We start from the raw sequence: 72,089 nt of genomic DNA on the forward strand, positions 1-72,089 counted from the left end.
CCCCCTCAAAGCCCAATGCCTGGCAGACTTCGTGGCTGAATTGACTCCAACCTCGGCTAACGAACAACAGGTATGGATCTTACATGTTGACGGGTCCTCCAATTCTAAAGGTGGTGGTGCAGGTATTATTCTGGAAGGTCCAAATCAAGTCACCTTGGAGCAATCTCTCAAGTTTGGCTTCAAAGTGACGAACAACCAAGCGGAGTACGAAGCACTTCTCGCAGGGCTAAGGTTAGCTCACGATCTCGGAGCACGAAGAGTGAGTTGCAACAGCGACTCAAAACTCATGATAAAACAGCTCAGCGGGACATACCAAGCCAAGGATGTTCTTCTACAACGGTATTTCCATGTGGCATCATAGCAAATCTCATCCTTTGACAAGTTCACTATACAACATGTACCGCGAGAGCAAAATACCATAGTCGATCTCCTATCAAAGCTTGCCAGTACCAAACACCCTGGACAGCATCGGACCATCATCCAGGAAACCTTGCATTCACCCAACTTGGACGACATGGTCGTCAACACCAGCGACAGTGAAGAACAAGGGTGGATGACAGGTATTTGCAACTATTTGAAGATAGGAGTTTTATCCGAGGATAAAGACGAAGCTCGGAAGATGAGGGTAAGGTCAGCTAAGTTCGTAATTGTCGGAGACGAACTGTTCAAGCGTGGCATCTCCACCCTTTTGCTCAAATGCTTGACTACACCTCAAGCCGTTTATGTCATCGAGGAGATCCACCGAGGTATATGTGGAATGTATTCCAGAGCACGCTCGATGGCGACCAGGGTACTCCGAGCTGGATACTACTGGCCCACTTTGAAGTCAGATTGCCAAGACTACGTACAAAGATGCAAAAAGTGCCAGCAGTTCGGCAATACGCATCAACAGCCACCCGAAGCTCTCCACCAAATGATGTCTTTGTGGCCTTTCGCCCAGTGGGGAATGGACATCCTAGGACCGTTTCCCCCGCAAAAGGTCAGCTCAAGTTCCTTTTGGTGGCGATCGACTACTTCACCAAGTGGATCGAGGCGTGCCCACTCGCCAAGATCACCACCGAGAACGTACAGAAGTTCACCTGGAAGAGCATCATATGCAGATTCGGAATTTCGCATTCCCTTGTCACTGATAACGACCGAAAATTCATTGCGTAGAGCTTTGAAGACTCCCTTCGGGAACTCGGAGTTAAGAACCTCCCGACCTCGGTGGAACATCCACAGACCAATGGCCAAGCCGAAGCTGCAAACAAGGTGATACTCCAAGATCTCAAGAAGAGGCTAGGGAATGCCAAGGGACAATGGGCTGACGAACTCCCAGCATCCTTTAGGCGTACCATTGCACCCCCTAGTCAACGACACAAGAAACGCCTTACAGGCTAACTTATGGAGCCGACGCCATGATCCCAGTAGAAGTCGGGGAGACATCTCATCGACGCCAAGTCTTCAACAACGAGCAAAATGCTCAAGAGTTAGCGGCCGACCTTGACCTGATTGACGAGCTTAGAGACGAAGCTCGGATTCATGAAGAAGCTTGTAAACTCCGAGCTTCTAGAAGATATAGCATGCGAGTGCGGCCTCGCTCTTTCCGAGTTGGTGACTTGGTGTGGCGACTATTAGGCGAAGCTCGGAGAGACACGTCAGAAGGAAAGCTTGCACCCAACTAGGGTGGCCCTTTCCGAGTTGTAGAAGACTTGGAAAATGGAGCATACAAACTAGAAGAACTCAGCGGCAAAGCTATCCCGCGGACTTGGAACGCCACGCATCTCAAATTTTATTTCAGCTAAATTTGTAAGAATGAGCTGTGCATTCTTTTCTCGCCTCAGGTTTTTGTCCCAAAAAATAGAAAGATGGGTTTTGGCTGAGAGGGATTTTAAGAGGCACACCCCTAACATGAACAAAATGAGTCATTCCTTTCTTATTCATTGTTCCTTAACTCTGCGTTATCTTACCATCAGATGTTTTGCGAGGTCGAATTCGAATCTCGATACAATGTATTTTACTCTAAGCAAAGGTTGAGTTTGAACCTTGGTGCGCTTTACTTAAAAATGAGGTCGAGTTCAAACCTCGGTGCGTTGAGTCCGAACCCTAGCGTCAAACTGCTCCATCTTATCAAGGGTCGAGTTCGAACCTTAGTACGACTTTTTTACCTCAAATAGAGATCAAATTCAAACCTAGAGGTAAATCGCTTTAAACTAAGTCAAGTTTAATCGAGCCACAAATACGGCGAAACCTAAGCTTAACACATGAGCAAAAAGGCCTAATAAAATCATCACAAACGCAAGGATGAAATCTCGGAAAATGTTATATACACGACAATGTTTACAGAGTTCACCACATGAATTCAAATGAAGGAAAAAATAAGAACAAAATACACTAAGCTATTACAAAACCGGCCTAGCCAGGGGCATTCTCGCTTGAGCTGTCCGGGAGGTCGTCCTTTTTCACCAGCTTCCCAAAGCATACCTCTTTCTCCACATGCATAGCGGAGAGGTCGACCCCCGGCGCAAGTAGCCTTGCCTGACGAGCTGCCTTGAGGAATCCCTTCTTGTGCTCATACAGGACAGCTCGCTCAGTTCCTTCGAGCTTCCTCTCCAGCTCTGCCTTCGCCGCAGCCATCTTCGCGAGGTCCACCTTCAGAGCAGCGAGCTTCTCTTCCTTCCCACCAAGAAGCACCTCGTCACAAAGGCACTTCTCGACCGCCGCCACCAGATCAGCCTTGAGGATGGTTACCTCGTCTTCCAAGGAACGCACCCGACCCCGGGAAGAATTGGCGAGTTCCTGCAGCTCAGTCACTTGGGCAGCGTGAGTCTCATTAGATCTCAGAGCAATCTCTAAGGACTTCTGAACTCTCTCCAGCTCCCTCCTGGTGGCTTGGAGCTCGGCCTCATTCTGCAGCTTGGCATCACCGAGAGCAGTTGCCAAGGCCTTGTTCTCCCCCCTCAGAGCCTTATTCTCCTCCTTCAAAGGTTGGATTCAGCCCTTCAGCTTCGCCAGGTCCTCCTGCTGCTTGGACCACTTGTGCTTCCAGTGGTCCACAATGGCCATTGTCCTTTGCAAGAAGACCTCAGCCGAATCAAGGCCCTCTACAAGCCCGGCTGACTCGATCATAGCCTGATCAGCCGTGCTCAGCGAGTCCTTGGAGAAGAATTTCTTCGAGGTCACCCCCGCGCTCCATAGAGAATCTATGTCCTCCAAAGCGCTCACATGATCCAGCCGCACCCGAGAACGACCCTTCCCGAAGTGATGGGCGAGGTATTGGCTTTTGGGGGGTCCCTTCGACGGGCCAGACGGTGGCACCAAGGTCACGGGAGTAGGTGTTGGGACCTCGGAGCTCGGCCCCTTTCCGCGGGCCTCGGCAGAAATAGAGGCGGGCATCTCCTGCTCAACCACGGGGGCACCCGCCCCTGGTGCCTCCGAACTCGGAGCCACAGGGACCTCGATAGCATGCCTCACCTACAAAAAAACACAAATTTCCTCCTAAGTCAGTAAGCAAGAAAAGAGTAGTATAGGAGGAAAACCACAAAGAAAGGAACCAACCTCGGTGGCCTAAGCAACCTGCTCGATGGCCTGGGCGATCTCCTCGGCAGCCACCTGAGGAGCTCCCTCAGGTGGAGAACCCCCAGTTAGGTCAACCGTGTTAGCATCGGCAGCCTTGGAGGTAAGCTCTTCAGCATCACGAGGGGCGGAGGTCCCCCTGACCTCCTTTTCTACCTTTTCTTTTTTGGCGGGTCTCCAGGGGGTCATCCTCCTCCTCCTAAGGCTCAGGGACCTCGATCTCGGCGATGTTGTAACGAGATTTCAGCTCTCGCCACTTGCTCCTGCCCATTATACCTGCAAATACAAGAGGGGGATACGTCAGTAAAAGAAACTTTTACAAATCCTAACAGCTAAAAAAGACGAGATACTCACTCTCTAGGCCCCTCTCCTTGTACACCGAGTTAGCAAGCGACAACACGAGCTTGCAATCCAAGGGACGAGGGAGTGCCTCTAGGTCGGCGATGGCAGCAAGGTTCGACGCCGTTAGTTGAAGGTTGGCCGACCCGTTAAACCTGGCCGGGGCTAGCTGCCAATATAGGGGGAACTTCGGCAACCCGCCAAATAGAACACCTCATCCTTCAGCAGGTCGACCTCCTTAAGCGCCACCCGGAAGAACTCTTGTTTTAAATTTTTGTACGATTAGGAGTAAAGAGAAAATAGGCCCCCAGCTTTACTCCCATTCAAAGACACCAAACCATATGGGGGAACGTCCAACTTCAGTTGGTAAAAATGAACAAAAACGGGAAGAGACAACCCTATCCCTAGGGTCGAGCACAGGACCTAAAAAGCCCTCAAAATACCCCAACTATTGGGGTGCAACTGGCAAGGTGCCGAGTTGATGAAATTCAAAAAATCACATTCAAATTGAGAAAAGGGAAGACACACGCCCAAATCCCTAAACAAGCACTGGTACATATAGAAGAAAAGAGGGCCAGAAGGACCCCCCATATAGACACGCTCATCGGGTCGACAAGGTTCGAGCTGGATGAGCTTGGAAACGAAAGAGTCACAGATCCTATGCAATTTTCGCATCGTATTGATCTCCATGAACGACCTAAATACACTCTGGAATTCTGGAATTCACCCACCTCACTCCTGACCCACTCATAGCCAGGGATGACGGAAGGGGGTTCCTTGGGTTGGTTCCCCCCTCTTCTTTTCGGCGGCAGCCACCTCGACGACCACCGCCTTGCCGCGCGCTTTGCCTTTACCTTTGGCCGACGCGAAAGATGCGGCACCACTTTCTCCAGCCATCAAGAAAGCAAAAAGACTCGAGAAGAGAGGTGACAGAGAAGAAGAATGAGAAGGAAGACAATAGAAAGGAAGTACCTGGTACTCTTCCTCAGAAAACAACCTTAACGACAACTAGGTTACCAGAAACGGCGACGACAGAAGCAAACGGAGACGAGGCAAGGTAGAATGCCAATCGACGTGCACAAGAAGCCAAGAAAGAAAAGGAATGAAAAAGTAAAGTGAAGGGGAGAAGGCGCGCGAGAGAGAGAAAAGGGGTTTCCCAAAAATTCAAAACGGGCGTGACACGTGGAGAGAGAGAGACAAAACTGACGACACATTAATGAGGCCCTTCATGGTAGAACACGCCCATCATTACACAAACGTCACCCCCCATTAACACGCTGCCCACGCGTTATGGAAACGAGGTGACAGTTATGACACATGGCAGTATAGCAAGGAAGCGTACGCGAAGAGTCACGACTCCCCTCCGAGCTCGGTATTAACTCTTCGACCCACGGTCTTCAGAGCTCGGGGGGCTAGTGTACTATCTATACCGCGAAGCCGAGCTCCAGCTCAGCATCACAACGCAGGACGACCTCGGATACGCACCTCGGACACGCGTTGGGTGACCTCGGCCGAAACGAGGTCCGCTACCTAAATAGGTCATAACTGATCTCAGGCCCAAGGCCCGACAAAATCCTAATCCACACAAAGGTACGCACATTACTTATACGAGTCTCATACACCCACAAACACTAACTTTAGCATCGGAGTCTCTTTTGCAAATATCACCCCCATCTTGGAGCAACAAGCGTACTAGTGAAGGAAGCTCACCGATCTTACCCAGCAGATCGTCCCCCACGACTGATCTTCGGTAAAAACAGCAGGTAACTTTTCCTGCGGATTTTCCTGCAAATTTTAATTCGCAGGAAAAATAAAAAAAAAATATTTAAATTTATAAGTTTAATATTTTAAAAAAACTTCAAGTCCCACATTGATTGAAAATAAAGCAATTAAAGAGTATATAAGTTGGGGCAACACTTACCTTACAAGTTGATTTGTATGGTTGAGTGTTAGGCTTATAATCTACAATCTTAGAATTTAAAAGATTATGTATCACATGTTGGAGGCATGGAAACAAATGCTTCGAATGAATTCATTGTGAGCATTTGAAAGTTGAAAAATTATAGATAAAATTTATAGCAATTTCTTTAATTTTTTTCGTAAAAAATATTCCTGCAAAATTTCTTGGGAAAAAATTTGCAGGAAACTTTGCTGTGAAATTTTTTTTGCAGGAAACTTTCCTGCAAATTTTTTTTTAATTTTAAAATTAGCAAAAATATATTATTCACGAAGGTATTACCTACAGATAAAATTTCGCAGAAAAATTTGCAGGAAATGTCGCATGTAATAAGAGAAATTCTAGTAGTGTCACCTGCAACACAATTTTAAACACATACAAAGAACAACAAGGGAGTGAGAAACATCTTACTCGATTCCAAGTGTAGAAATAACAATTAGGCAACACACACACACAAATCATACAAGCACAGTCATAGATACACATTATTTAGGTACAAATTCAAATTATACATACAACAGTAACACATGCACAGTCATTCATCATGCAATGATCTCATGGACTCGACTCATAAATGCATGTGGCGCCAGTCACGTGTCTCATAATCACATTTCTCATCATATCATCATGTTATATCTTGGGTGACCCTAAGGTACACCTTGTTAGTATATTACGTCGTGGGTGACTCTAAGGTACACCTTGTTAGCATGTTACATCACCAGTGATCCTAAGGTACACCTTGTTAGCTTGTTACATCACCAGTGACCCTAAGGTACACCTTGTTAGCATGTTACATCACCAGTGACCCTAAGGTACACCTTGTTAGCTCATATATGCACATGATGCATGTCACACGTTCACAAACTCATGGACTCATCACTTCACTTGTCATGGAATTTCATGTCTTATCACATTTCACATTCGCTTAGTCATATTGTTCACATTTTCATATTCATAATTGTTTCTTATAGGGTTTCGCATAGGAATTCACAAAGCAATCTAATTTATATCAAAACATATCTAATTTTGAAATTAAATACATATTTACACTCTATATCACACAAGGAATGCAACAGAGCATTAAAAAAGCAAAACAGAAAACATTCATATTTTACCTTTTTCTCATAGGGTTCTCTCAAGAACCCACAAAGCACTATAATTCATATCAAAACATATTCATTTTCAAAATCAATCACATATTCATACATCACATCCAATAAGGAACACAACGAACGAATTAGAAAGCAAAATAGAAAACATTCCTATTTTGCTTGTTTCTCATAGTTTCTCGTAGGAACCCATAGAGCACTCTAATACATATCAAAACATGATCATTCTCAAAATCAATCACATATCTACACATCACATCTAACAAGAAGCCCAACAGAATAATTAGGAGGCAAAATAGAAAACGTTCATATGTTGCCTGTTCCTAGAAGCATGCATCAGGAAAGGGATTGGGAGTCAATCCTACTACCCAACAATTATTCCCACACCCCCGAGCGAGGTTTCTCACTCCCCTCTTACCTGGATGGGCAGAAAACGAAGCTAGAGCGAAATCTGGTCGATCTTCTTCTGTTAGTTTTCCTTGGTCTCCAGAGAGTGTGTCCAGAAACACTACTAAAGTGCTCTATTTATAGATTTCAAGAGTGGCCAGAACGACCCATTTCGAATCCAAAATGGCCCGTTCTGGATCCTTTCATCATGTGTTAAATTCTCATCTGGAACGACCTGTTCTAAAATCATAATGGCCCGTTCTCAACTAGGGTTACAAGCCATTTTGGTAGTTTGGAACGCCCTGTTCCCAACTAGAATCTATAGGCCATTTTAGTAGTTTGTAACGGCCCGTTCCAGTTTGGGAACGACCCATTCTAGGCTACTAAATCACACTTTTTTGGTAGTTTGAAACGGCTCGTTCTAGGCTACTAAGTCATCCTAAAAATTACTAAATTACCCTCATTAAAAAGCATGAAAACGGGGGTGTTACAAAGATGACCGAAAACTATATTTGAAGCCCTTTTATAAAATATTAGCATGCACACTAGCATTTAGGATACACTACAAGAAAATGACGATTTTGCGACGGTTATATGGCCTACATTGCGACGGTTAGAACTGCCGCAAAGACAACATTGCGACAGTTTGGGAACCGTCGCAGAATCGTCCGTCACCAGGCAATTTTGCCGCAAAGACAACATTGCGACAGTTTGGGAACCGTCGCAGAATCGTCCGTCACCAGGCAATTTTGCGACGGTTATCAGAACCGTTGCACAAACCGTCGCAAAATTGGAATTGCGACCGTTTCATCAACTGTCGCACCAAATGCCTCTATATTAACATTGTGACCCTTTCATCAACTGTCGCACCAACTGCCTCTAAATTAATATTACAACCCTTTTTTTACCCGTCGGAAATTATAATTTTTTTTTATTTTAATAAATTTATTAATGTAACAATCCTCATATTTGGCCTTTCAAGGATTTTATTTCACGATATTTCACTGTTTAGCATGTTTTATCCTTACTTGTACAATTTCTGGGAAACTTCCCAGAAGGTTACCCATCCCTGTACAAATTAATTCATTTAAGTTATCTTCAAATATACAATCTCATATTTGTACTATAATAATAATATATAATAATTTTATATTACAAATAATAATAATAATAATAATATATTTAGTTATTCTTTATTTATATGTACTTACTTTTATAATTAACATCTACTTATTTTGATTTAAAATTATAATTTAAATTATTTAAAAATTTTAATTTATAATGACAATATAATTTATAAAATTATAAATATTTATTTATTACATACTTATAAATTAAATTTTAATATTTTAAATAAATTATTAATTAATTTAATATATTTATTTACCTTAAATCAAACATATAAAATTAAAAAAAAAATGTATTTATCCTTGTTTTATTTTCTAATTATCAACTATTAATAAAATACTAACTTAAAATCTTATCTAATTATATATAATATTCTCATATCAAATTTAAAACCAGATATTAGTTATACAAAAATATTAAGATCATATAGTAAATTGTCAATAAGATTTTAGTTAAATAATTTAAAATAATTAATGTTTCAATTATATTGTTAATTAGAAAATAATTTATTCCAAAACTAATTAATTTTTTTATATTAATTATTAGTAAAATTTAATAATTTTTAAATTAACAATTAATTGGATCGATGAAATTCAACACACACGATGAGTTATTGAGCGGAATAACTTTACCAAGAGTTATTTTGTAAGTTATCTTAAATCAAACATATAAAATTCAAAAAATGTATTTATCCTTGTTTTATTTTTTAATTATCAACCATTAATAAAATACTAACTTAAAATCTTATCTAATTATATCATAATATTTTCATATCAAATTTAAAACCAGTTCTTACATTTTCAACAAATATAAATTTTTCTGAAATATTCCATCAATAATATAGTTTTTCCTACAAAAATTTTCTCATCGAAAATATAAATTTTTCGACAGATTTAATTTTGTTTTTATAAGAAATCATCTTCGATTAATATAACATTTTGTATATATGATATAACAGTAAAAGATTTTCAATTTAACGGTTAAATTTACAAAATTCACATTTAATATAAAGTTATTGAGTGGTGTAACACTTAGTAAAATTTACACTGATGTAATTATAAACCCCCTCATATATATATATATATATATTAAATGTGACTTTTACTAAGTATTACACCGCTCAATAACTTTATATTAAATATGAATTTGGTAAATCCAACTGTTAGATTCAAAGTTCATATCTCTCATAGATTATATATACAAAACTTTATATTAACCCAAGATGATTTGATACTTCATTTTTATAAAACAAAATTGATGTAATATATTCATTTCAAAATACACTAAAATATAAACAATTTGATTACCTTCCAGTTGTTGTTCAATTTTAACAAAATTTGATATACACTTATAAAGTGATATGAACTTTTAATTTAACGGTTGGATTTACAAAATACACATTTAATATAAAGTTATTGAGCAACATAATACTTAATAAAAGTTACATTGGTATAATTATAACCCCCTATATTATATATATATATATATATATATATATATATACAGGGACGGATGTACGTTTGGAATTGTGGGCACTTGCCCCACTACTATTTGACATATACATAATTTTTTATCTAAAAAAATAATATATTTTAAAAAATAAAAATTATATTCTAATAAAATAAAAATATAGATTCAGAAAAAATGTTTATTTATTTTATATTTGTCAAATTTTTGAAAGAAATTAATTCTCATGTAATAAAAAAAATTTCTTAATAATGAATTAATTTTTAAAAAAAGTTTAATTATAATATATATATGTATATATATATATATGTCTTAATATTCACATATATAATGTAATATATTAAAATAAAATTTTTAAAATTTAACATTGTAAATTATTCAATAATATGTGATGTGATAACTCAAAAATTAAGTTATAAAATGATAATTATACTTATTTATATACTCTAACACATCTTACATACAAGATAAATTCATAAGTTTGTTGAAAGATAAATTTATATTCTAGTCACGATTTTGAAATTATATAAAGAAAAAAAATCGTGTACCTCATGTTAAAGAAAGTATATATAAAATTGTTAATAAAATATAAGTTCATTAAGATAATATACATAATACTTCAAAAAAAAAATTAAAAATTCTAATAAAAAAAAAAGCTGAAAATTTTGCGACGGTTTATGACTAACTGTCGCAATGTTAAATTTGCGACGGTTTATGATTAACTGTCGCAATGTTAAACAAATTTTGCGACGGTTTACGATAAATCGTCGCAATGTTGAATAATTTTGCGACGATTTTGAAAAACTGTCGTATGAAGGGTCGCAATATCAAAGCGACGACGGTTTCTAGATAACCGTCGCAATTTGCCCGTCGCAATTTATCATTTTTCTTGTAGTGATAAAAGTGCAACTTAAATTTAAAAACTCATAATTAAAGTGTCTCAAGATAAAGAAATAATATTCATCACCCAACAATTTGAAAATGACGAGGTATATATAAACTCTTTTAGATATTGTATTAACTAACCTTATATTTTATGTTATTATCAATATTAAGATATATAAAAATTATCACGTATTGCTAATATTACATGTTAAAAACTTAAAACAAATTATAAAAGCTTTCTTGTCGAATTCATTTTAAAAAATATTAAAGTATAATTTAAAGATAGATGTGATAAATCAAAATTGAATTACATAATAAATTTTAAAAAAAACCTTTAAATTTTTCTCATCAAATTTATTTAAAAAATATTAAAAATTATTTAGTAGGATATATGTGATTAGTAAAATTTGAATTACATAAGAAATTTAAATAATTTACAATTATGAAATATTATTTTATAGATAATTATCTAATTTGTAAGAGATTTTTTTTAAAAAAATTTATCCAATTTGATTTTTATTTTTTATAATTATTTATTAATTAATCCTTACTTATTAAACACAAATATTTATCTTATCTAAGAGCGTCTTTATATTCTTCGACAAAAGAATTTTTAAAAACTAAATTTTTAATCTGGGCATTGTACATGTATGTTTATTATATATAACTAATAGGGAAAGAGACACTTCGTGCCTCTATTTATTTATTTTTGAAAATATTTTGAATGAAATTTTTTTTATTAAATTTAGGGGTAATAGTGTCCAATACAAAAATAAAAATTAATTTTTGAAAGAATAAATTTGTTAAATATAAGGATAATAGTGTCTAATATAAAAATGGAAACTAAAAGGACAGTTACCAAAACCTATTATCTTTATAATAGGTATAGATTAAAATTGGCTTAAATATGTTTTTAGTCCCTCTAAAATTAACAAGTTTTAATTTTTGTCCCTGTAAAATTTTTCCTTTATTTTTCATACTTATAAAATTAAAACTATTATTTTTAGTCCCTATTTTTATGTGATCATTTTTTAACTACTTTTTATTTATTAAAAAGTTAAGTAATCATCTTAAGTGTTACCTACAATCATTACTGATATCATATCAATATTTAACATCTCTAAAAAATTTATAGGTCCTTAAAATGAATGTTATATATTCACCTTAAAATTTATAGGAACTAAAAATAGTTGGTTTACATTTTAAAGGGATGAAAACCGAAGATAATTATTTTATAAGAATCAAAATCAAAATTTAATCATTTTACAATGACCAAAAATAATGTTTATAAATTTTAGAACAATGAAAATTAAATAAAAAATTTTAGAGGGACCAAAATCAAAATCATCAATTTTATAAGCATTAAAAACATATATGTCATTAAAATTTATAATAAATTATAAATATAAATAAATACTACATATGATAATTGATTTTAAATTACTATTATTTAATTAATAAATAATTATGATAAATAAGAATCAAATTAGATAAGAAGTTAAAAAAATATCTTTACAAACTTTCTTGTTGATGAGAAGTTACAAAAAATACTGTCGTATAAATAGAGTTCATGTTTAATATAAAAATATTAATATTTTTGTATTTTATTTTATATTTTTATTTTTATTTAGCATAATTATTTATAAATTAAATTTTTATATTTTAAGATAATTTATCAAAAAATAAAATTAATATTTGATTATAATATAAATTATTTATCATAAATCTAAAATATAATTTATACATTAAAAAATATTTATTTACACAAATTTTTGTATAATTTATATATTCAAACATAATACTTATTTGTATATATAATTTACTCTAAATTTTAGTTATATATAATAAATATTTTGTCTAAGCATTACACAATCTAAAATACCAGTTTATAGGTGTTAAGTCAGACGAAGACACAGCAATTTCAAGTGAGGTTTTGAATATGCAAATATAATACATATTGTTATTTCTAACAAGTGTGTCAGTGTTTCAAAAAAATATAAGTACAGGCAAAATGATGAACAAACATATGCATCAGACGATACAAGATGACAGACGAAAGCTTCATATAGACAAGTCAAAACAAAGCTTCAACCATCAAACAAATACGAGTCAAGGCAAAAGAACTCAAACGGAAGTTGGTCAAACAAAATAGAAGTCAACAAAATTAGACGAAGAACAGTACAGACTAATAAGCATTTCGGATGAAAATGAAAGTCTGCTCATATACAAATTGACCAAACCAAAGAAAGTTAAAGAATTAATGACTAATGCTCAAAAGAAAGTCAAGGCTTGAGACGCACATGGACTGCTGGACGCAGACGAAGACTTCCATAAAATCATATGAAGAATCAAGTCTCAAAGGAAAAATCAAGGTATCGTCTACGACCACACAAAAGCTCTCAACGTAAAACGCGTGATCAAAGAGAAGAGAAAAGGAAGAAGAAGAAGAAGAAAAGCATGCGAAAGCAAAAGCATGCATGTGTCAGAAAAAATACATCACTTTTTCAGATAAGGACAAAACTCTACAACTATGAGACCAGAAAAGGACAAAAAGGTTCCCAGGTCTCTGCTAAATTCAGACACAACTGCTAACAAGACAAAGAAGACTTCACGCAAGGTCTATAAATGGGAAGAAACATTTAATGCAAGATCTTCAGCATTAAATGAAAGATCAAACCAGTCATGAACGACTATATTTGCTTCAACGGACACTTGCAACGGGAAAATTCTACAAGACAATATATATATATATATATATATATATATATATATATATATATATATATATATCACTATCTCAAATCTTGGAAGGTTGGCTTTTTGGCTGGCCTTTGGCTTTGCATTCTTAACCAAGTGATATCAAGCCCACGAAACAACGAAACCAGAGATGGAGCGTATAAAGTCAAATGTACCAATAGTGTATTCGTCTCTGTAAACTAAGGAGTTCCAAACATGAGTATCTTAGGAACAAAACCTTAGTGAGTATACCAACTTATGTATCAACCAAACACTCAATCGTTGTAAAGACTAAGGTTGCATACCTTAGTGAGTGTAGAAACCTTTGTATCCTCTCTATGAGAGTAACCCATACACTCAAACCAAACCTGTCCAGTTAATATTTGTAAAGCCTGAATAGGTTAGGGAAAGAATACTTGTAAAGCTTGAAGAGGCTTGTCAAAGAATACTCACTACGAGCCAGAAGTGGCTGATCAAAGAATACTAGCGTTGATGAGTGAAGTCAACGGGCCAGGTGTTGGTCGAGAATACTCACTGAGAGCCTGAAGTGACTAAGTAAAGAATACTTGCGTTGATGAGTGAAGTCAACGGGTCAGGAGTTGGTTGAGAATACTCACTGAGAGCCTGAAGTGGCTAAGTAAAGAATACTAGCGTTGATGAGTGAAGTCAATGGGCCAGGAGTTTGATGGCATCCTTACTTGCATGGACATGAGATGATGAACAAGGTAGAGGATGCCTTACTCCAAGGATCAAGTTCTTCAAGGTGACGCAAGGTTTTAAGGAGGATGATGAAGGAATGGAAGGATTTGGAGGTTGGGTAGAAGGTGTTTGATGAAAGGCTTGAGAAGCTGCACTCTAGGGTTGGCTCACTTCATGGTGATGAAGGCCACTTCTAGGGTTTTTCTCTCAAGGTGGAGATGGTAGGGTTTGGCCGAAAATAGCCAAGGGAGACTAATGAAAATATCAAGGTTCAAAGGCTCACTCAATGTTATAATTCCAAAGTGATTACAAGTTGCATAGCCTAGGGTATTTATAGAAGGGAAGGAGCATTTAGGGTTGCATTTGAGAATGTATTGGTTGAAAATGCAATGCCAAATGCACTTCAAATGAAACCTAAATTAACCCTAGATGCTACTTGGTGGCCAACGATGGAATCTTTGGGTTTGGCTAAGCTACAACTAGGTGCATGATAAAATCATGCAACCTAGGTGCCCTCCACTTGGGCCTAAGCCTTACCAAGTCCAAAAATAATTCCAAGACTACCAAAAAATACGTCTAGGCCTTTTTTCCTAACCCTAATAAAATACCCTAGCTATAAAATAAAATCCTATAATCTAAAGGTACCCCATAATACAAGGATAAAATGGGAAATATAAGTAAAAATAAATCCTGTGACTAAGGCACCCCAAAATACAAGGGTAAAATGGGAAATACAAATAAAATAAATCATATATCTAGGATACCCAAAATACAAGGGTAAAATAGGAAATTAAAGACAAGGGCAAAATAGGAATAAATGTTATGCTAATAAAAACTTAGGAGCTACGGCCCAAAAGTAGGCTCACTCCTCCTATGGTTTTTCAATACTAACACATTCCTCTTGCCTCCTTCAATATATCACCTCTTGATCTTCTTGGCCTTAGTGTTAATTCCATCAGAGTTGGTCGAGAATACTCATTGGGAGCTAGAAGTTACTGATCAAAGAATACTAGCGTTGATGAGTGATATCAACGGGCCAGGAGTTGGTCGATAATACTCACTGAGAGCCAGAAGTGGTTGAGTAAAGAATACTAGCGTTAGCAAGAGAAGTTGACGAACCAGGAGTGGTTGAGAATACTCAGGCAACCAGAAGTGGTTTAAGAATACTAGGGTCTACGAGTGAAGCTGACGAGCCAGAAGTGGTTAAGAATACTTGGGACCAGGAGTGGTCGTGACTTGGATGGTCTATAATACTCACTGCGAGCCTGAAGAGGCTAAACAAACAATACTTGTACTTCATTGATTATCTAGTGGAACCTTCGTTTGAAGGAGACTGGACGTAGCTCAGTATGAGTGAACCAGTATAAAAATACTTGCACCATGCTTTAATGTTTTAGACGCACTTTATTTGATTGATCTTAAATATTAAAAACTTCGTCCAATGATAATCGTCTATTAAAAACATCTTCAGACGAAAACCATACTTGTTCAACTTGTCACCTTAAAGAATGATTTTCGTTTAAAGAAGCATTTTATCTAAATAGACGATGACACTCCTAGACTGAAAATGATTTTGTTAAACCAACCTTGAGTAGTTTCTGTTCAGCTTTCACTAACATTATTTTACTGGACGAAAGAGAGTCTATTGCAAAAAGATGTTAAATTCCTTTATTCACATACACACACATATTCAACCCCCCTTCTATGTGTTTTTCATATAACTACAATAGGTAATTATAAAAAATAATTAAATATTATCGAGACTAGGAGACTCTCTTCATAGATATTCTGTTTGACAACCTTTTAGTTCTCTACGACTGGATCTGTATTCTATTCTAAATCTTCATGCTACATCCAAATATATTTGAATAAATCAAAGCACCTTGTCTGGAGTTGTTGAATACATACTGGCTATATGCCATATGAATGGTGAGAATGAATATTGCTAAAATTAAAGCATTATTAATAAGGATAATGACATATGTTTCAAGTGTTGTTTGGTGCTATAACAATGAAAATTTTTCTGGGACTAGGATCTAGTACCAGTTGAAATAAGACATAAGCATTGCTTCTTTATAAGGAACTCATTTCCTCCTCCTCCGAGTCAGTGAACTAATGTTACCCTAGTGAGACATCGAAAGATCATAAATCAAAACCTGTTTTTTTCTTGAAGATGCATGTCGTGTGTTGACGATACTATTTTCTTCCACTCAAAAATATCACAAACAAGGCTACAATAAAAGCATGGTCAATAGTCCCAAGAAACATTGTTAGGCAAAATTTACCACTTCTAGCATATATTTAATGGAGCTTGGACATTAGGCTACTCTACACAAAAGAAATAAGGTAGAGTCAATCTTTTGATCTCTTAAAGTGTAATGCACTTAGTACGTGATGCATTTGCAATATTCTAGAGTGTAAATATTTTCTTTCTATCTAAACGATTTCATTCTTTCACGGGATAATTCACATTTTTAAATTCCTCTCTTCCAAAGTATTTGATTGGAGAAAAATAAAGGGAGGAGATGAGAAAATTTTTTATAAACTTTTATTAATTGATTTAACTTTTAGGAAATAAATAATTCAGAACAAAATCCTTCCTCGTCTAATAATATTAAGGGGATTTGGAAGCAAGGGTACAAATTTAATATTCCGAGGACACATCTACAATGATTCCGACATTGATGCCTCATTTGCCAAGTCCTTATAAAGCAAGTGCCCAAGAAGTGGAAATGACGATTTACTCAAACCCCTTGACCTTCAAACTCCCACCCATTTCGATAATCTATACTTCAAGAATTTACTAGATAAAAAGGTCTTCTTCATTCCGACCAGGAGCTGTTCAATGGAGGTTCCACAAAGAAACTGGTGAAGAAATATGCTACTAATACATATGCATTCTTTAAAGCCTTTTTTAAAGCCTTTGCAAAGGGCATGGTCAAAATTAGCAAGATTAAGACTTTCACAGGAAGCCAGGGACAAATTAGAATCAATTGCAGAAAAGTCAATTAAAAATGATACATCAAAAATTGGAAACAAATTGCAATTAAGTAAAAGAAAACATAAAAACCTGCCAGATTAGTCGAATATGCAAAATTAAGAAGGAAATAGATCGGAAAAGGGGATTTTAGACAATGGGAAAAAAATTTGGGTGCTTACATGAAGATTGTAAGTTTATTAACCCTAATGTCGCATTCTCAAAATCACAAAAATCCTCAAAAGCAAGTGCTTTATACACACAAAATCGTTCACAGCAACATCAACCACAGTTCACGAATATTACATAAAGAAAAGTTAAAAATAAAAAATAAAAAAGTGGCTTATCAAACCCATAAAAGATAGAAGGAGACCTAGAAAATAAAAAGCTTGAACTCCCAAAATTGAACCCAGTGTGAGAGAGATAATAGAAAAACTGGAAAGTGAAGCGAGTATGAGAGAGATAAAAAAAAATGAAAAACGTGAAGTTCAGTTATAAAAACTGAAAAATTGATGTGGATTTTAAATAATGACATATAGATACACATCACCAAAACCCCTCAATAATTGAAGGTACCATAGAAATTCTCTAATTATAAGACAATTTACATAATAATAATAATGATAATAACATGTGTTATCACATTTAAAAATAATAATAATGTCTTTAGACGGAACTACATATCACATCATTTTTAAAAATAATCATTTATGCCTTTCAACAATAGAGAAATTAATTTGAAACAATTAAATAAAGTAGGTATAAAAAAGTAATATATTTAACCTTAAATTTTCATAAAAATATAATTTTTTCATAAAGGGAAGTTGACCACGGAAGCTATAGAACAATTAGGACGACTATGTGAGATTGTTTAAAGTTAAATAATTTTTTTAAGAAAAAGAGTTCTATGATTTATAATAATTTTATTTGATTTGAACAAAGTTGTTTAATGAAAGTTGTGTATACACGATTTAAAAAGAATTAAATTATACTTTTAGTTTTTATTTTATTTTTTAAATTTATTTTTCTTTTATGTTTTAAAATATTTATTTTAATTTTTTATATTTAAATAAATTTAATCATTTTAAAATAATGATCATTTTCAATTTGTGACATAATTTTCAATCAATTTTTGTCTTATTCAAGACATAAAACTTGTAATATTAAATTCATTTATATAAAAAAATATATGAAATACAATTAATATTTGAATCTAAAGAGTTATAAACATAAAAATCATGTGAAAAATATATATCATGAACAACTAGAAAATAATATGAAATTAGATTTTCTAAAAAAAAATTATTTTCATAATATTTATAACACATTTGGTTTGAATTTCAATTGTATTCAATTTTTTTTGTATAATTGAATCTTATTAGATAAGTTTTAAGTATTAAATCAGTTAAAAAGGATTTTAAAGGACTGAATTGATTTAAATTTAGGAGATAAAGAACCAAACTTAATATTTTAAAAAATAAAAGACTAAAGTGAATATAAAAAAAATAACATAAAAGATCAAAAATATAATTTAGCCTAAAAAAAATTAATAAGAGAAAGTTGGAAATATATATTGTTTCTATAGAAGTATATTCTTGAAAACATTTTTATGATACACAATAATATCCTTAATTGGGAAAAAATTAGCGAAATAAACATAAATAATGATAATATAAAAAGATAAAGTATAAAAATTATTTTTAGAAATAATAATACATGTTACCTTCTCATTTTTTATTCACTATTCTATCCTATTCAAATAAAAACAAGAGTAAATTTTTTTTTTTTATATTTTCCTTTTTATAAAATTTCCACTTTCTATCCTATTCAAAATTTAAACTTTTCTCTTTCTTTTTGTTCTTCTCTCTTTTATGTATTCGTTGTCAGTTTTATGTAAATTATTTTCATTTTAAATACCATAATTACTATTAATTTAATTTTAAAGAATATTTTTTATATAAGATTTATTTAATGAAATCGTATATATATATATATATATATATATATATTGATAACTTTATTCTTTTCACTCCCTTAATTTTACATTACTATATATGAATATAACTATTAAATTACCCATTTAAATGCTTGAGCCTATAATCCAGCTATCCATTATTATGCAATGCATTGGTCAATAAATATGGTTGCCATAAACGGTGAAAGAGATATAGCAGTATTTGTGTGTAGGGTGTTTCTTTGATGTGATATTGGTTACGTGGAAGGCTCTCTCTGTTAAGTGTGTAGTCTAAGTTCTAAAATTGAAGTAGTCCCACATTGTTTAGTTTAACTTACTTATTAAGTCCCACATCACTTAGTTTGTAATGCTTGCCTCTTCCTTATGCTATATATATAGAGGCACCTTGTAAGGTTTAAGATACACCAAAAACAAATACTCTTAGTATTGTTTATTTCTCTCTTCTATCCTTTTATTCTCTCTTTTAATGCCAGTTGCCTAACAACTGGTATCAGAGCTCTAGGTTCGGGAGAGTATTCTTAGTATGCTCTGTGGTTGCAGTTTTATCTGATCTTCCACAACAGAAAAGAATAATCTTCAGTTTAGAGAGTGAGAGGAGAGTATTCTTAGTATGCTCTGTGGTTGCAGTTTTATCTGATCTTCCACAACAGAAAAGAATAATCTTCAGTTTAGAGAGTGAGAGCTTTTCTCAGAATTCCTCAGTTTAAGAGGAGAGAGTCTCAGTTTAGAGAGCAAGAGCTTTTCTCAGCAGCAGAGCAATGGCATTAGAAGAAGGGAAGGTGAAGATAGAGAAGTTTGATGGTAAAGACTTCGGCTTCTGGAAGATGCAGATAGAGGATTATCTGTATCAAAAGAAGTTATATCAACCCTTAATAGGGGAGAAGCCAGACGATATGAAACAGGAAGAGTGGAACTTGCTAGATCGACAGGCTCTTGGCGTGATCAGGCTGACATTGGCCAAGAATGTCGCGTTCAACATCGTCAATGAAAAGACAACTGCAAGTCTGATGAAGACACTATCAGACATGTATGAGAAACCATCTGCAGCCAACAAAGTACACATAATGCGTCGGTTGTTCAACCTTAAGATGGGAGAAGGTAACCTTGTGATTAATCATATTAATGATTTTAACACTATTCTTGCTATGTTAGAGTCAGTACAAATCAAATTTGAAGATGAGGTGAAGGCATTGATACTATTGTCATCATTACCGGAAAGTTGGGCTGCAACTGTTACTGCAGTCAGCAGTTCTGCAAGGGATAACAAGTTGAAGCTCAACGACATTCGCGACCTGATCCTGAGCGAAGATGTTCGCAGGAGAGATTCCGAGGAACCTTCCAGTTCTACTTCCAGTTCAGCATTAAATACTGAAAGTAGAGGAAGAACCACTCAAAAAGGTTACAACAGCCGAGGAAGATCAAAGTCAAGAGCTAAAGGTCAACCAAAATTCCGGAATGACATTGTTTGTTGGAATTGTGACAAGAGAGGTCACTTTACCAATCAATGCAAAGCTCCGAAGAAAAACAAGAATCACAAGAAACGTGATGATGATGAATCCGCAAATGCAGCAACTGACGAGATAGACGATGCATTAATCTGCAGCCTAGATAGTCCTATTGAGTCATGGATTATGGACTCAGGTGCGTCATTCCACACCACTCCTTCTAATGAATTGTTGACTAACTATGTTTCTGGAAAGTTTGGAAAGGTTTACCTTGCAGATGGCAAACCTCTGAATATTGTTGGAAAAGGAGATATTGCCATCAAGACCTCAAGTGGGAGCCATTGGACACTGAAAAATGTCAGACATATCCCTGCCTTAAAAAGAAATTTAATATCTGTAGGGCAGCTGGATGATGAAGGGCACGAAACCACTTTTGGAGATGGAGCATGGAAAGTCAAGAAAGGCAATCTCATTGTCGCTCGTGGAAAGAAGCGAGGGTCACTTTACATGGTTGCAGATGAGAACATGATAGCAGTTACTGAGGCTGCCAATAATTCATTCTTGTGGCACCAAAGACTTGGGCACATGAGTGAGAAAGGAATGAAGCTAATGGCGACAAAGGGTAAATTATCAAAACTAAAGCACGTAGATGTCGGCACTTGTGAACACTGTATCTTGGGAAAACAGAGAAAAATTAGTTTCTCAAGGCAAGGAAAGACACTGAAAACAGAAAGGCTTGAATTGGTACATACAGATGTTTGGGGGCCAGCTCCAGTGAAATCTCTTGGAGGCTCATGCTATTATGTCACCTTTATCGATGATGCTACGAGAAAGGTATGGGTTTATTTTCTCAAAAATAAATCTGACGTGTTTTCTGTGTTTAAAAGATGGAAAACAGAAGTTGAAAATCAGACAGGTTTAAAGTTGAAAAGTCTGAAATCTGACAATGGTGGAGAGTATAATAGCCACGAATTCAAGAACTTCTGTTCAGAACATGGGATCAGAATGATCAAGACAATACCAGGAACACCAGAACAAAACGGTGTTGCAGAAAGAATGAATAGAACATTGAACGAGAGGGCTAGGTGCATGCGGATCCAATCGGGCTTGCCTAAGGTGTTTTGGGCAGATGCAATCAACACAGCAGCATATCTCATAAATAGAGGACCATCAGTTCCTTTGGGTTATCAATTGCCTGAAGAGGTATGGTCTGGGAAGGAGGTAAATCTTTCACATTTAAGAGTATTTGGCTGCGTGTCATATGTTTTGATAGACTCTGATAGTAGAGACAAATTGGATCCCAAGGCCAGAAAGTGTTATTTTATTGGTTATGGTTCTGACATGTATGGCTACAGATTTTGGGATGACCAAAACAAGAAAATCATCAGAAGCAGGAATGTCACTTTTAATGAGAATCTATTTTATAAGGATAGATTTTCTGCAGAATCTATTGATACAGACAAGTTGCCAGAGCCTTCTGAGAAAGTAGAACTTGAAGAAATTTCAGAAAGCGACGTAACCAACAGAAGCCAGAGTACAGATATAGAGGTTGAATCAGAACCAGCATCTCCTCCTTTGAGAAGATCCTGCAGAGTTTCAGTTGCACCAGAAAGGTATTCTCCTTCATTGCACTATTTATTGTTGACTGATGCTGGTGAGCCAGAATACTTCGATGAGGCTATACAGGAGAATGATTCTGTCAAGTGGGAGTTAGCAATGAAGGATGAGATGACATCTCTTCAAAAGAATGGTACTTGGTCGTTAACTGAATTGCCAGAAGGAAAGATGGCTCTACAAAACAAGTGGGTTTACAAGCTGAAGGAAGAATCTGATGGCAGAAAAAGATACAAGGCGAGACTTGTGGTCAAAGGATTTCAGCAGAAACCAGGAATTGACTTCACAGAGATTTTCTCTCCAGTTGTAAAAATGACTACCATCAGAGTCATACTGAGCATTGTTGCTGCAGAGAATCTTCATTTGGAGCAGTTAGATGTTAAAACTGCATTCTTGCATGGAGATTTAGATGAAGATATTTATATGACTCAGCCAGAAGGTTTTAAAGTTTCAGGCAAGGAAAATCTTGTATGCAAGCTTCATAAAAGCTTGTATGGCTTGAAACAAGCACCAAGGCAGTGGTACAAAAAATTTAATGAGTTTATGCAAAACTCAGGATTTAGCAGATGTGACATGGATCATTGCTGTTATGTTAAGAAATATGTTAACAGTTATATTATCCTTGCTATATATGTTGATGACATGCTAATTGCAGGGCCAAATATGACAGAAATTAACAGGCTAAAGCAGCAATTGACAGACCACTTCGAGATGAAGGATCTTGGTCCAGCTAAACAAATTCTTGGCATGAGGATTTCTAGAAACAGACTAGAAGGAGTCTTGAAGTTGTCTCAAGAGAAATACATAGAAAAGCTTCTTGACAGATTTAATGTTGGAGATGCCAAAATCAGGAACACCCCTTTGGGAACTCACATGAAGCTCTCAAAGAAGCAATCTCCAGAGACAGTTGAAGAAAAGGACCACATGTCAAGAGTACCATATGTTACTTAAAGGGAATCCTTTATACCTCTAAACGAATGATTTGCGGTATAATATACATTATCGTAATTTGTATACAAGAAGAATCAATTCTAAATTGACAAACTGAGTTCTAAAATTATGAAACATAAGTTTTTGAAATTGGATCAATAATCCGAGTTTTTTGAGTATGAGTAAAGCATCTATGGAGAAAGATATAGAAAGTTTATTTCTAATCAGCAGTTGGGAGCTTAATGTATGCCATGGTGTGCACTAGACCTGACATAGCACATGCTGTTGGAGTTGTCAGTCGATTCCTATCGAATCCCGGGAAGAAGCATTGGGAAGGTGTAAAGTGGATATTAAGATATCTGAAGGGTACTTCAGGAATAAATTTGCTCTTCAAAAGAGGTAATTTCACTTTACAAGGGTTCTCTGATGCAGATTTGGGAGGAGATTTGGACACTAGAAAAAGCACCACTGGTTACATTTTCACCTTGGGGAGAACTGCAGTGAGTTGGAAGTCTAAGCTTCAGAATAGAGTTGCTCTCTCAACTACCGAAGCTGAGTACATAGCTATCTCAGAAGCAGCCAAGGAGATGATCTGGCTAAAGAACTTTCTCAGTGAATTAGGGAAAGAACAAAAGAATGCTCCATTGTTCAGTGACAGTCAGAGTGCTATATGTCTTGCGAAGAATCCTGTCTTCCATTCTAGATGCAAGCACATTCAATTAAGATATCATTTCATTAGAGAATTGATAAATGATGAAGAATTATCTCTGCTGAAGATTTCAGGATCAGAAAATCCAGCAGATATGCTAACTAAGACTGTTACAACTGACAAGCTGAGGCTCTGCATTACCTCAGCTGGTCTTCAGGGATAATTGAAGATAAAGAAAGCTGCACTAGGCGAAGGAGCATATGAACTCGATGCTTACAAGGAAGCTAACTAGAACTCAGACTCCAAGTGGGAGAATTGTTAAGTGTGTAGTCTAAGTTCTAAAATTGAAGTAGTCCCACATTGTTTAGTTTAACTTACTTATTAAGTCCCACATCACTTAGTTTGTAATGCTTGCCTCTTCCTTATGCTATATATATAGAGGCACCTTGTAAGGTTTAAGATACACCAAAAACAAATACTCTTAGTATTGTTTATTTCTCTCTTTTATCCTTTTATTCTCTCTTTTAATGCCAATTGCCTAACACTCTCTGATCTCAACTTGATCTCTCTTGAGGTAAAAGGGAAAAGATCGATCGTCCTTTGTTGTTACGGTTTTAAAAGCTTCAACTACCATTTGCACGAGACATAGCGCAAAGTCAGGCCAATTTTGCATAGGCTTCATTACAGTTTCGCTACAAAGTTACATGATTTGGTAAATTTTTGTTAACCATTAAATTTTTATACATTTTCTCATCATATTTCACCCACTGTCTATGTAATTTGACAACCAACGTGATATATTAAGTAATGACATATATTCTTAATATGTCATATGAGTAATAATATTGTATAATATATAATGTATGATCGTAATAATTAATGTGTCAAATTAACATATTATGTTAATAATTAATGTGTTATATTAGAAATCAATTATCGAATAAAGACAACGATTGGGATAACAAAATTTGTAAATGTCTGAAAATTGAGCGACAAAATTTGAACTCACAAAAAAATGATAAATATATAATTTTAAAAAATTGAGTGATAAATTTTACCAAATTTAGGTTAAAAAATAAACATTTCCCATACTATATATTAAAATCAGTTGCTCGGGTCGTATATGTATTAGATATATTATTATTATTATTATTATTATTATTATTATAATAATAATAATAATAATAATAATAATAATAATAATAATAATAATAATAATAATATGCATACACAGGATAATGAAGGATCGATGTTATATATATATATATATATATATATTGTTCTTACCGGGAATCCGAGGTAGGGATGATCTGCCGAGTAAGATTGGTGAGCTTCCTTCGCTGGTACGTTGGTGTTCCAAGATGGGGGTGGTATCTGCAAAAGAGACTCCGATGCCAAAGTTAGGGTTTGTATGAGTGTATGTCTCGTATAAGTAATGCACGTACCTTAGTGTGGATTAGGGTTGCGTTGGGCCTTGGGCCTGAGATCAGTTGTGATCTAATTGGATAGCGAATCTCATCTGGACCGAGATCTCCTCAGATCAGTTATGATCTGGTTAAGTGACAAGCTGACGTCACGTAGCGCGTATCCGAGGTCGTCATGCGCTGCGATACCGAGCTGGGAGCTCGGCCTTGCAGTACGGATAGTACACTAGCCCCCCGAGCTCCAAAGACCGTGGGTCGAGGAGTTAAGACCGAGCTCGTCAAGTGGCTGTGACCCCTCGCGTACGCGTGCTTGTTGAGATGCCATGTGTCATAACTGGTCATCTCCCAAGAACGTGAAAGTGGCGCGTTAATGGGAGTGACGGTTATGTAATGATGGTTTGCCTTTGTCATAATTATTTTCAATTAATGTGTCATCAGACGCGTCCCTTGGCTGACACGTGGCGTGACCATTTTGAATTTTGGAGAAACCTTTTTCTCTCCCTCGCGCCTCTTCTCCTTTCACTTTACTCTTTTTTCGCTTTCTCAGCTTCTTGTGCACGCTGTTTCTCTCGTTTCCGTTTGTCCTCCGTCTCCATTTGCTCCGTTTCCGCCGTCATTTCCGGTAACCCTGTCATTGTTAGGGTTGTTTTCTGAGGAAGAGTACCAGGTACTTCCTTTCTACAGTTTTCTTTTTCCTTCTTTCCCAACCTTCTTTGAGTCTTTCTGTTTCTTTAATGGCTGGTGGAAGTGGTGTTGGCTCCTCCGCGCCTGCCAAAGGTAAAGGCAAAGCGCGGGGCAAGGCGGCGGCTACCGGAATGGCCGCCGCCGGGAAAAAGAAGGAGGTGGCGCCGCCAGCGGACCTCGTTCCAGGTATTCCTGGGTACGACTGGGTTCGATGTGAGATGGCAGGGGTCCAAAGCGTTTTTCGGTCCTTTCTTGAGGTTAATGGGATCTTCAAATCCTGTAGAGTTTGTGACCCATGCATTTCCCAGATGATCCGGCTTGAACCTTGTCAAGCTAGTGAGGGTGTGTACATGGGGAAGTCTACCGACCCTCCCCACCTCTATATGTACCATTGTTTTTTTAGGGATTTAGGTGTCTTCCTTCCCTTCACTCAGTTCGAGTGTGATTTTTTGAACTTTGTCAACTCGGCCCCTTGCTAGTTGCACCCCAATAGTTGGGGTTTTTTGAGGGCTTTTCAAGTCCTGTGTTCGGTTTTAGGGATAGAGGTGTCCCTTCCCGTCTTTCTTCATTTTTACCAGTTGAAGATAGGCGTTCCGCCATATGGCATACTGGGTAAGAATAAGTGGAAGGAGCTGAAGCACCGCTACAACATTGCTGACCTTGAGGTTCCCGAGCCTCAGGAGGAGGAGATGTCCCCCCTGAAGGTTAAACGAAAAAGAAAGAGGGGCGAGAAAGAGGTCGGGGGGACCTCTGCCCCTCGCGGAATGGAGGAGGTGACCTCCAAGGCTGCAGATGCTGATGCAGTCGATCTCACTAGGAGCCCTCCGCTTGGGGAGGTTCCCCAAGTGGTTGTTGCAGGGACTGCTGAGTAAGCCATTCCCTTTGCCGAGGTAGGTGTTTTGTGCTTTAATTTATCTTCTATGTTGATTTGGTTTGGTTTGTTGAGGTGCTGTCTCTCTTTGCAGGCAGGGATAGCTGTCGAGGTGGAGGTCCTGGTTGCTGAGCAAGTCGCCCAGGCTGCCAAGGTGAGTACCTCGCTTTTTGCTTTTTCGTCTATCTTGTGTTAGTCTCTTGTTTCTTGACATGAGGTCGGTTTTTGCAGGAAGGGGGCGTTGCTGAGGTCCAGGTGCCTCCGAGGTCGGAGATGCCGGACGTGGACCCCCCTGTCGCCAAGCAGGAGACGCCCGTTTCCACTTCTGTTGAGGCGCGCGGTAAGGGGCCGAGTCTTGAGGTCCTTATGGCCACGCCTGCCACCTCGGCGATGCCGTCAGTATCGTCGCAGGGGGCTTCCCGGAGCCAGTACATAGCTCACCGCTTCGGGAAGGGCCTCACCCAGGTGCGACTGGACCATGTGAGTGCGTCGACCGACGTGAACTCGCTGTGGAGCGCTGGGGTGACTGCCGAGAAGTTCTTCCCTCGAGGTTCGCTGACCTCGGATGACCAAGGGTTGATCGACGGGGCTGGGCTTGTGGAAAGCTTCGACGCTGCCCAAGTTTTTCTGCAGAGAACTATGGCGATTGTGGACCACTGGAAGCATAAGTGGTCCACGCAGCAGGAGGAGCTGGTTAGGTTGAGGAGTCGAGTTCAGCCTCTGAAGGACGAGAACAAGGTCCTAAAGGAGGAGAACAAGGTGCTGAGTGCCGCCCTTGGGGAGGCGAAGATGCAGGGTGCCGAGCTTCAAGCAGCGAAGGCAGATCTCGCCAAGGTGCAAAAATCGTTGGGGATTGCCCTGCGCTCCAACGAGAATTATGCTTCCCAGGTGGGCGAGATGTAGGGGCTCGTCGCGTCGTCCCGAGGCCGGGTGCGGAGCTTGGAAGATGAGGTGACGTCTTCCCGGGGCCGGGTTCGCTCTTTAGAGGACGAAGTGACCTTTCTGAGGGGCGAGCTTGTTGTCACGGCTGAGGAGAGTCTCCGCGATGAGGTCATTCTCGGTGGCAGGGAAGAGGAGATTGCCGCCCTGAGAACGGACTTCGCGAAGCTGGAGGCAGGGAAAGCGGCGCTGGAGAAGAAGCTTGAGGAGACCGAGCGCTCGGTTCTGATTGAGCATAAGAGGGGTTTCCTCAAGGCTGCTCGCCAGGCCAGGCTCCTCGTGTCGGGATCTAACCTTTCTGCCATGCACGTGGAGAAAGTCATCCGCTTCGGGAAGCTTGTCAAAGAAGACGATGTCAAGGACAGCTCCAGCGAGAATACCTCTGTGTAGGCCAATTTTGTAACAGCTTAGCTACATTTTTTCTGCTTTATTTTTCTGTTTTGAATTCAAGTGTGGAACTGTGGAACATTGCTTGTATATGTATATTTTTCTTTGTCTATTTGCGTTTGCGTTTTTCTTTGCCTTTGTGTTTGGGCTTGATTTTTGCTGTTTGCGCGTTTTGAGACACACGTTCGATGTCTATTGTATGCTTTTATACTTGGTGATACTTCACCTTGAGTTGATCATGCCGAGGTTCGAACGCGACCTTGGTTTTTCGTTAAGTAGTTTTTTTGTGAAGGTTCGAGCTCGACCTTAATCGTACCGAGGTTCGAACTCGACCTCAATCGTACCGAGGTTCGAACTCGACCTCAAATTTTTCGTTAAGTAATGTTTGTGAAGGTTCAAACTCGACCTTAATCATACTGAGGTTCGAACTTGACCTCAGATTTTTCGTTAAGTAATGTTTGTGAAGGTTCGAACTCGACCTTAATCATACCGGGGTTCGAACTCGACCTCAGATTTTTCGTTAAGTAATGTTTGTGAAGGTTCGAACTCGACCTTAATCATACCGAGGTTCGAACTCGACCTCAGATTTTTCGTTAAGTAATGTTTGTGAAGGTTCGAACTCTACCTTAATCATACCGAGGTTCAAACTCGACCTTAGATTTTTCGTTAAGTAATGTTTGTGAAGGTTCGAACTCGACCTTAATCATACCGAGGTTCGAACTCGACCTCAGATTTTAGCGTAGAACATGTTTCATCAAGGTTCGAATTCGACCTCGAATTTTAGCGTTTTAAGGTTCGTACTCGACCTCGAATGTATTTTACCAAGGTTCGAACTCGACCTTGGATAAGCGCGTTAAGCATAGAGCATTTTGTGGTAAAATGATGAAGATAAAAGAATGCGAATAGGAGAGAATGAGTTACTTTATTGATGAAAATATGTGCCTCGTTAAAAACCCTCTCAGCCAAAACCCATTTTTCTATTTTTTGGGACAAAAGACTGAGACGGGAAAAGAGTGCACAGCTCATTCGTACAAAGTTTAGCTGAAATAAAACTTGAGATGCGTAGCATTCCAAGTTCGCGGTATAGGTTTCCCGCTGAGTTCTTCCAATCTATACGCTCCATTTTCCAGGTCTTCTGTAACTCGGAATGGGCCACCCCAAGTGGGCGCAAGCTTCCCATCTGACGTGTCTTTCCATGCTCGGCCTAGCAATCGCCACACCAAGTCACCAACTCGGAAAGAGCAAGTTCGCACTCGTGTGTTGTACCTTCGGGAAGCTCGGAGCTTGCAGGCTTCTTCGTGGATTTGAGCTTCATCTCTAAGCTCATCAACCAAGTCGAGGTCGGCCGCCAACTCTTGAGCGTTCTGCTCGCTATTGAAAACTTGACGCCGGTGGGATGTCTCTCCGACTTCCACTGGGATCATTGCGTCAGTCCCGTAAGTTAGCCTGTAAGGCATTTCTTGCGTGGTTGACTGGGGAGTGCAATGATATGCCCAGAGGATGCAGGGAAGTTCGTCGGGCCACTGTCCTTTGGCGTTCCCCAACCGTTTCTTGAGTTCCCGGAGGATGACTTTGTTGGCTGCTTCGGCTTGGCCATTGGTTTGGGGGTGTTCCACCGAGGTCGGAAGATGTTTGATACCGAGCTCGCGGAGGAAGTCCTCAAATCCCTGTGCAATGAATTGTCGGCCATTATCAGCAACGAGGGTGTGAGGGATTCCGAATCTGCAAATGATATTCCTCCATGTGAATCTTTGCACGTTCTCAGTAGTGATTTTGGCGAGTGGGCATGCCTCGATCCAGTTGGTGAAGTAATCGATCGCCACTAGGAGGAACTTCAATTGACCTTTCGCAAGGGGGAATGGCCCGAGGATGTCCATCCCCCACTAGGAGAAAGGCCATGCCGACATCATATGGTGGAGAGCTTCGGGCGGTTGCCGGTGTGTGTTGCCGAACTGCTGGCACTCTTTGCATTTTTGGATGTAGTCTTGGCAGTCCGACTTCAGAGTGGGCCAGTAGTACCCAGCTCAGAGTACTCTGGTCGCCATTGAGCGTGCTCCGGAGTGCATGCCACATATGCCCCGATGAATTTCTTCGATGACGTAGGCTGCCTGAGGCGCGGTCAAGCATTTTAGTAGTGGGGTAGAAACGCCACGTTTGAATAGCTCGTCCCCAACAATGACGAACTTAGCCGATCTCATCCTCATCTTCCGAGCTTCATCCTTATCTTCGGGCAGGATTCCTTCTTTCAAGTAACCCCAGATGCCTGTCATCCATCCCAGGTCTTCATTTTCACTGACGTTGACGATTTTGTCGTCCAGGCTGGGTGAGTGTAAGGTCTCCTGGATGATAGTTCGGTGTTGTCCAGGCCTTTTGGTGCTGGCGAGCTTCGATAGGAGGTCAGCTCGGCTATTTTGTTCTCGCGGCACATGTTGTATGGTGAACTCGTCGAAGGACGAGATCTGGTGGGATGCGACGTGGAAGTACCGCTGTAGAAGAGTGTCATTTGCCTGGTACGTCCCACTGAGTTGCTCCACCATGAGCTTCGAGTCGCTGTTGCAACTCACTTTTCGAGCTCCGAGGTCGCGGGCTAGCCGCAGTCTTGCGAGGAGCGCCTCATACTCCGCCTGGTTGTTGGTCACCTTGAAGCTAAACTTGAGGGATTGCTCCACGGTGACTTGGTTTGGCCCTTCCAAAATGATGCCTGCATCGCCACCTTTAGAGTTGGAGGACCCGTCAACGTGTAAAGTCCATACCTGGGGCTCTTCGGCAGTAGTAGGCGTGAGCTCGGCTACGAAGTCAGCCAAGCATTGAGCTTTCAGCGGTCCGTGACTTTCGTACTGGATGCCGAACTCCGACAATTCTACTGACCACGCAATCATCCGTCCGGCGAGCTCGGGCTTTCGCAGAATTTGCTTGATGGGGTAGTCGGTTTTGACTACCACCTGGTGACTCTGGAAGTAGGGTCGGAGACGCCGAGCTGCGGTGACAAGTGCTAGTGCCAGTTTCTCGATCATTTGGTACCGCTTCTCCGCGTCTTGGAGGACTCGGCTGATGAAGTAGATTGGTGTCTGCACTTTCAGTGACACCCTTACTACCCCAACTTATATTGTAATAAAAATTTAAATTATGGTAACAGGGTTCACATAAGAAACTTCGATAATCACAATAATATAAATATAAAACATAAAACATAAGAGTTTTACAAATTGTTTTCAAAATAATATTACAATACCAAATGCATATAAATATTTCGTCCTAAAATCCTCTGCCCCGATGTCACAATATCAGAACATTTCCCAAAATAAAATGCTAGCATCTTATATGCCACTTGCAGCTGGATCCTCTCCACCTAAAATATCCACAATTTATACGGTGAGAAAAGAAAATATCTATATGCAAAGTACATTCAAACATATTACAAGATAATCTCATCATAACTCGTTATATAGTGTATACAAACGTATATATAAACATATTTCAATCCATCATTTAAGTCAATATCATAATTATTTAATATTTATAACTCATGTCAATCTCATAATCATTTCCACATACGTAATTCATGTCAATCCAACAATTAACACTATGCCAAGACCTCGCCACGTTTGACACAAGTGATACAGGTTAATTGCCTCACTCAACCCACACCAGACCAGGGGTCACGCCCTCCCTGTAGCATCACTTACCCAGGGGTCGTGCCGTCCCTCACCATTTTGGTGTGAGGAAACACAATCACATTACAATCAATACAATCTCTTGCAATTAACCCTATGCCAGGGCAGCCATGAACGACATAAGTGGTGGTGTTAACTGTCTTTCTCATCCCACACCATGCTAGGGTCACGCCTTCCCTGTAGCACCACTTATACAGGGCCGTGCCATCCTAGTCATTGATGTGAGACATCACAATCACATCCATATCACAACCATACAACATTTCAACTCATAATTCAACTTCTATCACTTACGCAATTTCATATGCATAACACATAAGACAACAAAATAGAGTTTACATACTCCTCAATCATTCTTAATAATTCCAACAAAATAAAGCAAGTTCATTAATATATAAATATGATACATGTCATATATTTATTGATTCAACACTCGACTTATTACATACTTAATACATCATATTATATTCCCTTAATTATAATTTATCTAAATTGTCCGTTAATGCAGTTCATTAATCCAATAATCCAAAAGTTCAATATTCCAAGGGTCAATAATTCAATGTTTAATAGTTCAATGGTCCAACCGTTCATGAGTCGCTTAGTTATAATATATATACAGATGATAATAGAGAAAATATAAATTAACTCCAGTAAAGGTGGCAGTGCCTCCTAGTTAGGAATCCATTTATATTTTCCAAATCATGTAATAAAAATATAACAAAGATGTACATTTTAGTCTTTTATCAAAAACGTTTAAATTATAAATTAATAGGAGGCTCAGCCTTCCATTCAGATAAATTAAACATGCTTCTGAGAAATTCTACCCAATACCCTCATGTATTCTACATATAAATAACCCTCTTTTCTCCCGTACCTGGATAAATAGTAACTTGGGCAGAACCTCCTCCTCTTTTTCTTAAATCGGAACCGGAATTAGGGCAGAATCTCCTCTCTTTCTTTCTCCCTTTCTATCTCTCTAGAATTTCCTTCTCTCTAGAATTTCCTTCTCTCTAGAATTATGAATTTTCAAAACCATAGGCCCCTATTTATAGAAATTTTGAAATTACTATGCACTATGTACTATTCATTAAAATAATATTATTTCATTATTATAATATTAAAGTTACTATGCACTATTCATTAAAATATTAGAATTAATTAAATTTTGAAACTTAATTCCGCAGCCCCCCTTCGGTTCCGCAGCCTTCAATTATGCATATGAATAGTAAAATACTATTCATAAATACGTATACATGAATAGTAAAATACATATACGTAAATAGTAAAATACGTATATGTAAATAGTAAAATACGTATATAAAAATACGGTAACTCTTCTAATAATTCCAATACATAAAAAAATAAAATTTTGGAATGTTACACTACTTCCCTCCTTTTAGAAATTTCGTCCCCGAAATTACCTGATGCAAATAAAAATGGATATGAAGCTTTCATCTTCTCCTCTAATTCCCAAGTAGCACTTTCTGGTATAGCTCCTCCCCAAATAACCTTTACCAAAGGAATTTCTTTACCCCTAAGTTGCTTTACCATTCGATCCTCGACTCTCACCGGGGTAGCTTCCACCGTCAAGTTCTCCTTAACCTCAATATGATCCGACTCAATCACATGCGAAGGATCATGGATGTATTTTCGAAGTTGTGAAATATGAAAAACATCATGAAGATTTGACAGATTAGGAGGCAAAGCAATTTTGTAGGCAACATTGCCGACTCTTTTAAGAATTTGAAAAGGACCAATAAATCGAGGAGTAAGTTTTCTGGATTTTAATGCCCTACCAACCCCAGTCCACGGAGTGACTTTCAAGAATACATGATCACTTTCTTGAAATTCTAAATCTTTTCTTCTCCTGTCAGCATAACTTTTCTGTCTACTCTGAGCTGTCCTCATCCTATCCTGTATCAATTTAACTTTTTCAGTGGTTTGCTGCACAATTTCAGGTCCTAAGATGACATTGTCTCCAGGCTCACTCCAACACAAAGGAGTTCTACACTTCCTACCATACAAGGCTTCATAGGGTGCCATACCTATGCTAGAGTGGTAACTATTATTATAGGTAAACTCTATCAAAGGTAAAAGGCTATCCCAACTTCCTCCTTGGTCCAAAACACAGGCTCTAAGCAAATCCTCTAAAGACTGAATAGTCCTCTCAGTCTGACCATCAGTTTGAGGGTGGTATGCTGAACTAAGTCTCAGTTGGGTTCCCAAAGCTTGTTGTAGGCTCTCCCAAAATCTAGAGGTGAATCTAGGGTCTCTGTCTGAAATTATACTAGACGGTATACCATGTAATCTCACAATTTCATCAATATACAGTCTAGCTAATCTCTCCAGAGAATACCTAATGTTAATAGGTAAGAAATGTGCACTCTTGGTCAACCTATCAACTATAACCCAAATGGAGTCATGTCCTCGCCTAGTCCTAGGCAAAGCAACTACAAAATCCATGGAAATGCTATCCCACTTCCACTCGGGTATACTCAAAGGCTGAAGCAGTCCTGAAGGTTTTTGATGTTCTATCTTAGCCTTCTGACATACTAAACAGGCACTCACAAATTCAGCTATGTCTTTCTTCATCCTAGGCCACCAGAATATCTTTCTTAGGTCCTGATACATCTTCGTTGCTCCTGGATGAAAACTAAGCTTGCTCTTATGACCTTCCTCTAGTATCAGTCGTTTAAGTGTAGGGTTACTAGGCACACATACCCGATCTTTAAATCTTACCACTCCATCTGCACCCAAGGTAAATTCTTCTCCAATCCCTTGTCCTATATCCTTTCGTCTAGTCTCTAGAAATGGGTCTATTAACTGTGCTTCTCCAATTTCCTTTAACAACTCGCTAGTCACTCGAGTCATACCTAGTCTTACACTACTATGAGTCACTTCACAAGTCAAACTTAAGTCTCTAAATTGTGTCAAAAGATCCATCTCTCTAATCATAAGAGAAGACAAATGCAAAGATTTTCTACTCAAGGCATCAGCTACCACATTAGCTTTTCCTGGATGATAATTAAGATCAAAATCATAGTCCTTAAGGAACTCCAACCATCTCCTTTGTCTCATATTTAATTCTTTTTGATCAAATAAATACCTAAGACTCTTATGATCACTAAACACCTTAAATTTAGAACCATACAAATAATGTCTCCAAATCTTAAGTGTGAATACTACAGCTGCTAATTCAAGATCATGGGTGGGGTAATTCCTCTCATGTACCTTCAATTGTCTGGATGCATAAGATACGACCCTTCCTTCTTGCATTAACACTCCACCCAAACCCATCTTAGAAGCGTCACAGTAAACCACAAAAGTCTTACTAAGATCAGGCAATACTAAAACAGGTGCACTGGTCAATTTTTCCTTAAGGGTTTGGAAACTATCTTCACATTTACTATCCCAAACAAACACAACCCCTTTCCTAGTCAAATTTGTCAAAGGTAATACTAGCTTAGAGAATCCCTCTATGAATCTCCTATAGTATCCAGCTAATCCAAGGAAACTCCTAATCTCACTAACTGACTTAGGTGTCTCCCAATTCAACACAGCCTCAACCTTAGATGGATCTACTGCTATACCCCTACTCGAAATTACATGTCCTAAGAAACTCACTTCCTCCAGCCAAAAGTCACACTTGGGCAATTTAGCATAAAGTTGATTCTCCCTGAGAGTTTGTAGTACTACCCTTAAGTGTTCCTCATGTTCCTCTTTAGTCTTGGAATAAACTAGTATGTCATCTATAAAGACAACTACAAATTTATCCAAGTACGGATGAAGAATCCGATTCATGTAGTCCATAAAAATTGCAGGAGCATTTGTCACACCAAAAGGCATTACTAGATACTCATAGTGTCCATAGCGAGTTCTAAAGGCTGTCTTAGGTACATCATCTTTCTTAACTCTAATCTGGTGGTACCCTGATCTAAGATCAATTTTGCTAAACACACAAGCACCTACCAACTGATCCATAAGATCATCTATCCTAGGCAATGGATATTTGTTTTTAATGGTCACTTTGTTCAACTGGCGATAATCCACACACAATCTCATGCTACCATCCTTCTTTTTGACTAAGAGTACGGGTGCTCCCCAAGGTGATACACTGGGTCTCACAAACCCCTTCTCCAACAAGTCTTCTATTTGCTTTTTCAATTCCACTAATTCTATGGGTGACATCCTATAAGGTGCAATAGAAATAGGTCCTGCTCCTGGAACTAAATCTATGGAAAATTCTACCTCTCTTCTAGGTGGTAAACTAAACACTTCAGAAAAGACATCCGAAAAGTCACACACAACAGGCAGTTCATTTATCAGAACATTTTTCTCAGAATTTAAAGAAGCTAACAACATGTATACTTGGGCATCCTCTTGCATAGATACCTTAACTTGGTTGGCAGTCAAATAATCCTTACTTACTTTCTCAACAGGTTCACCAAAAACAATAGATTTACAAGCACAGTTCAAAAGGACATGATTGGAAGATAACCAGTCCATACCCAGAATAACATCTAGTTGACTTAGAGGTAAACAAATTAAGTCAACCAGGAAATCTCTACCTTCAATAATCAGAGGACATTTTGGACAGACATTAGAAGTAATTACAGAACCATTAGTGGGTGTTTCGACAATTAACTCAAAAGATAAGGAAGAGACAGGTAATTTTAACTTAGACACACATGCATGTGATATAAAAGAGTGAGTCGCACCAGAATCATATAAAACGGTTAAAGGAGTTCCATTAATGAAACACATACCCTGAATTAAGTCTTCGGATTGAGTAGCTTCAGCACTACTCAAAGCAAATATTCTTCCTGTGGTTCAAGGTTTGCTAGCGCTCCCTCCAGCCTCTGTTATTTCTTTCTTACTCTGAGGGCATTCACTAGCTTTATGTCCCTCTGCTTTACATTTGAAGCATATCATTATCCTTTGCATCCGACAATCAACTGTCCTATGACCTGGCTTTCCACATTTAAAACAGTTGTTGTGTGGAACAAAACCCACACTTCCCCTTCCAGAAGTCTGGCTAACCATTGGAACTTGGCTTCTTTGTTGCGTAGAACCTTGATGATTCACCTTAGAACTTGAGTCCCCTGCAAACTTGGTATAAGGTTTATTCTTATTAGCTGAACCAAACTTAGTATTTCTCATCGGTCCTCCACTCTTATAATGAGTTACCCTAGCTCGGTTGTCCTCATCAAATACTCTGCACTTGTTTACCAATTCATGGTAGTGAGTAATCCCTTGATAATTGAACACTTGTTTGATCTCAGGGCGAAGACCGCTCACAAACTTCACGCATTTGTCCTCCTCATTGTCTACACCATCATACATAGGGCAGAATCTAACCAAGTCTTCAAATTTAGTCACGTATTCAGCCACAGAATTCTCTCCTTGTTTCAATTCAAGGAATTCCACCTGTTTCTTATGTCTTACATCTCGGGGAAAATATTTCTCCAAGAACAGCCGCTTGAAGTTATCCCAGTTTACTTGAGTTCCCGCAGCCATCATTCTTTGCAAAGCACCTTGCCACCAGATGCCAGCCTCTCCAGAAAGCATAAAAACGGCCAAAGTTACCTTCTGTATCAAAGGACATCCCATAGCTTGGAATATCTTTTCAATTTCAAAAATCCAATCAGCAGCTCCATCAGGATTATAGCCTCCACGAAAGCTTGGCGGATTATTTCGCTGAAATCTCTCTAGCCAATCTATCTCTGGTCGTTGGTTCAGATTACCAATAGCCTGAGCCATCGCTTGCAGAGCATCGGCGATTGCACGATCATTTCTACCTCCTGCCATTGTTTTTCTGTTTTTCTCCCCCCAAAAAGTTAATAATCATACTCTAAAACAATTAACTCAATCAATCGTCATATTATCAATAAGTTCAATAATCAATTTTACCATATCATTCATCTACCAAACAAGCACAGTAGACTCATAACTCACGGTCGATTGAATCGACCTGCTCTGATACCACTAAATGTGACACCCTTACTACCCCAACTTATATTGTAATAAAAATTTAAATTATGGTAACAGGGTTCACATAAGAAACTTCGATAATCACAATAATATAAATATAAAACATAAAACATAAGAGTTTTACAAATTGTTTTCAAAATAATATTACAATACCAAATGCATATAAATATTTCATCCTAAAATCCTCTGCCCCGATGTCACAATATCAGAACATTTCCCAAAATAAAATGCTAGCATCTTATATGCCACTTGCAGCTGAATCCTCTCCACCTAAAATATCCACAATTTATACGGTGAGAAAAGAAAATATCTATATGCAAAGTACATTCAAACATATTACAAGATAATCTCATCATAACTCGTTATATAGTGTATACAAACGTATATATAAACATATTTCAATCCATCATTTAAGTCAATATCATAATTATTTAATATTTATAACTCATGTCAATCTCATAATCATTTCCACATACGTAATTCATGTCAATCCAACAATTAACACTATGCCAAGACCTCGCCACGTTTGACACAAGTGATACAGGTTAATTGCCTCACTCAACCCACACCAGACCAGGGGTCACGCCCTCCCTGTAGCATCACTTACCCAGGGGCCGTGCCGTCCCTCACCATTTTGGTGTGAGGAAACACAATCACATTACAATCAATACAATCTCTTGCAATTAACCCTATGCCAGGGCAGCCATGAACGACATAAGTGGTGGTGTTAACTGTCTTTCTCATCCCACACCATGCTAGGGTCACGCCTTCCCTGTAGCACCACTTATACAGGGCCGTGCCATCCTAGTCATTGATGTGAGACATCACAATCACATCCATATCACAACCATACAACATTTCAACTCATAATTCAACTTCTATCACTTACGCAATTTCATATGCATAACACATAAGACAACAAAATAGAGTTTACATACTCCTCAATCATTCTTAATAATTCCAACAAAATAAAGCAAATTCATTAATATATAAATATGATACATGTCATATATTTATTGATTCAACACTCGACTTATTACATACTTAATACATCATATTATATTCCCTTAATTATAATTTATCTAAATTGTCCGTTAATGCAGTTCATTAATCCAATAATCCAAAAGTTCAATATTCCAAGGGTCAATAATTCAATGTTTAATAGTTCAATGGTCCAACCGTTCATGAGTCGCTTAGTTATAATATATATACAGATGATAATAGAGAAAATATAAATTAACTCCAGTAAAGGTGGCAGTGCCTCCTAGTTAGGAATCCATTTATATTTTCCAAATCATGTAATAAAAATATAACAAAGATGTACATTTTAGTCTTTTATCAAAAACGTTTAAATTATAAATTAATAGGAGGCTCAGCCTTCCATTCAGATAAATTAAACATGCTTCTGAGAAATTCTACCCAATACCCTCATGTATTCTACATATAAATAACCCTCTTTTCTCCCGTACCTGGATAAATAGTAACTTGGGCAGAACCTCCTCCTCTTTTTCTTAAATCGGAACCGGAACTAGGGCAGAATCTCCTCTCTTTCTTTCTCCCTTTCTATCTCTCTAGAATTTCCTTCTCTCTAGAATTATGAATTTTCAAAACCATAGGCCCCTATTTATAGAAATTTTGAAATTACTATGCACTATGTACTATTCATTAAAATAATATTATTTCATTATTATAATATTAAAGTTACTATGCACTATTCATTAAAATATTAGAATTAATTAAATTTTGAAACTTAATTCCGCAGCCCCCCTTCGGTTCCGCAGCCTTCAATTATGCATATAAATAGTAAAATACTATTCATAAATACGTATACATGAATAGTAAAATACATATACGTAAATAGTAAAATACGTATATGTAAATAGTAAAATACGTATATAAAAATACGGTAACTCTTCTAATAATTCCAATACATAAAAAAATAAAATTTTGGAATGTTACACTTTCTGGTGCTCTTGTACTATTACTGCGCTGATAGCGCTTTCTGCCACGGCCAAGTAGAGAAGGAGGTCGGTTTTGTGATCCGGCCTCTGTAGGATTGGCAACACTACAAGAAAAAGTCAAATTTCCCACGGATTATTTCCCACGGACCAAAATCCGTCGGAAATTTCCCACGGATTTAGATTCGTGGGAAATTTCCGACGGAATTTCCCACGGATTTTTACATAAAGGAATTTTCGACGAACTTTCCGACGGATTTAAATCCGTGGGAAATTTCCGACGAAATTTCCCACGGATTTATATCCGTCTGAAATTTTCGATGGAATTTCCCACGGATTTAAATTCGTCTAAAATTTTTGACGAAGTTTCCCACGGATTAAAATCCGTCTGAAATTTCTGACAGAGTTTCCCACCTCTGAAATTATTAAATAAAATTTAAGCCAATTATTTTTCAAATGCAACCAATCCTAATTGCATCAATACACACAACAATGCACTATATAATATTTTCATTATTATATGGGTGTTTTCAAAATATAAATAAGATAAATATAAATCAAAGTGTGTGAGGTATGACTAATATTACCTTTATATAATTATATGTTTAGGTTATTATAAATTATAAACTAATTAGCGTAAATGTGTTTTCTGTTACTTATCTTGAAAAATACCAACACACGACGTTCAAATTTAAGAATAACACATCTTTTCTTTAATTTTTAAAAATCACTCATCTCTTTGAAAATAACGTTATTAATTAAATAAGGGGGAAAAAAGTTAAATTATGTTCTGCAAATCATATATATGTATCTATCATTTATTTCTAAATTACATCCAATACTATGTCATTTTGATGAAAACTTTCATTGATCTTCAATTTTGAAAATAAGATTTTTTTCAATTCATTTTTAAAATTATTACTTAAATTTAATATATTTTTTTAAATCACAGTGTGCATGATATTTAAAATAAATTTCAAAAAAGTTGAAATAATGAAATAAGAGATCAAATCTCATTTAATTATTGATATTTGTATTAATAAATTATTTTCTCTTAATAGTATATAAACAGTATTATCATATATAAGTAGTTGTATGTGCCACTTAAATAAATAAATAAGAAAATTAATACTCACTTAAAAATTTGAGAAGAGATATATGTATGACGTTATTGAGAAAAACTTCAAGTAGGGGTTAATGGAATTTTTTCTATATTAAATCTTCTTTATTTAAAACTTAAAACATTAAAGTTAAAATAATTACACTAAATAATTATTTTTGTTCCTAATAACTGATTGATTTAAAAATCTCTCTTTAAGTTGTAGTAATTTCTTAAATTTACATTTTATTGATTTCTGAATTTTATATTTAAGTAAATCAGTAAAATACAAAGTAACGAGTATAAATATGAATATTTAAAACTTCAATGAATCTATATATAGAAAGTAGAGATAAAGACAGAGAAAATGAACAGAAGAAAAATAGTTAAATATATAGTTGTTTGATTATCTATATAATAAATAAAGAGAAATATACGTCATCTTGTAACTGATTTTGTCTAAAAATTAATAGATAATCATACCCTTAACTAATTTTTATTTTATATATTCTAATTTTATTTGAAATAATATGATTATATATTTAAATAGTTTAATTTTAATAATTTTTTAAGTATATTTTTGTCTTTTCACTTAAAATATTTGAATTTCTATATTTTAATTTGAATTATTTTTTAAGTATATTTTTGTCTTTTTGTCTTAAATTTTTGAATTTCTATATTTTAATTTTAATAATTTTTTATTTATATTATTTATTAATTATTTTCATTTTAAATATTTTATAACATTAATAAAATTTTATAATTTTAATCTCTCTAATTTTATCTTACTTTTTATTTTATAAATATAATTTGGATTATTCATTTTATAATTAAATTAAATTTTTTAAATTTTGTATGAGTTTACATTCTAAGAATGTATTGAAATTCCTCAATATTTGATTATTAGATAGCAACAAAACTGAGGAGTTTCAATACATTCTTAGAATGTAAACTCATAAAAAATTTAAAAAAAATTAATTTAATTATAAAATGAATAATCCAAATTATATTTATAAAATAAAAAGTAAGATAAAATTAGAGAGATTAAAATTATAAAATTTTAATAATGTTATAAAACATTAAAAAAGAAAAGAATTAATAAATAATAGAAATAAAAAATTATTTAAATTACAATATAGAAATTCAAAAATTTAAGACAAAAAGGCAAAATTATACTTAAAAAATAATTCAAATTAAAATATGGAAATTCAAATATTTTAAGTGAAAAGACAAAAATGTACTTAAAAAATTATTAAAATTAAATTATTTAAGTATATAATCATATTATTACAAATAAAATTAGAATATATAAAATAAAAATCAGTTAAGGGTATGATTATCTATTAGTTTTTAGACAAAATCAGCTACAAGATGACGTATAACTTTATATTAAATGTGAATTTTATAACCGTTAAATTAAAAATATTTTACTCTTAAATCATATATACAAAATGTTATATTAATCGAAGATGATTTCTTATAAAACAAAATTAAATTTGTTGAAAAATTTATATTTTCGATAAGAAAATTTTTGTAGGAAAAGCTATATTATTGATGAAATATTTCAGACAAATTTATATTTGTTGAAAATGTAAGAAATGGTTTTAAATTTGATATGAAAATATTATGATATTATTAGATAAGATTTTAAGTTAGTATTTTATTAATAGTTGATAATTAAAAAATAAAACAAGGATAAATACATTTTTTAAATTTTATATGTTTGATTTAAGATAACTTATAAAATAACTCTTTGATAAAGTTATTCCGCTCAGTAACTCATGGCGTGTGTTGAATTTTATCGATCTAATTAATTGTTAAATTAAAAGTTACTAAATTTTACTAATAATTAATATAAAAAATTAATTAGTTTTGGAATAAATTATTTGTGAATTAACAATATAATTGAAACATTAGTTATTTTAAATTATTTAACTAAAATCTTATTGATAATTTACTATATGATCTTAATATTTTTGTATAATTAATATCTGGTTTTACTATATGATCTTAATATTTTTGTATAACTAATATCTGATTTTAAATTTGATATGAGAATATTATACATAATTAGATAAGATTTTAAGTTAGTATTTTATTAATAGTTGATAATTAGAAAAAAAAACAACAAGGATAAATACATTTTTTGAATTTTATATGTTTGATTTAAGGTAAATAAATATATTAAATTAATTAATAATTTATTTAAAATATTAAATTTTAATTTATAAGTATGTATTAAATAAATATTTATAGTTTTTTAAATTATATTAGCATTATAAATTATAAAATTAAATAATTTAAATTATAATTTTAAATAAAAATAAGTAGACGTTAATTATAAAAGTAAGTACATATAAATAAATAATAATTAAATATATTATTATTATTATTAATTATTATTATTTGTAATATAAAATTATTATATATTATTATTATAGTATAAATATGAGATTGTATATTTGAGGATGACTTAAATGAATTAATTTGTACAAGTTATATTGACAACATACATATACATTTCGGTAGCTTACTCATAAGAACTTCACAATTAAGCGTGCTTGACCTGGAGTAGTACAGGGATGGGTGACCTTCTGGAAAGTTTCCCAGAAATTGCACAAGTAGGGTTAAAACACACTAAACAATGAAATATCGTGAAATAGAACCCTTGAGAGGCCAAATATGAGGGTTGTTACATTAATAAATTTATTAAAATTAAAAAAAAATTATAATTTTCGGGTAATTTCCCACGGATAAATCCGTGGGAAAATCCGTGGGAAAGTTACCCACGGATAAAAATCCGTGGGTAAATTTCAGACGACCAATTTACCGACGGATTAGTGTCCGTCGGTAATCCGTCGGAAATGCCTCATTACCCACGGATTTTGGGCATTTCCCACGGATTTTTGCCGTCTGAAATACCGAATTTTCTTGTAGTGCAAAGTCGTGAGGAAGGTTTTGAAGCTTCGGAAAGCTTCTTCGCATTGATCCGTCCACTGAAAGTTTTGTGGCTTCCGTAGCAGAGTAAAGATCGGCCCTGCCTTTTCCGCAAGTCTGGGGATGAAACGGGACAGTGAGACCAACCGTCCGGCTAGGCGTTGGACCTCCTTCACCGTTTGTGGGCTTTGCATCTGGATGATTGCTTTACACTTCTCGGGATTTGCCTCAATTCCTCTGCTGGTGATCATGAAACCGAGGAACTTGCTTCCCTGGACGCCGAAGACGCATTTCTTCGGGTTGACGCGAATGTTGTGCCTCCTGATTTGAGCAAACACCTCGGCGAGGTCGGTAGCATGGTCTGTTGCCGAGGTGATCTTGACTACCATGTTGTCGACGTAGACCTCCATGTTCTGCCCAATCTGGTGGTGGAAAACCTTACCCATCAACCACTGGTAGGTCGCCCCCGGGTTTTTTTAGATCGAAAGGCATCACCTAGTAGCAATAGTTGGCGTGGTCGGTGATGAAGGACATATGTACCTCGTTGGGTGGGTACATCATTATCTGGTTGTACCCGGAGTAGGCGTCGAGGAAGCTAAGGACGGCGTGCCCGGACGCTCCGTCGACCAGCCTGTCAATGTTGGGCAAGGGGTATGAGTCCTTGGGACATGCTTTGTTCAAGTCAGTGTAGTCAACGCACATGCGCCACTTCCCCGAGCTCTTCTTTACCAGGACCACAGTTGCCAGCCATGTGGTGTATCTGACCTCACGGATGAAGCCAGCGTTCAGCAATTTCTGTGTTTCGGCGATGATGGCCTCCCGCCTTTCACCGCCGACCTTTCTCTTCCTCTGGGCGACTGGCCTTGCCTCCTTGTGTATCGCTAACCTGTGACAGATGAAGTCAGCGTCTATACCTGGCATGTCAGCGTTGGACCAGGCAAAGAGGTCGGCATTCTGGAGAATCTCCGCTTCGAGTTGTTGCCGCAAATCCGGGCTCAATTGCCTGTTGATTTTTGTGCACTGCCCGGGGAGTTTTTCGATCTGTAGGTCGTCAAGCTCGTCAATGGGGCTTGGCCTCTCGTCATGGGAGTCGGATCTCGGATCGAGATCGGTGATTTCCACGTGGGTGATGTGAGCCACGGTGGGGGGATCCTTCTTACTTTGCTCGCTGGTCTAGGATATCTTCAAGCTCTCGGCATAGCACTGCCGAGCTGTCTTCTGGTTTGCTTTGACGGAGATGATCTTACCGTCGCTTCCTGGGAACTTCATAGTGAGGTGCGGAGTGGACACTATTGCGCCAAGCTGATTCAACGTCGGCCTCCCAATGATGATGTTATAGGAGGTGTTGGCTTCCACCAGGAGATATCGGACCATAATTCTCCTTGTGTCCGGAGAGGTTCCGAAGGTGGTCAGCAGGTCCACGTATCCCCGAGTGTGTACTCGCTCTCCTGCAAAATCGACTAGGGGCTCTGTGTGAGGTTGGATGACAGAGTGTGGGATATCTAACCTGAGGAAGGTCGGCCAATACAAGACATCTGTCGAGCTCCCCTGGTCTATCAGTGTCTTGTGCACCTCCTAATTGGCTACCTCCACTGCTATGACCACGGGATCATCCTGGTTGGGACTGACGCCGGCATAGTCACTGTCGGTGAAGGTGATTGGCGGTGAACTTTGGTGCGAAGCCGAGGTGGCGGAATGGACACTGTTGATATTGCGCAGGTGTCTCTTCTGGGCTGAGCTGGTGGCACCTCCCCTTACGAAACCACCTGCAATTGTATTGATAACTCCCCGTAGGGGAGCTGATCCTGTTTCTTGGCTTACCTCGGCTTGCACTGCTCCGCCGGCATGCTGCTGAGAGCCAGAGGGTTGGTCCGTGCGAGCTCCTGAACCACGACCTCTGCCTCGTCCTCGTCCACCATAGCCTTCTCAGTGGCCCTATTGTCGCTGGACATATTGGTCGAGGTGGCCCGCCTAGATGAGTTCTTCAATATGGTTTCGTAGTGAGCGGCACTCCTCAGTGGTGTGACCGTGATTTCTGTGGTACCGACAGTGCTTGGACTTGTCGGCATTGTTGGGGGTGTGACCTGGTGATGGCAGAGTGAGCAGGTTGTTGTTGCTAGCTTCCTCTAGTATGTGCACGCGGGGCGCATTCAGGGGAGTGTAGAAGTCATATCTCCCCCCTCTGTTTGCCCTAGGCGGCTTCTTGAACTGGCTATCGTTGTTGACCTTGATTTTGTCTTTGTGGCCCTGTTCTGGCTTCATTGGTCCTTTGCCACGAACCTGGTCACAGAAAGCGGAGTGCTCCTCCATCAAGATGTAGCCCGCTGCCCGGGCGCGAAGCTCGTCCATGTCGTGAGGAGCCTCACGGCATAGGCTGTCGACGAAGGGCCCAGGCTTGAGTGCCATGAGCATGGCATGCAGGGCGACCTCGGGGTTCGGATTTCTGATCTTGATCTTGGTTGCGGCAAATTGCTCCATGAATGCCCGGAGTGGCTCGTCGTCGTTCTGTCTGAGACTGGCCAGGGCGGCTGAGGTGATGTGGTGAGGTCGGCTCGTTGCGTACTGCACTGTGAACCGCCTGACCAGAGTGCTGAAATTGTCGATCGAATCAGCGGGAAGCTGGGTGCACCAAATGAGTGCGGCCCCCTTGAGCGAGGTCGGAAAAACCCTACACAATATAGCATCATTGTTAGTGTGGAGGTTTACCTGTGTCGTATAGAGGTCGATGTGCTCATCGGGGTCCATCGTGCCATCGTAGCGATCGAGGTGGAGAGGCTTCCACCCCTAAGGGAGTGGTGTCTCCATGATGCCATCCACAAAGGGATGACGGCGAAAAGTTGCTTGACCCCCAGTGATATGTGTTGGGGCCGTGCTGACTTCATGGGCCGACCTGTTCGTCGGTACATGAGACTGATGTGTGGCAGGCCTGGTGGTTGGTGCCCTAGTCGCTGTTCGGGGCTGAGAGACCGAGTGTCCTTCTTCCTCGTGGAGGTTGCTCGCCTCAGGAGGATGATCAGAGGGGCGTCGAGGGAGTTGGGCGCGAATCCGCTCGTTTTCAGCGCGTAGCGCCGCTAGATCAGCTTCATCGGCGGTCTGCATCGCCGCTAGGTCAGTTTCGTGCTGGGCACGCATGTTTCACAGATCAGCGTCGTGTTGCTGCTGCATCTGTTCGACCTGGTCGATCAGTCTCCTCAACGAGGATTCGTTGTCCTTGGTAGTTGAGTGATTTGCGTCGTCTGTTGCGCGTCTACTATGGCTTCTGGTGAATACCATAAGCGTGGCCGATAAGAGCTGTCTTGATTGGCCCCACGGTGGGCGCCAAATGTTCTTACCGGGAATTCGAGGTAGGGATGATCTGCCGAGTAAGATTGGTGAGTCTCCTTCGCTGGTACGTTGGTGTTCCAAGATGGGGGTGGTACCTACAAAAGAGACTCCGATGCTAAAGTTAGGGTTTGTATGAGTGTATGTCTCGTATAAGTAATGCACGTACCTTAGTGTGGGTTGGGGTTGCGTTGGGCCTTGGGCCTGAGATCAGTTGTGATCTAATTGGATAGCGGATCTCATCTGGACCGAGATCTCCTCAGATCAGTTATGATCTGGTTAAGTGACGAGCTGACGTCACGTAGCGTGTATCCGAGGTCGTCATGCGCTGCGATGCCGAGCTGGGAGCTCGGCCTTGCAATACGGATAGTATATATATATATACTATCCGTATTAGAGTTAGAATTAGAGTTCAGAAAAAAAAAAAAAAAAAAAAAAAAAAAAAAAAAAAAACTACAAACAATAAAGAAAAATTATAAACAATGACAGTTTTTTTTTATTTAGTGGAAAAAATTACAACATTTCTTTGTTGGTGTGAAATTTGCTATTGATCAGCCGTGAAAACAACTAATTAATTATCAACATGTGATTCCTTGATTGAATTAAGAATTTCTTAGTAATTACTGAACCGAAGTTTTCACACTATGTGATTCCTTTGAAATTATATTAAAGGAAAATTACTTAAGAGACTTATAATTATTAGTTTTTCCTCACTTGGAAGCATATTAGAGTAACTCCAATGGGAGTTGCTTGTCCTGTGTTTTGTTTTAAGGCACATTTTTTTCCTATTAGAGCACTCCTACGTGACAATATGAGTTGCTTGAAAAAGAGAGAGTTCTTTCTGTAAGCAACCGTTGCTTATTAGATTTTGGTGGGGGAAGAGTTCAGCGGAGCAGGGGTGAGGCGGGGGTTGACGATGGAGGCACGGGGTTTGACGGCGAAGACGTGGGGTTTGACGGCGAGGGCGAGGTTGACGATGGAGACACAGGGTTTGACAGCGAGGGCAGAGCTGCGCGCAGCGGCTTTATTGAAGGCGTCGAGAGCCTTACCGGAGTAGCACCATGGCCTCCCGCAGTGGCTGCAGCGCCTCCCACCAGGCATGGCACACGAGCGACGTCGCGCGGAGGTTGGGATCATCAAAGGAGACGATGATTTTGGCCAACACGTCATAAGGAAGCGCAGAGAAGTGGGTGGCGGGGAGATGGAGAGTGAGGGGAGGAAAAAGGAAAAATGAGAGAGGAAAAGAATGAGATGGAGAAAAATAGAGTGAGAGGAAGAGACTGATGGTTGAAAAAAAAAAACAAAGAGTCGTTGTGCTTCGAATTAAAAAAAACCGTTTGAAATAGGCGTCGAATTAATTTAGTTTTTTTTAAAAGAAAAATATCACTATATTATTCATCAACTCAATTCAAAAATTTGCACCTCTTTAACTCTCTTCTACTTCTTTTATTCTCCTTCTTGATTTTATTTTGCTTGTTTTGCTCTCAAAATTATATTGATTATGGTGGTGTAGATGATGACATGTCAAGATCTGAAATATCTGTAGGTGCATCCCAATTTTAGATCAACATACCCTCAAAGGAAAGCAGACGTTCATGACAAACGAACACACCGCCAACTTCAAGCAGATTTTATTAAACATATTTGGTAACGTTTTGAAAATAATAATGATGAAAATTAATTTCGTATAATATTTATGTATTTACTATTGCTTTATTTTATTTTTAATATCTACTTATTATGCATTTTTTCTCGTAATTTATTTTCTTTCATTGTAGTGCAATTGTCCTTTTTAATACAAAAATTAAATTTGGTTTATAAATGATTATAAAAAAAATTATAAAAGCTGAATTTCTTAAAGTTTCTTACCATTAGAGTAAATTTGTGTTTGAGTTATTTAATGCTGATATAACACACTAGGAAACACTTTTTACACTTTTCAATGCATGAAGCAACTCAAATGTTGGAGATGTCCTTAATATCATGTGGGCTTGCAATTCCCATGCCTTTAGGAAATATTGGGGCTTGCAATTCATTTGGATACTAACATATTACTCTCGTAGATACAAATATTTAATGACTATCGACCTTATACTTTGTTTTCTTTCTGTAGTTTTTACTTGTTTGATGGATGTGTTTTAAATGTGTTGTCTTCTAAAAGAGGACATGTGACCACAAACCACTAAGTTCACTTTGTATCTCACGCTTGTTTTTCTTTAATTTTTTTATTTTTTTGCTGATGGGTGAGGACCAGGAGTCAATTTCATCTTCATTTGGTAATTGGTATCCAAGAAAAATGAAAGGAAATTGTTGTGAATTCCATCTCATTCTAACCCTGAACTACAATTATTATTCATTTCTTATACCCTGTGGTCTACTCACATTTCACACAATAAAATTAGAAATGTTAAGAATACTCTCTCTATCAAACTCTTTTAAAGTTTAAACACACACGTTCTAGTTAGTTGAAATTTATTATAAATAAAAAAAAATGATTTGTACTGATCACTAAATTTAATAATCCTCTCTTATTTTTTTTTATGCAGTTATCAATAAATTTTGAAGAGTGTATCACTAAGAATGCGAGAATTTGTTGCTAACAGTCTAATAAAATTATTCCACTCGTATAGTTCAGATATATGTTGCAGATTGTTGTACCTGCAACGATGTTTCTGCCAAAATTAGTGGCATTTCAGCTATGAATACAGGGTAAATGGATCCTCTCATGTGAATTTTTTCCTGAATTCTCACGTATAAAAATCTCCAACATCAAAATTTCATACCTTCTACTTTTTGTTATTTAAACCCCTCTTATTTTAAATATAGAACTGAGATTTCACATGATAAAAATATCACATGAAAGAATCCAAACCTGGGTATAGGAGAATAAGAGATTGAATCCTGACTGACGGGCCAGGAATGCAATCCAAATTTAGATGGACAACATTACTATCACATTCTCTGAACTGGAACTAGATTCCTGCATTTACCTTTCAATGCATTACGCATTCAGTAATTCGAAACAGTTTGATAAAGATCACACGACTCATTTTATCTCTGCCAATCAACTTTAGAACACATTCAAAACCTCAACTGTTCACCTTCATCTAATGGTTATAAATGCGTTGCTACATGTTTGGAAGCTCATTCAGAAAGTAAAACATCATGTCAATTTAGCAACAAAATGTGAATATTATAACTATTAACTTTTGGTTAAACACTTAGACCTGGAATAGTCACGTGACATATCACTTGCTTATAACCTGGCCGCAGCCTTATCATCCTCCATGATGTATCTCATGTTCATAACAGTTGGTAAAATGAAAATAACTGAAAGAACTATTTGAGGCCTTCTGCATTCTACCAGACAGAAGGACACAGTATTTAGTAGGTCTGGCAAGGTGGCAAGCCAGCACTCAAATAGTCAATCAGTGTATTTGGTAGTCCAACAAACATCAAAATGAGACAATTTTAGAGAGTATTGGATAAGCATCTATTTGAAAAATATAAAAAGGAATCAAAATTGATTATAGATCATAAGACATTATGTCATTTTTAAAGTTCAAATAAAGAAACTGTGTTTACTATAACTTTGGTTTTGTATGATAACTTAGTCGAATAATGAAACTCTGTTTACTATAATTCTGGTTTTGTATGATAACTTAGACGATGTTTAAATAGCCGTTAACACACATTCCAAAGCACTCAAATAGAGATGTCTCCAAGTGGATTGAAATGTTGTTTGCAGTGGTGAAATGCAAAACCAAACATGCCCTTAATTGTTAAAAGTTCTGTTTAAGTTCGTCTCCTATATAGTGTCTGTGCACTTGGTAGTAGTGAAAACAGAAGCTTGTCAAATATGCTCAAATGTTAATATAGTAGACTTACAGAACTACAAAAGTGTCAACAAGAAAACCATGTACTTGTCGCATATTAGTGAAAACAAGGCCAATTTTCTGAGATTGAAACCTCCCTATCCCAATGTTTACTGTCTCAGAAAATTCTGTTATCAAATTCAATTCCTGGTATGCATCCACCTAGGTGCTCTCTTATGCAAAATGGCACCCAGTAGGTTGAATCACCTAGACACCGGAAAAGATTCACTAGAACATATATTAGATTGAAAAATAGGGGATCCATACAAAAACTAACCAAATAAAAAAAACAATGCTACATCTGGTCTATAGGAAGAAAAAGAATTGATGCTAAACTCATAAGACATAAACTTTGTAACTCATCTGAAATTCAACATCATCATTAATTTTTATTTTTTGCCAATCACAACAAGCTCCATATATCATGAGCTGTGTTTATCCTTCTTCCCCTGAGCCATTTGAGCCAATTGGAACAAGGGTGACAAGAAAGGAGACAATCACTGACTATGCAAAGTAACATAGACCTCAGGGTCCAGGGTGGTTGCAGCATAGGGTAGCCTGTGAAAGAGCTTCACAACTCCTTGAATTAATGCTGAGACTAGACACCATTCTTGCAGTGGCCACTACACTATGTAAAGGCAACAGTGACTGCACACTTCCTAGTTGGTACACACAATTTCTGTTGAGCACAACAATTTCACACATCAGCACAACACCTCCCACGTAATATGCAGGGTTATATAACAATACAAAAATGTTTAAATATGTTATAAGTTCTTAAAAAGAGTAAAATTATTTTTGCTTAAATATTATTTTAGTCTCTAAAATTTAGAGTAAATTTATTTTTGTTCTCACAAATTTAAAAGTATTATTTTTAGTTCTCTAATTTTCAAAATTCTTATTTTAATTCCTAGTTACTAATAATATATCTGAAAATAATAAATTGAAACAATTATGAATGTTAAGCTGAGTTTTATGTGATATTTTTTCCGACAAGAACAGTAATAACAAGAACAAGTAAATTTTATTGGATAGAATTTGATAGATTTTCTTATAAAATCTGAATACAAAGACTAAAACAAGATTTTTTAAATTACAGAATTAAAAAGATCAATTTTAAATTTGAGAGAGAAAATAAATTTACTTAAAATTTAAAAAATTAAAATCATATTTAAGTCATTTATTTTTATCATTCAAATTTAAAATTAAACATTTTATTCTTTGTAATTTAAAAAAAAAAAAGTGTATTAGTTTCTCAGAATCACTCCTAACATAATTGTGGGTACAAATTCAAACAGTTATCTAGTAGTAATTGAATTTAATGTGATGATTTTGAAAAGCGTGAAATGATTGGGTATAAAGAAATGGAGGAGAGAATGTAGGTTTGTTTACCTGATAAAGAGTGGGGAATGGGATAGACGGCGTGGCTGAGAAGCGTTGAGAAGAGGGGAATGATTCATTGGTCTAACGGCTGATTTCAAGGAAGAGAGAGAGATAAGACGACGAGTGCAATGGGACGACGCCATCAGAGAGAGAGAAGAAAAGGAACGAAACTCAATCTAGTGAGGGAGGGTGTTCCATGTCCACCCTAAACTGCATTCGTTGCTTTCGCGTTGAACAACATGTATAACCCTATTCTAGAAAAAAAAAAAATATATATATATATATATATATATATATAGCTTCTCTATTTATTTACTTATCCAAAAATAATATTTTGACTTTTAGTTTCTAAACAAATTCAAATCATAATTTATTAAGGAAGAGGAAGAGGAGGATAGACTAATTTTAATTTAAGTGTTAGTCTAAAAATAAGATATTATTTAAAAAATTATTTTTATTTATTTTATTTTATAAGTATTTATGAGAGATGAAATTTATAAAACATCTTATATGTATTTTATAAAATATTTTATAAGTTATCCAATACAATTATTATTTAACTTATATGAGAAATTATTGATAAATACTTAAGTTTGAATTCTATTAACAACGTAAATAGTTTTTATTTCTATTTTTTTTTTCATTTTTTTCTATGAAAATTAGTCATAAAGTTTTATTTTATTGATATTTTTTTAAAATGTTTTCATTTTTCCCTCCAAAATATTTTGCTCTTTTTTACTTTTTCAATTTTCTATTTTTTTTCCATCTCTTCTTCCAAAAAATTCACATTTCTTAATTATAAAAAAAATCTTGTAATTTGTTTCCTCTAAAGTAGTGTATCTAGAATAATTTTGTTGTTAATATTTACACAATATTTTTTTAATCATAATTTTATAAAATATATAAAATTATTTTTAAAATTTTAAATTTATGCTTCTTAATTTTAATTATGACTATTTATATAATTAATATTTCATATTTTATTAATAATTTTTTTAATAAATTAAAATTAAGTGAATGGTGACTAATAATTTTTTATTTTTTTATTTTTAATATATTAAGATGTATAATGTCATTTTTAAAATACCTTATAAAATACCTTATTGTATTATGTGAAAATGTTAGTAGGGACTATTTTTTAACGAAAACATTTTTCTTTAATAAAAAGACTTTTAGACATTTCTTTAACTTATTATTTGATTTAATTTTTATTTATCATATTTATTTATAATTAAATTTTAATATTTTAAGATAAATCAATAATTAAAAATTATTTTGTGTCACAATATAAATTATCTATCTTACATTAAAATATAGTTTAATATATTTATTTATACAAATTTTAAACATAATTTATATATTTAAATATAATATTTATTTATATATAATTTATTATAAGTTTTATCATATAATAAATAATTATTTTTATACAAGCACAATTTAAAATACTAATTTAAATTTCTTCATACACATTTATTTTGTATATATTCAAAATTTTCAATGGACATTAATCATTACTTTTAGTGATGGGTATTCCATATCAGTATTATAGTTATAAAAAGAATTGTCAAATTTTGTATTTATATAACTTAATAACATTTTATAAAATATAAAAGTAAATCTTTTATGACATAATTACTTTATTCAATATATTTAATTATATTAAATTTTAATAATTTAATTATCAAATGTTACTTCAATGATCATGTAGATCAACACATTGCTCGAAATGCATGAAACCTAGAAGAAGAGGAAGAAAGAAAACAAATTTGTTTAGAATTTTTTCCTTGATTGATACACAAGAATATTAGAGAAGAAAGAATACATAATGTGGATCCCACATTAATTTTCCTTTCTTTCCATTTTGAGAAGAAAATAAGAATAAGTAGATTAAAATCACAATTTTGCCTTTTATGCTTATAAAATAATAGGTTTAAATATATCTAAACTATTTTCAATTAGGCTGATTTTTGGATTACTACTTATTATTTTTTTTTAAATACTTGAGATGTTAGTCTCTCTCTATTAAGTGATGATGTGGCAGCCACGTTTAGGGTTTAGGCTGCCACCCAACAGTGTCGACCACTCCATCAAGTTCACCACCTTCCTCTCCAAGCTCGTCACGCTCTACAACACGCTAGCGCGGGACCTCACCTTCAAGTACTAGCTCCCTGGCGAGGACCTCAACGCGTTCATCTTCGTCACCAATGACGACGACCTCAAACACATGATGCATGAGTACGATCGCCTCTACCGCCCACTCTAAACCCATCAGAATGAGACTCTTCCTCTTCGCACTTTCTGCAAACCCTAATTCTTTTTTCTCCTCCAATCGCGACCCTATCAAAACCAGTGTTTAAAAAACCGGACCGAACCGGCCGGTCGGACCGGTTGGACCGGGAACCGGTGGTCCAGCCGGTCCGAACCTTAAGTTGGATCGGTTATGCAGTCGACCCGTTTCAAACCGGATTGAACCGGTCAATTTTCCGGTTCAACCGGTGAACCGGTGGGTCAAATCGGTTCAACCACTTTTTTTTATTTATTTTTTTTTTATTTTTTTTAAGGGACCATAAACCACAAAAATAATAATGAAAATTGAATCTTTTAATAGAAGAACAAAGATTCTTATTAAATATAACAATAACTACTTGTTCTAATGTATTTGTTTATATAATATACAACTTAAATAACTTTTATAGTATATTATTAATTTTATATTATATATTTAATAATATAATATATATGTAAATATTACATATATTATTTTGTGATATCAATTGCAAGCATATTATATATGTACATATTATTTATATTTTTAATTTGTATTAATATACAGTTTAATATGTAATTTTTTATATATTTTTTACAAAATAAAAATAAAAATAATTTTAAATAAGATAGAAAAATTGAAATTTAAAATAAGATAGAAATTTATTAAAATTTATAAGTATAAAATATATTTAATATGAATATTTTTTAATAAAAATAAATAAAAACCGAGTCATGCGGTTCAACTAGTGACCCACCGGTTCAACCTTTGACCCACTGACCCAGTACCTTAACCGGTTCGATGACCGGTCCGGTTTTTAAAACTATGATCAAAACCCCTCCCCTTCTTCCTTCCAACGTCGATTACCTCTTCGACCTCGACAAGGTCGTTGCTCCTCCTCCCATCATGCCTTCCTTCATTGACGTCAAGTTCCACGATCCCGTTCTGGAGCCCACCGCAACGTCGCCAGAGTATCACCCCCACGCTCTCGCTCTACCTTCGCCTCACGTTTCCGATCCCAACATCAATACACTCAAAATTCATCAATAGTTGCATCAAGAGCGTTGGGTGACGTGGCTATTGGGTGAAAGCCCTTTAGATGACATAACAGACACTGTTGGGTGATGGCGTGACAATCCGTCAGCCACATTATCACTTAACGGAGGGAGACTAACGTCAAGTATTAAATTAAAAAAGATTAGTCAGATATTTAAAATATTTTTTTTAATAAATAGTAATCTGAAAACTAGCTTAATTGGAGGAAGTTTAAACATATTTAATCCAAAAAAAAATATTATCATTTTATAAAAGTCATTATTAGTTAAAAATTTCTAAATTTTACAACATTATGAAAAAAGTTTATTAAATGGGATGTAAAACTTACAAAATTATAATTTTTAATCAACTTTAATTAACATCGGTTAAAAATAGTGTTAAACATATTTGTAATATTTCTCTTTAAAATTTGAAACGTGTGATTTTAAAAAATGTTAAAATATTCAATAATTAAATTCTAAAAATTTAAACAAGGAAACATTTTACAGAATATGATTAATTTTAATTTCTCAAAATATTGCTTGTACTAATTTTATAGTATTAAACTTGAGTATAATGTAAGTGATAGTTGCACGTGTAATTACATTATACTCGAGTTTAATTCTATAAAATTGACTAGTACACACATGTAACTATAATGTAATTCAAGATCAGCCAAGATCTTTATAAGTGCAAATGTCAATTACATTATTCTCAAGTTTAAGTCTATAAAATTGACTAGTAAACACATGTAACTGTAATGTAATTCTCAATCAGCTAAGGTCTTTATCTAAAAACACAAATAATTATTTATTAGTCAAACTAAAACCTTTGATGAATTGTAACCAGTTACCCATTTTTTTATCATTAATATATACTTCACATCAATATGCCTAATCAAAATTTATGGGCCATCCGAATCCATAAAAAAAATATATGAAGAATTAGATGTTTAGAATTCGAGTTACGGGTTTGACTGGTTTAAAAAGGTAACAAATGTGGTTAAATGCAATCAGATTCAAGTTAGAAAAAAGTGAAATTTTCAATATCCAAAATTGACCGCAACTATTCGATCTTTCTTTTCCCTTGAAAGCACCTTTTTCTCCTCTCTTCTTGTTTCATCTTTCTCTTCTCAATTTTTTTTATCTCTTATTCTCTCCATCGCTTTATCGCTTCTGCTCCACTGTTTAGTATGTCTTTCTTTCTCTTCTCAATTTTCGTTTTCTCTTATTATCTCTACAGCTCTGTCGTTTCTTCTTTATTGTCGAGTAGGTCTTTCTTTCTCTTCTTAATTTTCTTTTTCTCTTTTCTTCGTTGCTCTGTTGCTTCTTCTTCTTTGTCTTTGGGTATTATGTTTCACGCCTCCACTGTTCCACTTTGTCCCTCAACCCCACTACTTCACTCTATTTGACCTCAACTAATAAATCTTTTATGCGAAGTGAAATATCTACCTACTAAATCGATCAATCCTAGAACCTCCACCCAAGTACCCCGATATAATGATTGGTCAACTATGGATCAAAGATGGACGCAACTTAGGTTTATCGATTTCAGAAATTTGGCTCCGAAGCTGTCAAAACCAACCGCTGGTCAGACCTAGACATCAGTCTTCAACCGAAAGACACAAACATCAATTTAATGGTTGACATTCACATCCCCATCCATTTTTCTCTTTTTTCTGATAAATGATAAATGTTTCTTCTTCCCTCCTTTAAATGTTTCTCTTTTCACTTCCTTCGTATATTCAACCTAGCTTGCAGGCATCAATACTTAATCTTACGAAGCATGACTTCCATAGTACTACTCTAGATATAGGATTTGATCAACACTCAAGAGAATAAAAATAAAAATAATTTTTTTTCTATAAACATGCACAAATTAAAGTTAATATTTAGAGAAACTTGATAGAACTTTTATAGTAAATTAACTTATTTATAAGCTAATTTTAACTTGTAAATAAACGCGGCAAGATACAACCCTCGCGATGTCATCTCCAAGATTTTGTTCATCTTAGAACTTATAAGGTAAATTACAAATGTGGGCAAATGAGAATTTTCCTACTTAAAAAAGTGAAGATCGTCAATGCTATGCTATCATTATCAGCTTCCCTTCTATATCACCCCTCTAGCTACCCCATTGTTACTGACAAGCCATTACTCACATCACTATAATCTACCGCACTGAACTAAATGTTGACATTCATTATTACAAGTAGTAGTAACGAATACATTTATCTATTTCTTTTCCAAGCATATCATTGTCGGATTAGAAATTTGGAAGAAAATAGATGAACCATGGAAATTCCACAAAACCTCATATAAGAAGATATGGTACATTATGCAACCAGCAACTATCTTGATCCAAATACAATGAATGGCACCTCTCCGAGCTCTTTGATCAGTGAAAACAATCAAATGCACCTTTATGGTTTATTCAAAGTTAGTTATCCATATCTATAGAAAATCATAAGATTCAAAATAATGAACAATACTTTCAATAAAAAGTACTCGTTTTCCTCCCAGGTAATCAGGACACTCTCGAATCAATGCATTCAAGCACAGCCAGAAAGGAACATCAAATAATCGTTATAGATGCCGCTGACAAATAATGTCAGTAAGACTGATCAAGCAGCTGCAGAGGAACCTCTTGAATATTTGTAACCAAGCAGCTACTGACAACCATTGAATATTTGTAACCAAAATTTTACCTAATTTTGGCTTGCAGGCTGGTTCCAGCTCCAGGTTGTGTCCATCTGTCAGCAAAGATATACTACCAACCAAATACCGAGAGAAATTGTACTAGCAGCTCTGGTATGCACTTATGGAATTAGGCCCTAACCTTTGCAACTAACTCTTACATCCTTGACTGCAGTAACAGAAAGCACCTGCAAAAGGTATATACGATTTACTTTTCAAGTTGATAAAATGGGAGGGAACTAAATATGTAAGTCAAAAGACCACTTGAGTGAAAAGACAAGCAAGAATTTGACTTGGAATGGGAGCAGTTATAAAAAAACTTCATTCCATTCAACCTTCTTAAGGAAAAATCCTAAAAATACAAACTGGTATTTGGTCAACTATGCTCTCCATTTCATCTATAAGCTTAAGCAACTACGAAAGACCTAAACAATGGGGTTGATCATCTTAGCATCTACCGGACCTTTAGAATGATTGATACAGATAAGGGAAACTCTGCTTCAGCCAAATAATCCAGTAATATTAAGGTATTCCAAATGAAGTGATAATGAAACTTCAACAGCATTTTCAGCAGCCCACAAGCATTCTTTTATTCGGAAGAAGAAAATATATCAAAGGTAGCAAAGGAAAATAAAAAGGGGAAAGGTATATAATACCACCCTCCATTCCTCCTATCCCTAGAAAAGAAACTACATGGGTATCCAACAAGGTACAAAAGAATTGTATCTTACACCAACCAACTTAAACAGGACAACATAAGAGTTCACAGACAAGTAGACAACCAAAGTTAAACACAAACAGAAAACTGTAACATAACTAACATAATCCAATCACAACTTAGGGTACACCGAGTCTTCATCAATTATTACAAAGTAAAACCAACATCAAAATCATGGCAAAATCTCAGAACATGACGTGCATGATGTACCTATTACCAAACACCGAGTAAATCTTCATGAAGACTGTAAATACCTTTATCCAGATTTAATTGTTTGTCAATTACAAATTCAGAGTCAATTTCTATGCCCTTTATTTTTATTCGCATACAACTTACGTTTCTATACATATATAATTGATTTATATCATATATTTTAACAGCTATACAACTTTCACTATTTACCGAGACAGTATTCGCTATATGATATAGTACGTTATTAGCTTTCTGCCATTTTTTGCAATCCGGCAACTGATACCACCGCTAAATCCCATGATCTAAGCTGATAACTATGCAACAAACCTGCGCACAACAAATTTGACAGAACCCTTAACTGAAATAGAAACCCCAACACATACGCATACCAATCAAACAGCAAGGCCTTGTTCTTTGGCTTTCCTGAGCCACTTAAGCGTGCTCTCCAACGTCGAGTAAGCAGCCACATCCGTCAAGCTCTTGCTCTCAACCGCATAATCGAACACCTCATAGGCCTCAGCAACTCTCCCATCCCTACAGAGCGCCCTAACAAACGTGGCATACGCAGCCGTGTCGAGCTTCAACCCACCCTCCTTGATGACCCCATAGAACTCCACGGCCTTCTCCAACAGCCTCGCCTTGCACAAGCCGTGCAGCAGCGTGTTGTAAGTGCACGCATTGGGACTACACCCCTTCGCCTCCATCTCCGCCAGCAGCGCGAGCGCCGCCGCCGCATCGCCCTTCCTGCACATGCCATTCATGAGCGAAGTGTAGGTGACCTCATCGGGGAAGAAGCCCTTCTCCGCCATGACGCGCAGAAGCTTCTTGGCCTCGGAAACCCTGCCGGACTTGGACAGGCCGAAGATCAAGGTGTTGTAGGTGACGAGGTCGGGTTCCACGCCTTGCTCCTTCATCTTGTTGTAGACCTCGATGGCCTCGCTCCCCCTGCTGAGGGCGCAGTAGCCTTTCATGATGGTGTTGTAGAGGAAGCAATCGGGCTTGAAGCCCTCGCGGTGGAGGACGGCGACGAGGCGCGTGGCCTCTCGGAGGTTCTTGGAGTTGCAGACGTTGTCGATGAGGATGGTGTAGGTGACGAGGTCGGGCTTGAGGGTGAAGTCGCGGCGCATCTCGTCGATGAAGGCGTAGACGGAGGAGAGGGGGCGGGACTTGCAGAGGTGCTTGAGGAGGTGGTTGAAGGTGAAGGTGTCAGGGCGGCAGTGCTTGGAGGCGAATTCCTTGAGCAATTGGACGGCGTGGTCGAGGCGGGAGGCGGAGCAGAGGGCGCGGACGGCGATGTCGGCGGTGGCGGCGTCGGGGGCGAGGCCGGAGGAGAGCATGAGGTTTAGGGTTTGGTGGATTGGGGAGAGGGATTGGGAGTGGGATTGGTGGGAGAGGAGGATGTGGAAGGTGGAGCGGTCGGGGGAGAAGGAGGGGAGGGTTTGGGTGATGTGGCGGAGGAAGGCGAGGGAGTCGGAGGGGGAGGCGGCGACGGCGGCGTAGGAGTGGAGGAGGGAGTTGGGGAAGCGGGGGTCGGAGGAGGAGTTGGCGATGGAATCGAAGAGGGCTTTGGCGTCTTGGAGGTTTGGGGATTTGAATAGAGGGGGAGGGGGTTGGTTTTGTTTGGGGGGTTTCTGGGGACGGTGTTTGTTTGGGGAGTGGGGGTGTTTGGAGGGAGAAGGGGTTTGGGGGCGGAAGAGAGAAGATGAATTTCGGAGGTTGGGGTTCGCAATTGCCGAGCGGAATGAAGGAGGGATCTTCCCCATTGCTCTTCTGCTTCTGCTTCTGCTTCTGTTACCTCCGCCGGGGTTTAGGGTTTTTCAACATTTTTCTACTTTGCTTGGCTTCTGGAAAATAATGTGAACCGCGAATCACCCATTATTTTACTCCAAAAACTACTACGGTGAAAGGGCAGAGTTTTATTTATTTTTTATTTTTTTTTATTTCTATTAATTATGAGCAAAATCTTTTTTTTTTTTCTTCGGGTTAAAATTATTTTTTGAGTTAGTTTAAATATATTTTTTAATTGACTTAAATATTTTAGAATATAATTTTAATTCATCAAATTTAAAATCTATACTTTTAGTCTTTATAATTTCAAAAATAAAACATTGTTTTGATATCTCAAATTTAAAATTTGTATTTAGTTTTCAAGCTATCAAAATTATTATTTTAGTTTCTCTTAATTTATTATTATTAGTTATGATATTAGTATTTAAAAGAATATTTTTAAAATTATAGAGATTAAAAAGATAAATTTTGATATGATGTTATTTATTTTGAACTTAAACTTTTATGAATTTATTTTTTGTTATTATTTAAAAAGTTTCTTACTAATAGAGTCGTTTATGTTATGTCATTATAAACTTATGTTTCTCCTATTTTTCTAATAATATAAAATTTTGATTATATTTAAGTAAATTTAAGTAAAGATAACAATAGATACATGTTCTTACCGGAGATCTGCTGTAGAGGTGATCCGCCGAGTAAGATTGGTGAGCCTCCTTCGCTGGTACGCTTGATGTTCCAAGATGGGGGTGGTACCTGTAAAAGAGACTCCGATGATAAAGTTATGGTTTGTATGAGTGTATGTCTCGTATAAGTAATGCACGTACCTTAGTGTGGATTAGGGTTGCGTTGGGCCTTGGGTCTGAGATCAGTTGTGATCTAATTAGATAGCGGATCTCGTCTGGACCGAGATCTCCTCAGATAAGTTATGATCTGGTTAAGTGACGAGCTGACGTCACGTAGCGCATATCCGAGGTCGTCATGCGCTGCGATGCCGAGCTGGGAGCTCGGCCTTGCAGTACGGATAGTACACTAGCCCCCCGAGCTCCGAAGACCGTGGGTCGAGGAGTTAAAACTGAGCTCGTCAAGTGCCTGTGACCCCTCGTGTACGCGTGCTTGTTGAGATGTCATGTGTCATAACTGGTCATTTTCCGAAAACGTGCAAGTGGCGCGTTAATGGGGGTGACGGTTATGTAATGATGATTCGCGTTTGTCATGATGGTTTTCAATTTAATGTGTCGTCAGACGTGTCCCTGGGCTGACACGTGGCGTGACCGTTTTGAATTTGGGAGAAACCTTTTTCTCTCCCTCGCGCCTCTTCCCTTTTCACTTTACTCATTTTTCGCTCTTTCAACTTCTTGCGCACGCTGTTTCTCTCGTTTTTCTGCTCATCCTTCGTCCCCGTTTTTCCATTTCCGCCGTCGTTTCCGGTAACCCAGTCATTGTTAGGGTTGTTTTCTGAGGAAGAGTACCAGGTACTTCCTTTCTACAGTTTGCTTTTTCTTTCTTCCCCAATCTTCTTCGAGTCTTTCTTGTTTTTTCCATGGCTGGAGGGAGTGGCGTTGGTTCCTCCGCGCCTGCCAAAGGTAAGGGCAAGGCGCGGGGCAAGGCGGCGGCTACTGGAATGGCCGCTGTCGGGAAAAAGAAGGAGGTGGCGCCGCCAACGGACCTCGTTCCAGGCATTCCTGGGTACGATTGGGTTCGGCGCGAGATGGCGGAGGCTCAAAGCGTTTTCCGGTCCTTTCTTGAAGTCAATGCGGTCTTGAAGTCGCACAGGGTTTGTGACCCTTCCGTTTCCCGGATGATCCGGCTTGAACCTTGTCAGGCCGGTGAGGGCGTGTATATGGGAAAGTCTACTAACCCTCCCCATTTCTATGTTTACCAATGTTTCTTTAGGGATTTGGGCGTTTGCCTTCCCTTCACACAATTTGAGTGTGACTTTTTGAACTTTGTCAACTCGGCTCCTTGCCAGTTGCACCCCAACAGTTGGGGTTTCTTGAGGGCTTTTCAAGTCCTGTGTTCGGTCTTAGGAATAAAGGTGTCTCTTCCTGTCTTTCTTCATTTCTATCAATTAAAAATAGGTGTTCCGCCGTATGGCGTGCTGTCCTTGAGTGGGAGTAGGGATGGGGTTTATTTACTCTCTACTCCCAGTCATACAAAAATTATAACCAAGAATTCTTCCGGGTCGCCCTTGTGGATGTCGATCCCTTGGAGGACGGGGCGTTCTATTTCGGCGGGTTGCCGAAGTTCCCTTTTTATTGGTGCCCCAAACCGTCTAGGTTTCACGGGGTGGGCCAATTGAAATTGACGGCTTCGGAGGCGGCCGCCATTGAGAATCTTGTTGCGCTTCCTCGCCCGCTGGATTACAAGCTCGTCTTGTCGCTTGCGAATTCAGCGTACAAGGAGAGGGGCCTGAAGAGTGTGTATCTCGTCTTCTTTAGATTGTTAGGGTTTGTGAAAACTCTTTTTTCTGATATGTTTCATTTTCTGTGCTTGTAGGCATAATGGGCAAGAGTAAGTGGCGCGAGCTGAAGCACCGCTACAATATTACCGAGCTCGAGGTTCCCGAGCCTCCAGAGGAGGAGGTGTCCCCCCTAAAGGTCAATCGAAAAAGAAAGAGGGTCGAGAAAGAGGTCGGGGGGACCTCTGCCTCTCGTGGAGTGGAGGAGGTGACCTCCAAGGCTGCAGATGCTGATGCAGTCGATTTCACTGGGAGCTCTCCGCCTGGGAAGGCTCCCCAAATGGCCGTTGCGGTGACTACTGAGCAAGTTGCTCCTTCTGCCGAGGTAAGTGTCTTGTCTCCTTGGATTTTTCTCCTATGTTGGTTTTGCTTTTGTTTATTGAGGCGTTGTTGCTCTTTGCAGGCAGGGATAGCTGTCGAGGCGGAGGCCCCGGTTGCTGAGCAGGTCACCCAGGCCACCATGGTGGGTGCCCCGCTCTTCGTTTTTTCCTCTATCTTGTATGTTGTTATTTTTTCTTTCTTTTTTTGACATGGCATTGGTGTTTGCAGGCAGGGGATGCCGCTGAGGTCCAAGTGCCTCTGAGGTCGAAGATGTCAAACGTGGACCCCCCTGTCGTCGAGCAGGAGAAGCCCATTTCCACTTCTGTTGAGGCGCGCGGTAAGGGGCCGAGTCTCGAGGTCCCTACAGCCACGCCTGCCACCTCGGCGGCGCCGTCAGGATCGTCGCAGGGGGCTTCCCGGAGCCAGTACATAGCTCACCGCTTCGGGTAGGGCCTCACCCAGGTGCGACTGGACCATGTGAGTGCTTCGGCCGACGTGAACTCGCTGTGGAGCGCTGGGGTGACCACCGAGAAGTTCTTCCCTCGAGGTTCGTTGACCTCGGATGACCAGGGACTGATCGACGGGGCTGGGCCCATGGAAAGCTTCGACGCTGCCTAGGTTTTTCTGCAGAGAACTATGGCGATTGTGGACCACTGGAAGCATAAGTGGTCCAAACAGCAGGAGGATCTGGTTAGGCTGAGGAACCGAGTTCAGCCTCTGAAGGACGAGAACAAGGTCCTGAAGGAGGAGAACAAGGTGCTGAGTTCCGCCCTTGGCGAGGCGAAGATGCAGGGTGCCGAGCTTCAAGCAGCGAAGGGAGATCTCGCCAGGGTTCAGAAATCGTTGGAGATTGCCCTGCACTCCAACGAGAATTATGCTTCCCAGGTGGGCGAGCTGCAGGGGCTCGTCGTGTCATCCCGAGGTTGGGTGCGGAGCTTGGAAGATGAGGTGACGTCTTCCCGGGGCCAAGATCGCTCTTTGGAGGATGAAGTGACCTTTCTGAGGGGTGAGCTTGTGGTGGTGGCTGAGGAGCGTCTCCGTGACGAGGTCATTCTCAGTGGCAAAGAAGAAGAGATTGCCGCCCTGAGAGTGGACCTTTCGAAGCTGGAGGCGGAGAGGGCGGCGCTGGAGAAGAAGCTTGAGCATAAGAGGGGTTTCCTCAAGGCTACCCGCCAGGCCAAGCTCCTCGCGCCAGGGTTTGACCTTTCCGCCATGCACGTGGAGAAAGTCATCCGCTTCGGGAAGCTTGTCAAGGAAGACGATGTCGAAGACAGCTCCAGCGTGAATGCCTCTACATAGGCCAATTTTGTAATAGCTCAGCTAAAATTTTTCTGCTTTATTTTTGTGTTTCGAATTCAAGTGTAGAACTCTGGAAACATTGCTTATATATGTATTTTTTTCTTTGTCTACTTGTGTTTGCGCTTTCCTTTGCCTTTGCATTTAGGCTGGATTTTAGCTGTTTGCGCGCTTTGAGACATGCGTTCGATGTTTGTTGTATACATTTATACTTGGTGATACTTTACCTTGAGTTGAGCATGATGAGGTTCGAACTCGACCTCAATTTTTCGTTGAGTAATTTTTTGTAAAGGTTCGAACTCGAGCTTGAATTGATCATGCCGGGGTTCGAACTCCACCTTAGATTTTCGTTAAGTAACATTTTGTGAAGGTTCGAATTCGACCTTGTATTGATCATGCCAAGGTTCGAACTCGACCTCGATTTTCGTTGAGTGACTCTTGTGAGGGTTCGAACTCGACCTTAGTCATACCGAGGTTCGAATTCGACCTCAGATTAAAGTAGAGTGAATTGTACGAAGGTTCGAATTCGACCTTGTATTTTTGTTAAGTAACACGTTGTGAAGGTTCGAACTCGACCTTAAGTGGGGGCAAAAGAAGTTGGTTCGAACTCGACCTCTATTTAGCGTAAAATATAAAATAATGTGAAAAGAGATGTGAATTGAATGGAATGAGTCATTTTATTGATTTCGTAAATGTGCCTCGTTAAAAACCCTCTCAGCCAAAACCCATTTTTCTGTTTTTTGGGAGAAAAGACTGAGGCGGGAAAAGAGTGCACAGCTCATTCGTACAAAGTTCAGCTGAAATAAAACTTGAGATGCGTAGCATTCCAAGTTCGCGATATAGGTTTCTCGCTGAGTTCTTCCAGCCTATACGCTCCATTTTCCAAGTCTTCTGTAACTCGGAATGGGCCACCCCAAGTGGGCGCAAGCTTCCCATCTGATGTGTCTTTCCGTGCTTCGCCTAGCAATCGCCACACCAAGTCACCAACTCAGAAAGAGCGAGGTCACACTCGTGTGTTGTACCTACGGGAAGCTCGGAGCTTGCATGCTTCTTCGTGGATTTGAGCTTCGTCTCTAAGCTCGTCGACCAAGTCGAGGTCAGCTGCCAACTCTTAAGTGTTCTGCTCGCTATTGAAAACCTATCATTGGTGGGATTCCTCTCCGACTTCCACTGGTATCATTGCGTCAGCTCCGTAAGTCAGCCTGTAAGGCGTTTCTTGTGTGGTTGATTGGGGGGTGCAATGATACGCCTAGAGGATGCTGGGATGTTCGTCGGGCCACTGTCCTTTGGTGCTTCCTAGTCGCTTCTTGAGTTCCCGGAGGATGACCTTGTTAGCTGCTTCGGCTTGGCCATTGGTTTGGGGGTGTTCCACCGAGGTCGGAAGATGTTTGATACCAAGCTCGCGGAGGAAGTCCTCGAATCCCTGTGCGATGAATTGTCGGCCATTATCAGTAACGAGGGTGTGAGGGATTCTGAATCTGCAAATGATATTCCTCCAGGTGAATCTTTGCACGTTCTCAGTAGTGATTTTGGCGAGTGGGCATGCCTCGATCCACTTGATGAAGTAATCGATCGCCACTAGGAGAAACTTCAGTTGGCCCTTCGCAGGGGGAATGGTCCGAGAATGTCCATTCTCCACTAGGAGAAAGGCCACGCCGACATCATATGGTGGAGAGCTTCAGGTGGTTGCTGGTGTGTGTTGCCGAATTGCTGGCACTCTTTGCATTTTTGGATGTAGTCTTGGCAGTCTGACTTCAGAGTGGGCTAGTAGTACCCAGGTCGGAGTACTCTGGTTGCCATTGAGCGTGCTCCGGAGTGCATGCCATATATGCCCCGATGAATTTCTTCAATGACGTAGGCCGCCTGAGGCGCGGTCAAACATTTTAGTAGTGGGGTAGAAACGCCACGTTTGAATAGCTCGTCCCCAATAATGACGAACTTAGCCGATCTCATCCTCATCTTCCGAGATTCGTCCTTATCTTCGGGCAGGAGTCCTTCTTTCAAGTAACCCCAGATGCCTGTCATCCATCCCAGGTCTTCATTTTCACTGACGTTGACGATTTTGTCGTCCAGGCTGGGTGAGTGTAAGGTCTCCTGGATGATAGTTCGATGCTGTCCAGGCCTTTTGGTGCTAGCGAGCTTTGATAGGAGGTCAGCTCGGGTGTTTTGTTCTCGCGGCACATGCTGTATGGTGAACTTGTCAAAGGACGAGATCTGATGGGATGCGATGTGGAAGTACCGCTATAGAAGAGTGTCCTTTGCCTGGTACGTCCCACTGAGTTGTTCCACCATGAGCTTCGAGTCGCTGTTGCAACTCACTCTTCGGGCTCCGAGGTCGCGGGCTAGCCTCAGTTCTGCGAGAAGTGCCTCATACTCCTCCTGGTTGTTGGTCACCTTGAAGCTAAACTTGAGGGATTGCTCCAAAGTGACTTGGTTTGGCCCTTCCAAAATGATACCTGCACCACCACCTTTAGAGTTGGAGGACTCGTCAACGTGTAAAGTCCATACCTGGGGCTCCTCGGTAGTAGTAGGCGTGAGCTCGGCTACGAAGTCAGCCATGCATTGAGCTTTCAGGGGTCCGCGACTTTCGTATTAGATATCGAACTCGGATAATTCTACTGACCACGCAATCATTCATCCAGCGAGCTCGGGCTTTCGCAGAATTTGCTTGATGGGGTAATCAGTTTTGACTACCACCTGGTGACTCTGGAAGTATGGTCGAAGACGCCGAGCTGCGGTGACGAGTGCCAGTGCCAGCTTCTCGATCATTTGGTACCGCTTCTCCACGTCTTGGAGGACCCGGCTAATGAAGTAGATCGGTGTCTGCACTTTTTGGTGTTCTTGTACTATAACTACGTTGATGGCGCTTTCTACTACGGCCAAGTAGAGGAGGAGGTCGATTTTGTGATCCAGCCTCTGTAGGACTGGCGGAGTCGTGAGGAAGGTTTTGAAGCTTCGGAAAGTTTCTTCGCATTGATCTATCCACTGAAAGTCTTTTGGCTTCCGTAGCAGAGTGAAGATCGGCCCTGCCTTTTCTGCGAGTTTGGGGATGAAACGGGACAGGAGACTAACCATCCGGCTAGGCATTGGACCTCTTTCACCGTTTGCGGACTTTGCATCTGGATGATGGCTTTACATTTCTCGGGGTTGCCCTCGATTCCTCGGCTAGTGATCATGAAACCGAGGAACTTGCCTCCCTGTACGCCGAAGATATGCACTTCTCCGGGTTGAGGCGCATGTTGTGCTTCCTGATCTAGGCGAACACCTCGGCGAGGTCGGAAGCGTGATTTGTAGCCGAGGTGGTCTTGACTACCATGTCGTCGACGTAGACCTCCATGTTCCGCCCGATCTGCTGGTGGAAAACCTTGTCCATCAGTCGCTGGTAGGTTGCTCCTACATTTTTTAGGCCGAAGGGCATCACCCGGTAGCAATAGTTGGCGTGGTCGGTAATAAAGGACGTATGGACCTCGTCGGGCGGGTACATCATTATCTGGTTGTACCCGGAGTAGGCATCGAGGAAATTGAGGAGGGCGTGTCTTGACGCTCCGTCGACCAGCCTGTCAATGCTCGGCAAAGGGTACGAGTCTTTGGGGCATGCTTTGTTCAAGTCGGTGTAGTCGACGCACATGCGCCACTTCCCCGAGCTCTTCTTCACCAGGACCACGTTCGCCAACCATGTGGTGTATCTGACCTCGCGGATGAAGCCAGCATTCAGCAATTTCTGTGTTTCGGTGATGATGGCCTCCGCCTTTCACCGCCGACCTTTCTCTTCCTCTGGGCGACTGGCCTTGCCTCCTTGTGTATCGCTAACTTGTGAAAGATGAAGTCAGCGTCTATACTTGGCATGTCAGTGCTGGACCAGGCAAAGAGGTCAGCATTCTGGAGAATCTCCGCTTTGAGCTGTTGCCGCAACTCTGGGCTCAACTGCCTGCTGATTTTTGTACACTGCCCGGGGAGTTTTCCGATCTGGAGGTCGTCAAGCTCGTCAATGGGGCTTGGCCTCTCGTCATGGGAGTCGGATCTCGGATCGATATTGGTGATTTGCACGTGGGTGATGTGAGCCACGATGGGGGGATCCTTCTTGCTTTGCTCGCCGGACGAGGATATCTTCAGACTCTCGGCGTAGCATTGCCGAGCTGTCTTCTGATTTTCTTTGACGGAGATGATCTTACCGTCACTTCCGGGGAACTTCATGGTGAGGTGTGGAGTGGACACTACTGCTCCAAGCTGATTCAACGTCGGCCTCCCAATGATGATGTTATAGGAGGTGTTGGCTTCCACCAGAAGATATCGGACCATAATTCTCCTTGTGTCCGAAGAGGTTCCGAAGGTGGTCAGCAGGTCCACGTATCCCCGAGTGTGTACTCGCTCTCCTGCAAAACTAACTAGGGGCTCTGTGTGAGGTTGAATGAGAGAGTGGGGGATATCTAACCTGAGGAAGGTCGGCCAATACAAGACATCTGCTGAGCTCCCCTGGTCTATCAGTGTCTTGTGCACCTCCCAATTGGCTACCTCCACGGCTATGACCATGGGATCATCCTGGTTGGGACTGACGCTGGCATAGTCACTGTCGGTGAAGGTGATTGGTGGTGAGCTTTGGTGTGAAGCCGAGGTAGCGGAATGGACACTGTTGATATTGCGCAGGTGTCTCTTCCGGGCTGAGCTGGTGGCACCTCCCCTTGCGAAACCACCTGCAATTGTATTGATTACTCCCCGTAGGGGAGCTGATCCTGATTCTTGACTTACCTCGGCTTGTACTGCTCCACCGGCATTTTGCTGAGACCTAGAGGGTTGGTCCGTTTGAGCTCCTGAACCGCGACCTCTGCTTCGCCCTCGTCCCCTATAGCCTCCTCGATGACCCTGCTGTCGCTGGACATATTGGCCGAGGTGACCTGCCTGGATGAGCTCTTCAATATGGTATCGGAGTGTGCGGCACTCCTCAGTAGTGTGACCGTGATTCCTGTGGTACCGACAGTGCTTGGACTTGTCGGCATTGTTGGGGGTGTGACCTGGTGATGGCAGGGTGAGCAGGTTTTTGTTACTGGCCTCCTGCAATATGTGTACTCGGGACGCGTTCAGGGGAGTATATAAGTCATATCTCCCCCCTTTATTTGCCCTAGCCGACTTCTTGAACTGGCTATCATTGTTGACCTTGATTTTGTCTTTGTGACCCTGTTCTGTCTTCATTGGTCCTTTGCCACGAACCTGGTCACGAGAAGTGGAGTGCTCCTCCATCTGGATGTAGCCCGCTGCGCGGGCACGAAGCTTGTCCATGTCGTGAGGGGCCTCACGGCATAGGCTGTCGACAAAGGGCCCAGGCTTGAGTGCCATGAGCATGGCATGCAGGGCGACCTCAGGGTTCAGATTTCTGATCTTAACCGAGGTGGCCGCAAATCGCTCCATGAATGCCCGAAGTGGCTCGTCGTCGTTTTGTCTAAGACTGGCCAGGGCGGCGGAAGTGATGTGGTGAGGTCGGCTCGTTGCATACTGCGCTGTGAATCGCCTGACCAGAGTGCTGAAGTCGTCGATTGACTCAGCGGGAAGCTGGGAGTACCAGTTAAGTGTGGCCCCCTTGAGCGAGGTCGGAAAAACCCTACATAAAATAGCATCATTGTTAGTGTAGAGGTTCACCTGTGTCGTATACAGGTCGATGTGCTCACCGGGGTCCGTCGTGCAATCATAGCGATCGAGGTGGAGAGGCTTCCACCCCTGAGGGAGTGGTGTCTCCATGATGTCGTCCACAAAGGGATGACGGCGAAAGGTTGCTTGACCCCCTGTGACATGAGTTGGGGCTTTGCTGACTTCATGGGCCGACTTGTTCGTCGGAACATGAGACTGATGCGTGGCAGGTCATGGAGTCGGTGCCCTAGTCGCAGTTTGGGGCTGAGAGACCGAGTGCCCTTCTTCCTCATGGAGGTTGCTCGCCTCAGGAGGATGATTAGAGGGTCGTCGAGGGAGCTGGGCGCGAATCTGCTCTTTTTTAGCGCGTAGCGCCGCTAGATCAGCTTCATTGGCTGTCCACATCGCTGCTAGGTTAGTTTCGTCCTGGGCTCGCATGTTTCGCAGATCGGCGTCGTGTTGCTGCCGCATCTGTTCAACCTGGTCGATCAGTCTCCTCAATGTGGCTTCGTTGTCCATGGTGGTTGAGTGATATGCGTCATCTGTTGCGTGTCTGTTATGGCTTCTGGTGAATACCATAAGCGTGGCCGATAAGAGCTGTCTTGATCGGCTCCACGGTGGGTGCCAAATGTTCTTACCGGAGATCTGCTGTAGAGGTGATCCGCCGAGTAAGATTGGTGAGCCTCCTTCGCTGGTACGCTTGATGTTCCAAGATGGGGGTGGTACCTGCAAAAGAGACTCCGATGCTAAAGTTAGGGTTTGTATGAGTGTATGTCTCGTATAAGTAATGCACGTACCTTAGTGTGGATTAGGGTTGCGTTGGGCCTTGGGCCTGAGATCAGTTGTGATCTAATTAGATAGCGGATCTCGTCTGGACCGAGATCTCCTCAGATCAGTTATGATCTGGTTAAGTGACGAGCTGACGTCATGTAGCGCGTATCCGAGGTCGTCATGCGCTGCTCGGCCTTGTAGTACGGATAGTACAATACATAAAATTAATTATAAATGTCACAAAAATTATATAATTTTACATTTATTAACTCTTTTAAAAAACCTTTTTTATTACTTAAAATATAATAATGTTTTATGATGTAAGTAAGCATTAACTCGGTCTAGTGCAAGAAATTTAGATAATTTATATATAAGTTTAAGTTTAAATTATATTATATTATTGTCATTATTAAAAAAAAAAGTATGAGTAAGTGCACACAAATAATATATTTGAGGGGATTTAATTGTATTATTAATATCCTAAGCTTTGTTTAGAATATTAACAATAACTTTATCTTAAGAGTTGCTTAA

General features: G+C 38.7%; 2 protein-coding genes across 3 annotated transcripts; both read right to left on the reverse strand.

Annotated features, from left to right (window-relative positions):
* Positions 1–29,457: 29,457 nt before the first annotated feature.
* Positions 29,458–33,663, reverse strand: LOC145955657 (uncharacterized). Its single transcript, XM_083070629.1, has 2 exons — positions 32,706–33,663; positions 29,458–31,506 (listed from the first exon to the last, which is right to left on the reverse strand). The coding sequence occupies exon 2, from the start codon at positions 31,169–31,171 to the stop codon at positions 30,182–30,184; it is 990 nt and encodes a 329-aa protein (XP_082926755.1). The 5' UTR covers positions 31,172–31,506; positions 32,706–33,663; the 3' UTR covers positions 29,458–30,181.
* A 24,217-nt stretch (positions 33,664–57,880) lies between these two features.
* LOC109790611 (Tetratricopeptide repeat (TPR)-like superfamily protein) lies at positions 57,881–61,163 on the reverse strand. Of its 2 annotated transcripts, none has more exons than XR_014432312.1 (2): positions 59,516–61,163; positions 57,881–58,583 (listed from the first exon to the last, which is right to left on the reverse strand). XR_014432312.1 is itself a non-coding variant. In XM_020349797.3 (2 exons), the coding sequence occupies exon 1, from the start codon at positions 61,066–61,068 to the stop codon at positions 59,698–59,700; it is 1,371 nt and encodes a 456-aa protein (XP_020205386.1). In that variant the 5' UTR covers positions 61,069–61,163; the 3' UTR covers positions 57,881–58,583; positions 59,695–59,697. The 2 variants fall into 2 exon arrangements, 1 of the variants encoding a protein (XP_020205386.1); XM_020349797.3 differs by having other exon boundaries at positions 59,695–61,163.
* Between the last annotated feature and the right edge of the window lie 10,926 nt (positions 61,164–72,089).

This window comes from Cajanus cajan, chromosome 3, assembly GCF_000230855.2.
Source record: "Cajanus cajan strain Asha chromosome 3, NIPB_CcT2T_4, whole genome shotgun sequence".
Taxonomy (NCBI): domain Eukaryota; kingdom Viridiplantae; phylum Streptophyta; class Magnoliopsida; order Fabales; family Fabaceae; genus Cajanus; species Cajanus cajan.

What these genes read in the sequence shown, in the direction of transcription:
- LOC145955657 (XM_083070629.1), bottom strand. Translation starts at nt 31,171, where the DNA reads ATGATCGAGAAACTGGCACTAGCACTTGTCACCGCAGCTCGGCGTCTC.
- LOC109790611 (XM_020349797.3), bottom strand. Translation starts at nt 61,068, where the DNA reads ATGGGGAAGATCCCTCCTTCATTCCGCTCGGCAATTGCGAACCCCAAC.